The sequence below is a fragment of the Coregonus clupeaformis genome, chromosome 6, assembly GCF_020615455.1.
Source record: "Coregonus clupeaformis isolate EN_2021a chromosome 6, ASM2061545v1, whole genome shotgun sequence".
Lineage (NCBI taxonomy): Eukaryota > Metazoa > Chordata > Actinopteri > Salmoniformes > Salmonidae > Coregonus > Coregonus clupeaformis.
The window spans coordinates 17,197,018-17,269,106 of NC_059197.1; the positions used below are offsets into that span (position 1 = coordinate 17,197,018).

The 72,089-nt window shown below is 44.1% G+C and overlaps 1 protein-coding gene and 1 pseudogene across 7 annotated transcripts; both read left to right on the top strand.

Moving 5' to 3' along the window:
* Positions 1-206: 206 nt before the first annotated feature.
* Positions 207-35,902, top strand: LOC121567778 (von Willebrand factor A domain-containing protein 5A). Of its 7 annotated transcripts, none has more exons than XM_041878048.2 (19): positions 207-303; positions 9,190-9,240; positions 9,521-9,723; positions 10,441-10,663; positions 11,033-11,208; positions 16,744-16,858; positions 17,107-17,282; positions 17,523-17,611; positions 23,069-23,213; positions 30,749-30,828; positions 32,275-32,389; positions 32,567-32,725; positions 32,972-33,075; positions 33,351-33,598; positions 33,785-33,832; positions 34,201-34,254; positions 34,533-34,690; positions 34,949-35,072; positions 35,344-35,902. In XM_041878048.2, exons 2-19 carry the CDS (start codon positions 9,198-9,200, stop codon positions 35,526-35,528), a joined length of 2,445 nt encoding a protein of 814 aa, XP_041733982.2. In that variant the 5' UTR covers positions 207-303; positions 9,190-9,197; the 3' UTR covers positions 35,529-35,902. The 7 variants fall into 7 exon arrangements, 6 of the variants coding, with proteins under 6 accessions (XP_041733982.2, XP_041733983.2, XP_041733984.2 ...); XM_041878049.2 differs by lacking the exon at positions 207-303 and adding an exon at positions 2,934-2,960; XM_041878050.2 differs by lacking the exon at positions 207-303 and having other exon boundaries at positions 8,230-9,240; positions 33,785-33,826.
* A 10,505-nt stretch (positions 35,903-46,407) lies between these two features.
* On the top strand, positions 46,408-67,225 carry LOC121568117 (annotated as a pseudogene).
* Positions 67,226-72,089: the final 4,864 nt, after the last annotated feature.

Consider the following 72,089-nt stretch of genomic DNA (forward strand, 5'->3'; position numbering starts at 1 on the left):
AAATATATGACTTATAAGGCTTTTAAAAACCTTATAAGGTAGAAACCTGCATTACAGTCGCAAAAACAACGATTGGTTGAATAGGCCCAATGTGTCTTTTCACCAATAGAAAGGAAGATAGTAGGCGTGACTATGAACACTGGCCAATGGGTTGAGTGCGCAACGATTCCTATCGGCGTTTGCCTTTATAAACCAGGAAGAAGTAGCCTACTCAGATTCATAACGAAAGTAGAAACTGTCGGATTTGATCACCAGGACCAGTAAAACGCTATCATTGAAAACCAGCCTATCACACATTTTAAGGTAATATGTTACAGAGCTGCTTCGTTTGGGGATGATTAGCCTATTATGTTAAAGCGTTCAGGTAAAAAAAATAATGTTTTATCAGACATCACTGAAATGGAACTAAACCTACTTTTCTTATTATTGTTGGTGGCCAATAGACGTTATAAATAGCCATTCAATTCGATATCATCAACATACAGTATCACACTATCCTTATTTTATGGAGGTTTGGTTTAGCTTGCTAGAATAGACGCAGTCAGGGTGTGACAAGCACTTGATCAAGCCCTTGTGGTCCTCTGTAGCTCAATTGATAGGGCACGGTGCTTGTAACGCCAGGGTAGTGGGTTCGATCCCCGGGACCACCCATACGTAAAAATTTATGCGCACATGACTGTAAGTCGCTTTGGATAAAAGCGTCTGCTAAATGGCATATTATTATTATTATTATTATTATTATTATCAGGAAGCGCAGTTCCATTACACATAAGTCATTGGAAGAAGGCTTCTTCTGTATGGGGTGTTTAGTTATTAAAGAGGCCCGACGATCATTCTGATCATTAACACACATCGCTTGTGGTATGGTTATAGAAGCATAGAGAACTTATTTTTCAGATCAGCGTGAAATAATAATAAATAAAATGTTAATGATACACACCTTTTATAGGATTAAGGTTAGTGTTCCCACAGGGCCATAATTATCTCCATGTTACAGCGCGTGTTTACAGAATAGAAAGGCTGTGTCTAGACTTGACAGTTCATGCCAAAGATTTGTATAACTAACCCAAGATAGGCTCTGGTCTGTCGTTTTCAATGGGAGCAAATTAATCGTAGTGGGCAGAACCAGCAAGGAGGTGGGCAGAGCCAAGCACGAACTAGTGGGATCCTATTAGCACATTCTAGCATTTGTTTGCATATTTCCGTTGGGGAACGCCTACTCTGAAGTGCATGTGCGCAATTACTCAATTCGCCCTTTGGTCAAGTCTACAAAACGCAGTCCACTGTTTGTTACAGATAATAGTTTTTGAAACAGAAAACTGTATGGAGTGTCAAAGTTGCATCAATTCAAATCTGGCATTAGGAACAAAAGTGGTCAACACGACTTCTAAGATATACTAGTTATTTTAATTAATGCAAAAACCTTCAATGGTAAATATGATGTTTCGTATATACGGGCGCTATGAAGTACCTCGCAGGGCACTTCAGAGAACTAAATCCATTGTTTCAGATTGTTCTTCAAATACTCTTACAGAGAGAGTTTCCCACCTCTCTGCTGGCCAATCAGAGTAGAGACTTGAGCGTGGTTTAGACTTACTCAGCCAATCCGTTGGCGCACCGGCTGTTCCCCGCCTCTTCTGTTACTAGGCATACGTTTATCATAACAACCTGTCATAGTGAGAAGAGCCAGCTCCCCTAGACACCATTCCTACGTCCAAGGATGGTTCACAGATCACAAAGAACCAGTATAGTCTAGTATTTGGAGACACAAATCCTTATCTCATTTTACCCCCTGAAACAGCTCTTCACATCAATCACAGCTTGCCAGGTGACACAACCTACATTAGCCCAGTCAAGAATGCATTCTTTCTAAGTTAGTCATCCCATCAATTATAAAAATAATAAATCCCCAATAGGAGATAAAATGTTTCATCAATGAGAAAATTAGCAGAATGTCGGCCAAAATCCATCTCGCTCCATCTTCTCCCACTGCCGCCACTGGGCTTCCTTTCATCACATTTTTTGAAGTGAGTGGCAACGCCAAACGGAGGCTTCACGTTTATACATCTGGTGAAATATCTGGCTCATTGTTCTATCCGTGGTTCATGCAGCTTTTGTATTCTGATCAAGGAGTTCAGCTCATGGAATTCCGAACACATCATGCGTCTACACTTACATTTAAATGTGTCCACCATGTCCACATTGTGTCTATATTCAAATGCCAGTATCCATTCTCCAAATGGTGGAATAGGCAAAATATGACAACAAAACAATAACTTTATGGCAGTAGTTAACTACTGTAGCCAACTAGCCTGCAAGCTAGAAAGCAATACTAAAGGGATTGCGAATGGGCTACCATAGTCAAACATTTTTTAAATTCTAAATATTAACTAGCTGGTTAGCATTTGAGGCCAGCATGTTCCTCACATGCTAGGAACGTATTTCCTACAATGTTATAATAAAAGGTACCACTCACTCCCAAAACACACATTTTCTGGAGACTTGTGGCCAGACTGCTGCTGACGTTGCCCACTGTATGCAATTTTAGTAGCCTGATTGTGTCAAGACTGAGGAGAAATCCGCACATAATGCGTCCCTGACCACCTGAAGAGGTAAGCCAGATCTGAACACAATCCAACCACAATGCGACTTTTGTTCGTCTAGACCAGTCTTTTCAATGCGATCTTCCTATTCTGATAGCAGAAGTCACATGCAAGTGTCAAGTGTAGACACAGGAACAGGGACCACCTGTGCTAATTAGCCATCTGGCATGCTCCGAACACCTGTGTGTAATGGAAGAAGGCCACCAGAAATGTGTTGTCACTGAAAAATACTGTTGGCTGCAACTGTGATAAACCATGTGTTTGATGTATTTGATACCATTCTCCATATTCCGCTCCAGCCATTACCACGAGCCCATCCTCCCCAATTAAGGTGCCACCAACCTCCTGTGGTGTACAGTAAGTGTGTATGTAGCAGTTTGAAATTGTTTTCATGTGATATTAAAGTAAAGGGCTTTATGTTTCTAGAACCTTAACGCAATTGAGAAACGATTAATGTTTAAATGGAGTATTTGGCTGTTTTGGCTGCCAGAGCCAGTCTACCTCTGAAAATAACATGTAAGGTCCATGGACCTCAAGGAGTAACGATAAGGCTCTTTTAGAGTACATATTGAGTGGGCTAGGTATGACTGTGCCAGAACAACAAGCAAAGTGACTGCAGCTCAGGGTCTGTTCAAGAGTGTGCATCGTTACAGAACTTCAGAAATGTATCACGTTGGGGAGACCGGGGACAATAGTGATTTCTGTTTAGTCTTTTATTATATTGTTCAGAGACCACTTGAACTAGACCAGTAATTTTATGATATAAGATACTGACATCTGTCTACTAATTATTCATGCTATTTAGGTCTGCATATAAGACTCTCACAACCAAAAGTTGCATAAATAACTCTACACTTAGCATATAGGAGGACCTATTCGCGATATTAATTTTAATCTGAAAAGTCCTGATGTTACACGTGCCAGGGGCAATTTAAACAGTAGCTGGGGTCAAATGTAACACCTAAAACATAAACCAAAAAACTCACTTCTGAATCATTAATGTTTATGAAATAGCATATTATCTAGCCTAGGCAATAGTGCAGATCTAGCGCCCACTATCTGCCGCCTAGGGTACATATTATCATAGACCTATTTAATGGTTTTGCGAGAAATATATATATATATATATATACACACACACACACACACACACACACACAGTATCAGTTTGGACACACCTGCTCATTCAAGGGTTTTTATTTATTTTTTACTATTTTCTACATTGTAGAATAATAGTGAAGACATCAAAACAATGAAATAACACAAGGAATCATGTAGTAACCAAAAAAGTGTTAAACAAATCAAAATATATTTTATATTTGTGATTCTTCAAATAGCCACCCTTTGCCTTGATGACAGCTTTGCACACTCTTGGCATTCTCTCAACCAGCTTTACCTGGAATGCTTTCCAACAGTCTTGAAGGAGTTCCCACATATGCTGAGCACTTGTTGGCTGCTTTTCCTTCACTCTGCCGTCCGACTCATCCCAAACCATCTCAATTTGGTTGAGGTCGGGGGATTGTGGAGGCCAGGTCATCTGATGCAGCACTTGATCACTCTCCTTCTTGGTAAAATAGCCCTTACACAGCCTGTAGGTGTGTTGGGTCATTGTCCTGTTGAAAAACAAATGATAGTCCCACTAAGCCCAAACCAAATGGGATGGCGTATCGCTGCAGAATGCTGTGGTAGCCATGCTGGTTAAGTGTGCCTTGAATTCAAAATAAATCAGACAGTCTCACCAGCAAAGCACCCCCACACCATAACACCTCCTCCTCCATGATTTACAGTGGGAAATACACATGCGGAGATCATCCGTTCACCCACACCGCATCTCACAAAGACGGCTGTTGGAACCAAAGGACACATTTCCATCGTTCTAATGTCCATTGCTCGTGTTTCTTTGACCAAGCAAGTCTCTTCTTCTTATTGGTGTCCTTTAGTAGTGGTTTCATTGCAGCAATTTGACCATGAAGGCCTCGTCTGAACAGTTGATGTTGAGATGTGTCTGTTACTTCAACTCTGTAAAGCATTTATTTGGGCAGCAAATTCTGAGGCTGGTAACGCTAATGAACTTATCCTCTGCAGCAGAGGTGACTCTGGGTCTTCCTTTCCTGTGGCGGTCCTCATGAGAGCCAGTTTCATCATAGCGCTTGATGGTTTTTGCGACTGCACTTGAAGAAACTTTCAAAGTTCTTGAAATGTTCCGTATGGACTGACCTTCATGTCTTAAAGTAATCATGGACTGTAATTTCTCTTTGCTTAGTTGAGCTCATCTTGCCATAATCGGGACTTGGTCTTTTACCAAATAGGGCTATCTTCTGTATTTTCCCCCCTACCTTGTCACAACACAACTGATTGGCTCAAACACATTAAGAAGCAAAGAAATTCCACAAATTAACATTTAACAAGGCACACCTGTTAATTGAAATGTATTCCAGGTGACTACCTCATGAAACTGGTTGAGATAATGCCAAGAGTGTGCAAAGGTGTCATCAAGGCAAAGGGTGGCTATTTGAAGAATCTCAAATATAAAATATTTTGATTTGTTTAACACTTTTTTGGTTACTACATGATTCCATATGTATTATTTAATAGTTTTGATGTCTTCACTATTATTCTACAATGTAAAAATAAAGAAAAGCCCTTTAATGAGTAGGTGTGTCCAAACTTTTGAACATATATATTATTAGAACAAAAATATAAACGCAACAATTTGGAAGATTTTACTGCGTTACAATTCATAGAAGGAAATCAGTCAATTGAAAAAATATCATTAGGCCCTAATATATGGGTTTCACATGACTGGGCAGGGGCGCAGCCATAGGTGGGCCTGGGAGGGCGTAGTCCCACCTTCTGGGGAGCCATGCCCAGCCATTCAGAATTAGTTTTTCCCACAAAAGGGCTTTATTACAGACAGAAATACCCCTCGCTTCTTGATATGCCACACCTGTCAGGTGGATGAATTATACAGTGGGGAGAACAAGTATTTGATACACTGCCGATTTTGCAGGTTTTCCTACTTACAAGGCATGTAGAGGTCTGTAATTTTTATCATAGGTACACTTCAACTGTGAGAGACGGAATCTAAAACAAAAATCCAGAAAATCACATTGTATGATTTTTAAGTAATTAATTTGCATTTTATTGCCTGACATAAGTATTTGATAGATCAGAAAAGCAGAACTTAATATTTGGTACAGAAACCTTTGTTTGCAATTACAGAGATCATACATTTCCTGTAGGTCTTGACCAGGTTTGCACACACTGCAGCAGGGATTTTGGCCCACTCCTCCATACAGATCTTCTCCAGATCCTTCAGGTTTCGGGGCTGTCGCTGGGCAATACGGACTTTCAGCTCCCTCCAAAGATTTTCTATTGGGTTCAGGTCTGGAGACTGGCTAGGCCACTCCAGGACCTTGAGATGCTTCTTACGGAGCCACTCCTTAGTTGCCCTGGCTGTGTGTTTCGGGTCGTTGTCATGCTGGAAGACCCAGCCACGACCCATCTTCAATGCTCTTACTGAGGGAAGGAGGTTGTTGGCCAAGATCTCGCGATACATGGCCCCATCCATCCTTCCCTCAATACGGTGCAGTCGTCCTGACCCCTTTGCAGAAAAGCATCCCCAAAGAATGATGTTTCCCCCTCTATGCTTCACGGTTGGGATGGTGTTCTTGGGATTGTACTCATCCTTCTTGTTCCTCCAAACACGGCGAGTGGAGTTTAGACCAAAAAGCTCTATTTTTGTCTCATCAGACCACATGACCTTCTCCCATTCCTCCTCTGGATCATCCAGATGGTCATTGGCAAACTTCAGACAGGCCTGGACATGTGCTGGCTTGAGCAGGGGGACCTTGCGTGCACTGCAGGATTTTAATCCATGACGGCGTAGTGTGTTACTAATGGTTTTCTTTGAGACTGTGGTCCCAGCTCTCTTCAGGTCATTGACCAGGTCCTGCCGTGTAGTTCTGGCCTGATCCCTCACCTTCCTCATGATCATTGATGCCCCACGAGGTGAGATCTTGCATGGAGCCCCAGACCGAGGGTGATTGACCGTCATCTTGAACTTCTTCAATTTTCCAATAATTGCGCAAACAGTTATTGCCTTCTCACCAAGCTGCTTGCCTATTGTCCTGTAGCCCATCCCAGCCTTGTGCAGGTCTACAATTGTATCCCTGATGTCCTTACACAGCTCTCTGGTCTTGGCCATTGTGGAGAGGTTGGAGTCTGTTTGATTGAGTGTGTGGACAGGTGTCTTTTATACAGGTAACAAGTTCAAACAGGTGCAGTTAATACAGGTAATGAGTGGAGAACAGGAGGGCTTCTTAAAGAAAAACTAACAGGTCTGTGAGAGCCGGAATTCTTACTGGTTGGTAGGTGATCAAATACTTATGTCATGCAATAAAATGCAAATTAATTACTTTAAAATCATACAATGTGATTTTCTGGATTTTTGTTTTAGATTCCGTCTCTCACAGTTGAAGTGTACCTATGATAAAAATTACAGACCTCTACATGCTTTGTAAGTAGGAAAACCTGCAAAATCGACAGTGTATCAAATACTTGTTCTCCCCACTGTATTAGCAAAGGAGAAACGCTCACTAACAGGAATGTAAACAAATTTGTGCACAACATTTTGAGAGAAACCAGCTTTTTGTGTACATGTAACATTTCTGGGAACTTTTATTATAGCTCACCAACACTTTACATGTTGCGTTTTTATATTTTTGTTCAGGATAGATATTGCTATGGACATAACCAATATTTACAGTTACACCCTGCATGGCCATTTTGTTCCTCTCAAAACATTTTGAGTGGTCTGATGGTGCCCAGATTATATCTGTTTGCAACTTACTTGGCACTCTACAGTAGGGTTTCCCAACCTGGGGGTACTAGTACCCCCTGTGGGTACTTGGCCTATCCAAAGGGGGTACTTGGCCTATCCACAGGGGGTACTTGGCCTATCCACAGGGAGTACTTGGCCTATCCACAGGGGGTACTTGGCCTATCCACAGGGAGTACTTGGCCTATCCACAGGGAGTACTTGGCCTATCCACAGGGAGTACTTGGCCTATCCCCAGGGGGTACTTGGCCTATCCACAGGGAGTACTGGCCCATCCACAGGGGGTACTTGGCCTATCCACAGGGAGTACTTGGCCTATCCACAGGGGGTACTTGGCCTATCCACAGGGGGTACTTGGCCTATCCACAGGGGGTACTTGGCCTATCCACAGGGGGTACTTGGCCTATCCACAGGGGGTACTTGGCCTATCCACAGGGAGTACTTGGCCTATCCACAGGGGGTATTGGCCTCCCAGGGGTACTTGGCCTATCCACAGGGGGTACTTGGCCTATCCACAGGGGGTACTTGGCCATCCACAGGGGGTACTTGGCCTATCCACAGGGGGTACTTGGCCTATCCACAGGGGGTACTTGGCCTATCCACAGGGGGTACTTGGCCTATCCACAGGGGGACTTGGCCTATCCACAGGGGGTACTTGGCCTATCCACAGGGGGTACTTGGCCTATCCACAGGGGGTACTTGGCCTATCCACAGGGGGTACTTGGCCTATCCACAGGGAGTACTTGGCCTATCCACAGGGAGTACTTGGCCTATCCACAGGGGGTACTTGAGAAGACTAATGAGACCATAGGCTAACTGGTAAAATGCACATGAGCGGGTACTTCAGGGGTACTCTGGACAGAGCAAAATGTACTTGGTGTTACAGTAACCTACTCTACAGGACCCCAAGGCTATTTAAAGTTATTATTTGTATAATTCATACCATCTTAAAGTTTAAATCACTTATTGTTTTCATCATTTGGCTGCTTGGCTCAGGATCATTTTAATACTGTGCTATAGTTGCCCCCAACCCTTAGCAGCCATGACAAAACCTAATGTGCCTAGCAAGAGACAACAATGGTGACAAGTCTATCATGTCAATGCTTAGCCAACCGATGGTGATCAAAATGATGCTAGTTTGAATTCTTGGACGTTAATGCTCAGGATAAAACAAGAAAAATGCAGCCGGTGGAAGAACGACTTTCACCCCTAAAAAAAAAAAAAAACTTCTCAAGCAGAGAGAACCTAAATGGAACAATTTAATAGGATCTCTATGACTAGTTCAACCAGAAGTTATGCTGGATGGACAATGGACAGAGATTGACATTATTGCGTCAGGCTGCTGATAATTTCATTGTTTATTGTTCACAAGAACTTCAGGCTTGGTAATGTCCCTTTTTGCACAAAGCAACTGTTGTGTGAGGAAATATGTTCTGGGAAGACCAATATTATGTGACTAGTTGTCCGTTCGTTTTTTACTCTGTTTATTTAGAACCTAACAGTACAAAGTACAAAGCAATATTCTTTATCATCAACCAGCAGTTACGGTGCATGACCAACATGGTTAGATAAACCTCTCAATGGCTGTCATCCTACTGTCAAACAATTTATCATAGACGCTTGGCATATTACGATTTTTTACTAACGATTTACTGTTACACACCAATTAACTTAATCAAAGTGATGTGAACAGTGCCTGTTTCGCGGTAAGAGGACATTAATATGGCACCTGACTTCCCCATTCAGGTGCCAAAATGGTGAACTGCTGTGGATTGGTAACTGTCAAGAATGAACCAGGTACTGTTTGAAAGCAGAAATGATTGTTTCCCTCCATGTCTGTGTGTTTCGTCCTTCTCCCAGACATGAGCTCTCATCAGTATCTAGTTTATCTTTATTTATTAAAGAGATACTTCAGAACTTTCCACCACATTTTATATAGTTTTCAATAAATTAAGCATTTCCATCAGATGAGCTATCAATCACATTTACTATCTCTAAGTGGTTCCCAAACAATGTCATCGTCAGTTCTCTCTTCCCTCCATCCCTCTCTCCATCCATCCATCCCTTCCGCTCTCAGTGCCTCTGAAGAGTATTGCTGTGGAGGTGAGTGTGCAGGGGCATGTGGCCACTGTGAGCTCCACTCTGCAGTATGAGAACCAGGAGGAAAGCCCTCTGGAGGCCATCTTTGTTTTCCCTCTGCCAGGAGAGGCTGCTGTCTGCAGGTTCAGCGCCAAGATAGGACAGACTGAGGTGGTGGCTGAAGTTCAGGAGAAACAGAAGGTGAGGAGAAATGACAAGTCAACAACGAGACAAATGCAACTGTCAACATTTTTGAAATTCCTTTTCTGAGATCTACAAAAGTAAAATTTTTAGCAGGATTCGGGTTAATTTCATGTTAATACCAATCAATGACATGTTAGTACAAATGTTGTTACTAGTGTAATTACAGCGTTACTACACAGGTTTAAAAGCAACATGGTGTTAAGTGTTACCGGCCGACTAACCTGGCCACCCAATAATCTCCCTCATTCCTAATTGGCATATCAATCCTCACCTCTACACCATGCTAGCTGATGTGTGGTGAGCGTTCTGGCACAAAATGGTTGCCATGCATCACCCAGGTGGGTGCCACACATTGATGGTGGATGAGGTGAGTTTCCCCCTTACTATGTAACGTGCTTTGAGTACCTCAGTTGGTAGAAAGGGGCTATATAAATCCAATCCATTATTTATTATCATTACCCAATTGGTTAACCAGCAGTCTATGACCTACGGGGCTTCTAAAATTAGGTATTTTTTTAACAGCTCTCTGCTCTCACTATTAGACTTTGACCCTGTAAAACTGGTTCCCCACCCACTGATTTGTCAAAAGCCACTCTGTCAAACCCCATTGACTTGACTAGTGTCAGTCAGACAGCACCCTCCCCTGGATGTTACTGTTCTATGCTGTGTCTCAGGCTGATGATGCATCCGTGTGTTCCTCTGTCCCCCCCTCAGGCACAGGAGCAGTATGATGATTCGTTGAGCTCGGGCCAGCAGGCCTTCCTATTGGAGGAGAGTGATGACAGCCCGGACGTCTTCAAGCTGAGTGTAGGTAGTCTGCCTCCAGGGGAGAAGGCCTCTGTCAGCCTGGACTATGTGACAGAGCTGGCTGTACAGGCTGACGAAGGCCTGACGCTCTGCCTGCCCGCCGTGCTCAACCCCCGCTACCAACCCCAGGGTAAGAACATGGACACCTGTATAGAGAGACACAAACCAGTAATACGTCATCGGGCAGTCCAAAACAAAGTAAAAACCTTGTGGGCAGCATTGTGACTGGGAACCAGCAGCTGGTCCCATAGCGCAGTGGTGTTCAGTCCTGCTCTTGGAGACCCACAGGGGGTGGTGCAGGCTTTAGTTCCAGTCCAGCTTTAATACATCTGATTGAATGAATCAAGGTCTTGGTGAGTTGTTGAGTTGAAAGGTGGAAGTGCTGGGCTGGAACAAAAACATGCTAATTTGTGGGTCTCTCTCTCTCCTCTCTATCTTTCTTTCTTCTCTCTCTGCCTCTCTCCCTCCTCCTCCCTCCCTCACCCCATCTCTCTCTAAGGGTCAGACAGTGGTAGTGATGGCAGTGCCCAGGTGTCCTCAGTGCCCGCTGGTTCTGTGCCCTACAGTCTGTCCCTCAGTGCCTGCGTGTCGTCCCCTCATCCCATCTCTAGAGTAGAGTCCAACTGTCCCCTGGACCCACTCAACTACCTCAACACAGAGAAAACCCAAGCCACGGTACTGTGTGTCTGTCTGTATGTATGTGTGTGTTCATAAGCATGTGTAAGTGTGTTTCTTTACATACGTATGTGTCACAAGCCGTGCTAGAACTCCGGTCTCAGATGTGGAGAGCTGGGGGTAATACCCCTTAGCCACAGAGGAGGTGTAGTAGGACCCAAATGAAACACCCAAGGCAATACTCCAGGCCAGTAGATTTAATGTAAAAACAAAGGTTCTTCGCCATTCACAAATAGTCCAACAAAAGTTCTTCTCAGAAAGAGGTATGTTAACAAAACAGGAGGCAAAACAAAATAACTCCACGAGGGAGAAAAACAAACTAAAGATAACTTAGAAAACCTTACTTGGAAAGACACGGTGGAACAAAGCAGGAGACACATAGCCAGGACTCAATAACCAAGTGAGAAACAAGGGGAAAACACACAGCTAAAATACACAAGGGGAAACAAGGCACAGGTGACCTGGATCAAGCTAATTAGGACACACGAGGAAGAACTAAGGCAGAGGGGAACACAGATGACCTCTAGAGGCCCGGAGACAAACAGGAGGCAGGAAGCTGACAGGACCCCCTCCTCTAGGAACGACTCCTGACGTTCCTTCCAGAACACCCCGGCCCCAGGGTGCGAAAATCTCGGATCAAACCTGGGTCCAGGATGTCCCTGGCTGGAACCCAGGAGCGCTCCTCTGGCCCGTAGCCCTCCCAGTCCACCAGATACTGCAGAGAGTTCTGGACCCTCCGGGAGTCCAGTATCCGGCGGACTGTGTAGGCTGGCTGGCCGTCAATGATCCTGGGAGGTGGCGGGGGTCTGCGTGGGGGGGCAAAAGGAGAAGACAAGACAGGTTTAAGGAGTGAAACATGGAAAGTGGGGTTAACTCTAAGGGAGCGAGGCAGAACCAAACGATACGAAACAGGGTTAACCTTTCTAGCAATGCGGAAAGGGCCGATGTATCTCTGGGAAAGCTTCTTGGATTCGACCCGGAGGGGCAGGTTCTTAGTGGCCAACCAAACTCTCTGACCAGCTCGGAAACTAGGGGCCGTCCGGCGGTGTCGATTAGCCTGACTTTGGTATCTCTGGGAGGTCCGAAGGAGGATACACCTGGCCTTCTTCCAGGTCCGCCTACAGCGTTGGACAAAGCGCTGGGCCGAGGGAACACCAACTTGCGCCTCTTCCTCTGGAAATAATGGAGGGTTGTAACCGAACTGGCATTCGAAGGGGGACAATCCGGTGGCTGAAGACTGGAGGGTGTTGGGGGCATATTCAGCCCAAATGATATAGGTGGCCCAAGACGTGGGATTACTGGCCGCCATACACCGCAGGGTGGTCTCCAGATCCTGATTAATCCGTTCCGTTTGGCCATTAGACTCTGGATGGAACCCTGACGATAGGCTGGCTGTGGCCCCAATAAGCCTGCAGAAGGCCCCCAAAACCGGGACGAGAATTGGGGACCTCGGTCAGAGACCACGTCCAGGGGAATGCCAAATATCCGGAAGACATGGTTCATGAGGAGCTCAGCAGTCTCCTTAGCCGAGGGCAGCTTGGGCAGTGGAATAAACCGGGCAGCCTTAGAGAACCGGTCAACGATCACTAGGATGACGGTGTTGCCCTGGGATGGAGGAAGTCCCGTAACAAAGTCCAGAGAAAGGTGTGACCATGGCCTTCGAGGAATAGGTAAGGGATGGAGCAGTCCCTGGGGAACGCTGGCGCGTCGCCTTTCCCTGGTTGCACACCGGGCAGGCCTCAACATAGACCTGCACGTCCTTCTTGATGGACGGCCACCAAAACCGCCGTCGGAGGAATTCCAGTGTGCGAGCACTGCCTGGATGGCATGTCAAGGGCGACTCATGACCCCACTGCAAGACGCGGGCCCGAACAGAGAGAGGAACGTACAGGCGACCGGCAGGACCACCGCCTGGATCGGGCTCATGGACAAGGGCTTCTTGTACCCCTCTTTCTAGTTCCCACTGAAGAGGTGCGACGATCCTAGACCTCGGAATAATCGATGCCAAGGGCTTCTCTTGTACCTCGGGAGAATAGGCTCGAGACAGGGCATCCGGCTTGACGTTCTTGGTGCCAGGTCGGTAAGACAGGAGGAACTGGAATCGATTAAAGAAAAGGGACCATCGTGCTTGCCGAGGGTTCATCCGCTTAGCCTGTTGGAGATATTCCAGGTTCTTGTGGTCTGTGAGAACCTGGAACGGGTGCTGAGCCCCCTCAAGCCAATGGCGCCACTCTTCCAAGGCCAGTTTTACTGCAAGCAACTCTAGATCCCCCCACGTGGTAGTTGCGCTCGGCCTCAGACAGGCGGCGAGACATGAAGGCACAAGGGTGTAATCTCCCATCCTCACCCCTCTGTGACAGGACGGCTCCCACCCCCACCTCTGAGGCGTCCACCTCCACCACGAAAGGTCTTTCTGGGTCAGGAGTCACCAGAATCGGAGCAGACGTGAAGCGGCGCTTGAGATCCTCGAAGGCCCCTGCTGCTTCCGGACCCCAGTGAACCTTGGTCCCTCCTCCCTTGGTAAGCGTCGCCAAGGGGGCTACCACTGAGCTGAAATTCTTGATGAACTTCCGATAGAAGTTAGAAAAGCCAATGAACCATTGAACCTCCTTGACCGTGGCAGGTGTGGGCCAGCTGCGGACCGCTTCGACCTTCTTGGGATCCATCTCTAGGTGCCCGGGAGTGACAATAAACCCGAGAAACTGAGTCTGAGAAACATGAAATTCACACTTCTCAGGTTTAACATAGAGGTGATTGTCAAGGAGCCTCTGGAGAACCCGGCTAACATGCCCCTCATGCTCCTTCAGTGACCTCGAGAAGATGAGGATATCGTCCAGGTACACGAAGACGAACAGATTAAGCATATCCCGGAGAACATCATTAATCAGGGCTTGGAATACTGCGGGGCATTGGTGAGCCCGAACGGCATCACCCGATATTCATAGTGCCCCGTGGGCGTGTTGAAACGCCGTCTTCCATTCGTCACCTTGCCGGATCCGCACGAGATGGTAAGCATTGCGGAGATCCAGTTTAGAAAAAATGGAAGCCCCTTGAAGCAGCTCAAAAGCAGTGGCCATGAGAGGAAGAGGATATCGATTCCGAACCGTGATCTTGTTGAGTCCCCGGTAATCAATACAAGGCCTAAGACCCCCGTCCTTCTTTTCAACAAAAAAGAAGCCCGCCCCAGCCGGGGAAGTAGAGGCATGGATGAGGCCGGCTGCCAAGGACTCCTTAATGTAGGTGTCCATAGCTGCGTGCTCGAGGAGGACAAGGAAAAGATCCGACCTCTAGGAGGGCAGCACCCAGGGAGTAGATCAATGGCACAGTCATACGTGCGATGAGGCGGTAAGGAAGTAGCCCGGGCCTTGCTGAACACAGCCTTGAACCGATGGTAAACACTGGGGACTAGGGAGACGTCAACAGACTCTTGAAACTGGGTACTAGGGGCTGAGGGACTCTGAAGCATGCAGGTGAGTTGGCAAGTGGGACCCCAGCTTAGAATGGTGCCAGTAGGCCAGTCGATCTGGGGATTATGTCTGCATAGCCAAGGGTGACCCAGGATAATAGGATACTCGGGAGAGTCAATGAGATAGAAGGTTTCCTCCTGCTGGTGTTGAGAGATGGTAAGTCGCAGGGACTGAGTCGCCTCTGTAACCTTTCCTGGTTCCAGAGGTCTGCCATCTAAGGCTGTAACTGCCTGGGGATGAGGAAGTAGTTGGGTAGGGATCTTAAGTTCCTTAGCCAAGGTTACATCCAGGAAATCACCTGCGGCACCGGAATCGATCATAGCCTGGACCCGATGCTGGTGGCCCTCCCAGGACAGAGTGGCTGGAATAGCCAGGACAGCGTTAGTAGGAGGAGCTCTAATTCTCCCCATCACAGCCCTCCTGTAGCTGGGCGGGGACTGGCGTTTCCCAAGCTCGGGGCAAGTGGATCGGAAGTGGCCGGCAACCCCGCAGTAGAGGCACCGACGCTCCCTCATGCGACGTTCCCTTTCATTGGGAGAAAGCCTGGAACGGCCTAACTGCATGCTCTCCGGGAATCCTGGAGCAGTTCAGGAGCCGGGGAAGCTCTGAATGACGGAGTCCAAACAGGAGAAACAGAGCTGCTCCGAGGAACTTGGGACTGAGACACCTGGCGGCGAGCCGTTCTCCGCTCTCTTAGACGATTGTCCAGGCGGATGGCCAAGGCTATGAGGGACTCGAGATCTCCAGCTGGTTCTCGGGTGGCTAACTCATCTTGAAGGGGCTCAGATAACCCTCCCTGAAAGCAGACCCTCAGCGCTTCATCATTCCATCCGCTCCTTGCTGCTATGGTCCGAAAATCAATGGCGAAATCTGCCGTGCTTCGGGAGCCCTGACGGAGAGACAGTAGGCGCTTGGAAGCCTCCCGCCCACTGACAGGATGATCGAACACCCGCTTGAACTCTTCTACAAATGCAGCGTGGGAATCACAACAGACCTCCTGGGACTGCCACACCGCAGAGGCCCAGGCGAGCGCCTTGTCTGAAAGAAGGGTAATGATGTAGGCAATCTTGGAACGGTCTGTGGGAAAACTTGAGGATTGGAGCTCGAAGGTGAGGGAGCATTGGGTGAGGAAACCCTGGCAAGAGCTTGGATCCCCAGAAAAGGGCTTGGGAGGTGGTAGTCGGGGCTCCGCCAACCGAGAAGGCCTGTCGTCACTGGGAGGTGACCTGGGGGAAGGGAGAGGACCAAGGAGGCGTTCAAAGAGCTGGTGAAGGGAACTCATCATTTCGGCCAGGAGTTGAGAATGTCTAGCCATCAGCTCCTCTTGTCGGCTGAGAACGGCTTCATGGCGCTGGAAAGAAGCCTCATGTCGAGTGATCACCGCCAACAGGTCCTGGGAACTGAGTGTTTCTGGGTCCATGATTGCCTTGGTTATTCTGTCACAAGCCGTGCTAGAACTCCGGTCTCAGATGTGGAGAGCTGGGGGTAATACCCCTTAGCCACAGAGGAGGTGTAGTAGGACCCAAATGAAACACCCAAGGCAATACTCCAGGCCAGTAGATTTAATGTAAAAACAAAGGTTCTTCGCCATTCACAAATAGTCCAACAAAAGTTCTTCTCAGAAAGAGGTATGTTAACAAAACAGGAGGCAAAACAAAATAACTCCACGAGGGGAGAAAAACAAACTAAAGATAACTTAGAAAACCTTACTTGGAAAGACACGGTGGAACAAAGCAGGAGACACATAGCCAGGACTCAATAACCAAGTGAGAAACAAGGGGAAAACACACAGCTAAAATACACAAGGGGAAACAAGGCACAGGTGACCTGGATCAAGCTAATTAGGACACACGAGGAAGAACTAAGGCAGAGGGGAACACAGATGACCTCTAGAGGCCCGGAGACAAACAGGAGGCAGGAAGCTGACACGTATGTATGAATGTCTGTGTGTGTACAGTATGTCTGTGTGCTTTCACTCTCACTAGCACCATGAACCATCAGAATCCTTCATAGGTGTTAAATTCCCTCTGACTGCTCTGTCTTCATGTGAATGTTGTTCTAACTGCAGGTCAGTCTGGCTGCAGGTCATCAGTTTGACCGGGACGTTGAGCTGTTGTTGTATTACCAAGACACCCATCAGCCTACTGCTATAGTAGAGGCAGCACAGGCTTCTGCCAAGCCAGGTGAGGGGGATGTGGGTGTGCTCTGTTGTAGATTGGTGTATATGAGATGAATGAGTAGTCTAGTCTACTACCTTAATCCATGTTTACATAGAGGGACATGGTGAGACAGAAGCATAGATGTACTGTAGAGATGGAGAAAGGCTGTTGGACACTTCTGTTCTCTCTCTCTCTCTCCCTCTCCCTCTCTCCCTCTCCCTCTCCCTCTCCCTCCCTCTCTCCCCCTCCCTCCCTCCCTCCCTCCCTCCCAGGCTCTCTGATGGGCGACCCAGTGGTCATGTTGAGCCTGTACCCAGAGTTCCCCAACGATGTGATGTCATCGATGACCTCACACGCAGAGTTTCTGTTTGTGGTGGATTGCTCTGGCAGCATGGAACGCCCCATTCACTATGGACCTGGGGCTCAGGACCGTATTAGCAGTGCCAGGGTATACAAACACACTGCAAACACACACACACACACACACACACACACACACACACACACACACAACAACAACCCTGTACTAGTAAATGAACATCTCAATCTGCACAGGATTCATCAAGAGGTAGTTTGGTGTGAAATTCAGTACACAAAGTGTCTACTCTGTAGGATACTAGTTCTTTGAGACTTTATGCAATATGGTTTATTGAAGAGTAAAGACACTTGTTGAATTTCTCTCTTGCAGGATACGCTGCTGCTCTTGCTGAAAAGCCTGCCCATGGGCTGCTACTTCAACATCATCGGCTTTGGGAACATTTATAAGTCCTTCTTTCCGTGAGTGTTCTCTCCTTCCAACCCCTGTTTCAATCAGTTCAAGTCCGTGTCTGAGGAGTTCATTTTTTTACAAACACATTTAGCTATGTCATTCTAGGGTTTTATCATGTATGTTGCACCAGGTAATCCAAATCCAAAGATAAACAGTGACATTGTTTCATAGTTAATGTTAACATCTAATAATTTGCAGCAGGTAGGGGTAGGGCTGTTACAGTGACTGTATTACCGCCACACCGGCGGTCAGGAGTCTTGAAGGCAGTCAAATTCACGGTAATTAGGCTTCTCCAAGCTCTGATGCTGCTGATGGTCATTAGTAGCCTACCAAACTTTTTAACTGCCTGGTACTCAGCACTCTATTGTCCCTCTAATCACTCTGACATCAATGGAAATGTATTTCTTTTCTCATGCCCCTGTTCTGAGACAGGTGCATGATAATGGTCCATTCTAAATCAAAACTAATATCAAACGTATATTATTTATTATATGTAAAGACACCATTAAATTAAGAATAGTCTGATGGGTGACAATATTAGCCTATCACTTGTGAATGATGTAGCGATTTTAGCACGTAAATCTTGGCGGGCAAACAACAACAACAAAACATTTTGATGCCAGCAAAGCCACAACACAACACTAAATCATACATTCATTGCACTATAACGTTGACAAACGGTGCCCACAAACTGTTAGGGCCTACATAAAGCTGTCCCAACAGCAGAGCGTTCTTTTCAGCACCATGGAGTGAATCCTTACCACCGCTACACCTGGCTATCAGCGGAGCCTTGTCTGGCAGCGAAACAGTTCATTCAGCCTGATTTTTTATTTATTTTTTATGATAGCTGATATGGCTGACTTCCTTAAACAAATGTGGTTTCTACTGACAATTGAGATGTACAAACTATGGCATAAGGGAATGACGAGTGGATAAGAGGCAATCCGAGCTAGGATGGACGTAGTAAATATAACTATGTTCAGCATTTTTACAATGTACAGCGACAGAATTCAGAACATGGGCCGTTCTTACAGTATTCTCCCTGTACACCAAGTCAGAACCGTAGGATAAATAAAGGGGGCACATAAGCAGACCATGAAAGCTCTTACGATATTCAATGATTACATTTCTCTAAAACAGGCTATAGGTTACATGTACACCACCAAGTCAGAACAGTAGGCTAAGTTATGAGGGGGAAAGGGACCAAATTATTAGGGTGAGGCACATGGGCAACTAAACGCTTACTACACAACATACACTTAGTATTACTTTCTTAGCTACAGTATACATATCTCCCTGGCATATTACATCATTTATGCAGCAGTATACAAGACATTTCTGGACTCCCCTTGTTGTGCTGTGCTCACTTGAACAGGAAGGTGGCGCGGCGGTCCATCTTGTGGGCTCTAGAAATAGGCCCGAGTTCCCGACTTGGAAACCGAGTTGGATGACCGTTCAAAATTATTTTCTGATTTTTTTTCCCAGTCAGAGCTAGTTTTTTTCAGAGTTCCCAGTTGTCTTGACCTGACTGAAGTCTGAGATTTCCCAGTTCCGAGTTTCCAGTTGTTTTGAAGGGTAAACATTCACATGCAACGCCATGGGCCAGAAGTTACGATCTTGTCTCATCGCTGCAACTCCCCTACGGACTCGGCGAAGGACGAGAGCCAAGCCGAACTGCTTCTTGACACACTGCTCGCTTAACCCGGAAGCCAGCCGCACCAATGTGTCGGAGGAAACACTGTCGAACTGACAACCATGCTAAACAGGTGGGGCTCAAAACAGGTGGGGCTCTGCACCTCCCCTGAATGACTTGCATTAAGGCAAGAAACAGCGCATACCTTTTTTTGGTCACTTTTTCTAATCATATTCGCACACCTCATGTAACTTAGCCCATAGGCCTAGATGTTTTGATAAGGTTTGTATCACAACTAAAGTGGCCAAATAACTTCTTAAAATTAAGCACATTTAATCTGCTTTATAACTGGCATTTGCCGTCACTTTCAAGAACAGCGTTTTCCCGCTAATGTATTGCATTTTGGAACATTCGCGCCTACTGCCGTGTGCACATTGCTGCGCTTATGTGAAAAAATAGCCTACTAGTTTAGCAACATTTAAGCTAAACGATCAGCCTCATTACTTTTCAACGGTTTTTTTTATGCGAGTGGTTGTATTAATTTGGGATCTATTGCATCCCACAACTTTCCCACTATGTTGGGAATATGTATTTATTGCACAGATGGACAAGTTGACCAATATAATGGGTCAACTTTTGTACTATGGGGGATAGTAGATTGACATAGGCTAGTGGTTTTGCTGTTTGTTAGGCCTACTCATCTTGTTGGCTGACAAAGTAAATGTGGACAGTTCTAACATCTTCAATATGTGCTTCGGAATTCGATGTGTCTGTCTTCATTCACTTGTAGCCTACTTCTTATTTGAAATGCCTGTGAGAAGGACCCGATCACGTGATGGCATTGGCTACATCTGAGAGAGCCATGTGAGTGAGAGGTGCTTCGGAGCACGGCAGCCGGGAGAAGGGAATTATAATTTGCGTATTATAGGGGGCATTACGGCCACACAAGGGGGATGCCACCGGGAAATTCGAGGCCTGGTGAGAATATTATCAAGTGATTGTCAAGTTGTGGATGAGAGACTGATGAAGTGTGTGCAGCTTGCGACTTTTTTCAAATCATCATTAGAATCCCATCTTGCAGCCTTAGAATGTATTAAACATCAAAATATATAGCCCAATGTTTGTATCAGAACTACATTTGCATAAATAACTCTAAATTAAGCATATAGGAGGACCAGTTTCTTTGTTAACTGCTCAACACAGAATAGCCGCATGTGCGCACTTTGGAGAAAATATATTTTATATTTTATTAAGCTATGTTCAATTGTATTCTTCATACTATAAAATAATGCCACGGAATTCTAAACACATCTTGTCTGCTAAATGAACTAGTGTAGCCCACAGCCTAACATAAGGACAACTCAGAGTATGCTATTCTGTTCTTCTGAAATAGACTACATTTTCTTCATATCATGTTTCTTTAGACCTGTCTAAAATAAGTAATGGATTTGTGATGGTGTAGGCCAGGGTTCTTCAATTCCGGTCCTGGAGGGCCGAAACACCTCTGTTTTTCATCCTCTCCTTCTAATCAGCTCCTAATTCAGACCTGGGACACCAGGTGAGTGCAATTAACTACCAGGTAGAAATAAAAAACAGAAGTGTTTCGGCCCTCCAGGACCGGAATTGAAGAACCCTGGTGTAGGCTATATTAAATGGATTTATTAGACTTTTTAGAATGTAGATGTTCCAAAGGTCTGTATCAGTGGCTTGTAGGCAATGCTTGGAAGCCAGGAGATGCTAAACGTGTTTATGCTAATTAACGGTTAATTGCCATGAGACCGGCAGTTATTGGGTGACAATCACCAGCTGACAAAATTTCATGACTGCCACAGGCCTAGGTAGGGGAAATATTAAAGTGTCTATGTCTTGGGTCTATAATATGTTGTGGTGATGACCCTTTGACAGTTTTTTACAAACACATTTAGCTATGACATTCTAGGGTTTTATCATGTATGTTGCACCAGGTAATCCAAATCCAAAGGTAAACAGTGACAGTGTTTGACAGTTAATGTTTACATTTAATCATTTGCAGCAGGTTAGAGGAAATATTAAAATGTCCATGTCTTGGGTCTGTTATATATATATATATATATACACAGTGGGGAGAACAAGTATTTGATACACTGCTGATTCTGCAGGTTTTCCTACTTACAAAGCATGTAGAGGTCTGTAATTTGTATCATAGGTACACTTCAACTGTGAGAGACGGAATCTAAAAAAAAAATCCAGAAAATCACATTGTATGATTTTTAAGTAATTAATTTGCATTTTATTGCATGACATAAGTATTTGATACATCAGAAAAGCAGAACTTAATATTTGGTACAGAAACCTTTGTTTGCAATTACAGAGATGATATGTTTCCTGTAGGTCTTGACCAGGTTTGCACACACACTGCAGCAGGGATTTTGGCCCACTCCTCCATACCTTCTCCAGATCCTTCAGGTTTCGGGGCTGTTGCTGGGCAATAAGGACTTTCAGCTCCCTCCAAAGATTTTCTATTGGGTTCAGGTCTGGAGACTGGCTAGGCCACTCCAGGACCTTGAGATGCTTCTTACGGAGCCACTCATTAGTTGCCCTGGCTGTGTGTTTCGGGTCGTTGTCATGCTGGAAGACCCAGCCACGACCCATCTTCAATGCTCTTACTGAGGGAAGGAGGTTGTTGGTCAAGATCTCGCGATACATGGCCCCATCCATCCTCCCCTCAATACGGCGCAGTCGTCCTGTCCCCTTTGCAGAAAAGCATCCCCAAAGAATGATGTTTCCACCTCCATGCTTCACGGTTGGGATGGTGTTCTTGGGGTTGTACTCATCCTTCTTCTTCCTCCAAACACGGCGAGTGGAGTTTAGACCAAAAAGCTCTATTTTTGTCTCATCAGACAACATGACCTTCTCCCATTCCTCCTCTGGATCATCCAGATGGTCATTGGCAAACTTCAGACGGGCCTGGACATGCGCTGGCTTGAGCAGGGGGACCTTGTGTGCGCTGCAGGATTTTAATCCATGACGGCGTAGTGTGTTACTAATGGTTTTCTTTGAGACTGTGGTCCCAGCTCTCTTCAGGTCATTGACCAGGTCCTGCCGTGTGGTTCTGGGCTGATCCCTCACCTTCCTCATGATCATTGATGCCCCACGAGGTGAGATCTTGCATGGAGCCCCAGACCGAGGGTGATTGACCGTCATCTTGAACTTCTTCCTTTTTCTAATAATTGCGCCAACAGTTGTTGCCTTCTCACCAAGCTGCTTGCCTATTGTCCTGTAGTCCATCCCAGCCTTGTGCAGGTCTACAATTGTATCCCTGATGTCCTTACACAGCTCTCTGGTCTTGGCCATTGTGGAGAGGCTGGAGTCTGTTTGATTGAGTGTGTGGACAGGTGTGTTTTATACAGGTAACGAGTTCAAACAGGTGCAGTTAATACAGTTAATGAGTGGAGAACAGGAGGGCTTCTTAAAGAAAAACTAACAGGTCTGTGAGAGCCGGAGCCAACTTACTGGTTGGTAGGTGATCAAATACTTATGTCATGCAATAAAATGCAAATTAATTACTTAAAAATCATACAATGTGATTTTCTGGATTTTTTTGCATGACATTTTTTTATTCTGTCTCTCACAGTTGAAGTGTACCTATGATACAAATTACAGACCTCTACATGCTTTGTAAGTAGGAAAACCTGCAGAATCGGCAGTGTATCAAATACTTGTTCTCCCCACTGTGTATGTGTGTATGTATGTATGTATGTATGTATGTATGTATATGTATATGTGTGTATATGTCTGTCTGTCTCATATCTGTCTCTGTCTGTCTGTATATATGTATTTATCTGGACGTCAGTAAGAGTGTGGAGTACAGCCAGAAGACTATGGATGAGGCTCTACAGAAGGTGAAGGGAATGAGGGCTGACCTGGGAGGTACAAAGATCCTCAAGCCTTTAAGACATATCTACAGCCAGCCCTGCCTCCCCGACCAGCCCAGACAGGTAACTAACACACCTTACATACCCAAACGACATTAGGGAATATATTTTCCATCAGCTTTCCAGCCAAAGTTAAAATAATACATTGTCTGAAATGTTATTAGGTAACAATGTATACTGAACAAAAATATAAACGCAACATACAACAATATCAACGATTTTACTGAGTTACAGTTCATATAGTTACAGTCAAAGCTATTCGCTGCTCTGGCACCCCAATGGTGGAACAAGCTCCCCCACGACGCCAGGACAGCGGCGTCACTGACCACCTTCCGGAGACACTTGAAACCCTACCTCTTTAAGGAATACCTGGGATAGTATCCTTCTACATTGATAAGGCCCTAATCTTTAGATTTCACATGACTGGGCAGGGGCGCAGCCATAGGCCCGCCCATTTGGGAGCCAAGCCCACCCACTTGGGAGCCAGGCCCAGCCAATCAGATTGAGTTTTTCCCCACAATCTGGCATTATTACAGACATAAATACTCCTCAGTTTCATCAGCTGTCCAGGTGGCTGAATTCTCTGGCAACAGCTCTGGTGGACCTTCCTGCAGTCAGCACGCCAATTGCGCGCTCCCTTAAAATTTGAGATATCTGTGGCATTGTGTTGTTTTACAAAATTTTTAAGTGGCCTTTTATTGTCCCCAGCACAAAGTACACCTGTGTAATGATCATGCTGTTTAATCAGCTTCTTGGTATGCCACACCTGTCGAGTGGATGGATTATCTTGGCAAAGGAGAAATGCTCACTAACAGGGGATGTAAACAAATTTGGCAACTAAATATTTTATTTCAGCTCATGAAACATGGGACCAAGACCTTACATGTTGCGGTTATGTTTTTGTTCAGTATAAATACCTCTGCCAAAGCCTGCCACCTTATCCTACATGGAGATGTTTCTTTATAAATGTCTGCATGTCCTTTTATTGACTGTATTTAGTTTGGTTTATACATACATGTGTATAGATGACGTAATGTATATTATAAACTGGGTAGTTCGAGCCCTGAATGCTGATTGGCTGACAGCCGTGCTATATCAGACCGTATACCATGGGTATGATCAAATATTTATTTGTAATAGCAATAAGGCACCTCTGGGATTTGTGATATATGGCCAATATACCGCAGGTAAGGGCTGTGTCCAGGCACTCCGCTTGCGTCGTTAGTTGTGGTATATTGGTCATATACCACACCTCCTCTGGCCTTATTGCTTAAATAACTGTTACCCAATTTTTTTAATAATTTTTTTATTTAACCAGGTAAGCCAGTTGAGAACAAGTTCTCATTTACAACTGCGACCTGGCCAAGATAAAGCAAAACAGTGCGATTAAAAACAACAACAACACAGAGTTACACAAAACATACAGTCAAAAACACAATAGAAAATCTATATACAGTGTGTGCAAATATGGTAAGTTATGGAGGTAAGGCAATAAATAGGCCATAGTGCAAAATAATTACAATGTAGTATTAACACTGGAATGATAGATGTGCAGAAGATGATGTGCAAATAGAGATACTGGGGTGCAAATGAGCAAAATAAATAACAATATGGGGATGAGGTAGTTGGGTGGGCTAATTTCAGATGGGCTGTGTACAGGTGCAGTGATCGGTAAGCTGCTCTGACAACTGATGCTTAAAGTTAGTGAGGGAGATAAGTGTCTCCAGCTTCAGAGATCTTTGCAGTTCGTTCCAGTCATTGGCAGCAGAGAACTGGAAGGAATGGCGGCCAAGGGAGGTGTTTGCTTTGGGGATGACCAGTGAGATATACCTGCTGGAGCGCATACTACGGGTGGGTGTTGCTATGGTGACCAGTGAGCTAAGATAAGGCGGGGATTTGCCTAGCAGTGATTTATAGATGACCTGGAGCCAGTGGGTTTGGCGACGAATATGTAGTGAGGACCAGCCAACAAGAGCGTACAGGTCACAATGGTTGGTAGTATATCAAATAAAATAAAATGTTATTGGCCACATGCGCCGAAAACAACAGGTGTAGACATTACAGTGAAATGCTTACTTACAGCCCTTAACCAACAATGCATTAATTTTTTTAATAAAAAAGTAAAATAAACAAGAACAAAAAAGTGTTGAGAAAAAAAGAGCAGAAGTAAAATAAAATAACAGTAGTATATGTGGCTTTGGTGACAAAACGGATGGCACTGTGATCGACTACATCCAATTTGCTGAGTAGAGTGTTGGAGGCTATTTTGTAAATGACATCGCCGAATTCAAGGATCGGTAGGATAGTCAGTTTTACGAGGGCATGTTTGGCAGCATGAGTGAAGGAGGCTTTGTTGCGAAATAGGAAGCAGATTCTAGATTTAACTTTGGATTGGAAATGCTTAATGGGAGTCTGGAAGGAGAGTTTACGGTCTAACCAGACACCTAGGTATTTGTAGTTGTCCACATATTCTAAGTCAGACCCACCAAGAGTAGTGATTCTAGTCGGGCGGGCGGGTGCAAGCAGCGTTCGATTGAAGAGTATGCATTTAGTTTTACTAGTGTTTAAGAGCAGTTAGAGGCTACGGAAGGAGTGCTGTATGGCATTGAAGCTCGTTTGGAGGTTTGTTAACAATAATAACCAATAATGTAGTTGATGTAATGTATTATAGATGATGCCAAAGGAACCACTGTACCATGTTTGACTAGGTTTGTTTCCTAGTGTCTAAACTCTGAGTGGTCCACAATGTAGTTTTAAGAAATCTGTCAATGATTGTATCATTGTGGAGTGACACTTTAATATGTATTTCTAATCACCTCACTCATTGGCCTTTTACATACCTTACACACACACACTGTGATTCATACAGTTTCCTCCTGAAACACCTCGAACTCCTCCCACCTTTCCACATGTAACACTCGACATATGAACCTGGGTCTCCCACGGGAGCAACCAATGTCTTCGACCATGAGGAAATTCCCTCTTGTGCTGAGGGCAGACACTGGTTTTGAAGTTCGCGGTACCTCATCACGTGACCATGACCTAATGTCCTCTACATTCACCCCCTCCCCCACGAGAGACTGCATCCCAATATGGCGACCAGAGTATGGGTGAGTCTAAAGGAAAGTAGTGGCCGTGTGGAAAGGAACGCGTGTGTGTCAAACTCTCTGCTAGAGGTTTTTGATTGAGCTGTGTTTTTTGTCTTCTGTTTCTTACCATACAACTACCGTAAATTGAGCTACCATACCATGATAGTTTGGACTTCTGTTTTGAAGCCAGAGGATGAGTCTGAGTCATATTTCCATGTTAGTTTTACACAAATAACTGTACATTTCCAGTTATAAAATGGACAATTGTTTATTTTTGTTTAAAGTACTGATGCTTCATGCATTGTATTCATGTGCTTACTGTGACTGTCACCCTGATATTGGCTACAGTGCCTTGCAAAAGTATTCATCCCCCTTGGCGTTTTTTCCAATTTTGTTGCATTACAACCTGTAATTTAAATGGATTTTTATTTGGATTTCATGTAATGGGCATACACAAAATAGTCAAAATTGGTGAAGTGAAATGAAAAAAGTAACTTGTTTCAAAAAATACTAACAAATAAATAACGGAAAATTGATGCGTGCATATGTATTCACCCCCTTTGCTATGAAGCCCCTAAATAAGATCTGGTGCAACCAATTACCTTCAGAAGTCTCATAATTAGTTAAATAAAGTCAACCTGTGTGCAATCTAAGTGTCACATGATCTGTCACATGATCTCTGTATATATACAACTGTTCTGAAAGGCCCCAGAGTCTGCAACACCACTAAGCAAGGGGCACCTCCAAGCAAGCGGCACCATGAAGACCAAGGAGCACTCCAAACAGGTCAGGGACAAAGTTGTACAGATCAGTACAGATCAGGGTTGGGTTATAAAAAAATATCTGAAACTTGGAACATCCCACGGAGCAGCATTTTAAATCCATTATTTAAAAATTGAAAGAATATGGCACCACAACAAACCTGCCAAGAGAGGGCCGCCCACCAAAACTCACGGACCAGGCAAGGAGGGCATTAATCAGAGAGGCAACGAAGAGACCAAAGATAACCCTGAAGGACCTGCAAAGCTCCACAGCGGAGATTGGAGTATCTGTCCATAGGACCACTTTAAGCCGTACACTTCACAGAGCTGGGCTTTACGGAAGAGTGGCCAGAAAAAAGCCATTGCTTAAAGAAAAAAAATAAGCAAACATGTTTGGTGTTCACCAAAAGGCATGTGGGAGACTCCCCAAACATACGGAAGAAGGTAGTCTGGTCAGATGAGACAAATATTTAGCTTTTTGGCCATCAAGGAAAACGCTATGTCTGGCACAAACCCAACACCTCTCATCACCCCGAGAACACCATCCCCACAGTGAAGCATGGTGGTGGTAGCATCATGCTGTGGGGATGTTTTTCCAGTGGCAGGGACTGGGAAACTGGTCAGAATTGAAGGAATGATGGATGGCGCTAAATACAGGGAAATTCTTGAGGGAAACCTGTTTCAGTCTTCCAGAGATTTGAGACTGGGACGGAGGTTCACCTTCCAGCAGGACAATGACCCTAAGCATACTGCTAAAGCAACACTTGTGTGGTTTAAGGGGAAACGTTTAAATGTCATGGCCTAGTCAAAGCCCAGACCTCAATCCAATTAAGAATGTGTGGTATGACTTAAAGATTGCTGTACACCAGCGGAACCCATCCAACTTGAAGGAGCTGGAGCAGTTCTAGCTTGAAGAATGGGCAAAAATCCCAATGGCTAGATGTGCCAAACTTATAGAGACATACCCCAAGAGACTTGCAGCTGTAATTGCTGCAAAAGGTGGCTCTACAAAGTATTGACTTTGGGGTGGTGAATAGTTATGCACGCTCAAGTTTTGTTTTTTTGTCTTATTTCTTTGTTTCACAATAAAAAAATATTTTGCATCTTCAAAGTGGCATGTTTTTAAAATCAAATGATACAAACCCTGAAAAATCTATTTTAATTCCAGGTTGTAGGGCAACAAAATAGGAAAAATGGCAAGGGGTTGAGTACTTTCGCAAGCCACTGTACTTCCCAAGCCGTTACCGGACAATAGTGCTTGGCAAGCAGGAGAGAAGGGCACTGTGTCTCTTTTTGCTGTTAATATCCTCCCCATTGAGTATGTATGTATGTATGTATGTATGTATGTATGCATGTATGTATGCATGTATGGTGTGAAAAAGTGTTTGCCCCCTTCCTGATTTCTTATTTGTTTGCATGTTTGTCACACTTAAATGTTTCAGATCAAACTAATTTAAATATTTGTCAAATAACAAGTAAACACAAAATGCAGTTTTGAAATGAAGGTTGTTATTATTAAGGGAAAACTAAATCCAAACCCACATGGCCCTGTGTGAAAAAGTGATTGCCCCCTACAACCTAATAACTGGTTGGGCCACCCTTAGCAGCAACAACTGCAATCAAGCGTTTGTGATAACTTGCAATGAGTCTTTTACAGCGCTGTGGAGGAATTTTGGCCCACTCATCTTTGCAGAATTGTTGTAATTCAGTCACATTGGAGGGTTTGAGCATGAACTGCCTTTTTAAGGTCATGCCACAGCATCTCAATAGGATTCAGGTCAGGACTTTGACTAGGCCACTCCAAATTCTTCATTTTGTTTTTCTTCAGCCATTCAGAGGTGGACTTGCTGGTGTGTTTTGGATCATTGTCCTGCTGCAGAACCCAAGTTCGCTTCAGCTTGAGGTCACAAACAGATGGCTGGACATTCTCCTTCAGGATTTTTTGGTAGACAGCAGAATTCATGGTTCCATTTATCACAGCAAGTCTTCCAGGTCCTGAAGCAGCAAAACAGGCCCAGACCATCACACTACCACCACCATATTTTACTGTTGGTATGATGTTCTTATTCTGAAATGCGGTGTTACTTTTACGCCAGATGTAATGGGACACACACCTTCCAAAAAGTTCAACTTTTGTCTCGTCAGTCCACAGAGTATTTTCCCAAAGGTCTTGGGGATCATCAAGATGTTTTCTGGCAAAAATGAGACGAGCCTTAATGTTATTTTTGCTCAGCAGTGGTTTTCATCTTGGAACTTTTTGCCCAGTCTCTTTCTTATGGTGGAGTCATGAACACTGACCTTAACTGAGGCAAGTGAGGCCTGCAGCTCTTTGGATGTTGTTGTGGGGTCTTTTGTGACCTCTTGGATGAGTCGTCGCTGCGCTCTTGGGGTAATTTTGGTCGGCCGGCCACTCCTGGGAAGGTTCACCACTGTTCCATGTTTTCGCCATTTGTGGATAATGGCTCTCACTGTGGTTCGCTGGAGTCCCAAAGCTTTAGAAATGGCCTTATAACCTTTTCCAGACTGATGGATCTCAATTACTTTCTTTCTCATTTGTTCCTGAATTTATTTGGATCTCGGCATGATGTCTAGCTTTTGAGGATCTTTTGGTCTACTTCACTTTGTCAGGCAGGTCCTATTTAAGTGATTCCTTTATTGAGAACAGGTGTGGCAGTAATCAGGCCTGGGTGTGGCTAGAGGAATTGAACTCAGGTGTGATAAACCACAGTTGAGTTGTGTTATAACAGGGGGGGCAAACACTTTTTCACACAGGGCCATGTAGGTTTGGATTTTGTTTTCCCTTAATAATAACAACCTTCATTTCAAAACTGCATTTTGTGTTTACTTGTGTTATCTTTTACTAATATTTAAATGTGTTTGATCTGGAACATTTAAGTGTTACAAACATGCAAACAAATAACAAATCAGGAAGGGGGCAAACACTTTTTCACACCACTGTATGTATGTATGTATGTATGTATCAAGGTGACATCTAGATGGTTATCAATATTAGTTATTTATTGTGTAGGGTGCTTTTCTTACTTGAAATAAAATCATGTGAGAGAAACAAAATGGCCACGTAGCTACCGCAGGCGACACGACCATAATATCCAGTAGGAATCACTTCAAGAACTGCAGGCAACAACACCGGAGCACTGGTCGCAGGCTTACTAACAACGTAGTACAGCCCAATTAGCCACGCAAAACTGTCTTGAGTGGAATCTAATCTGCCCAATTAGCTGATTTGGTTTCCATACACCCTCTCTCAAAACACCCACTCGCCCGTACTCTGGTTGCCATATTGGGCTGCAGCTACCCATACTTGCCCCACGTTGGGCACCAATGTAACACTGGTCTCCCACGGGGGCAACCAATGTCTTAGACCAAGAGGAAATTCCCTCTTGGGCTGAGGGCAGACACTGTTTTTTTTAAAAGTTCGCAGGTGGGGCTACCTCATCACATGACCATGACTGACACATGCCCACTACACATGACTACAATCACATGTACTGTATGTTCACTACAATGGCATGTTTAGTTACAGAGTTACATCCAACCAATGGGATGTTTAGTTACAGCCAACCAAACAGTGTCTTTTGAGTGTGGTATTTACCACGCCTGGCTTACTGGGACAGAAAATACACCTGTGTTTTTGCTTACTTAGGAAATATACTGCGTATACTTCAGGGCTGCATGTACATTATTTAACGTTAACACATGATGAACATACCCTCTCTGTCGTCCTCAGCTCTTCTTGTTCACTGACGGTGAGGTGTGGAACACCAAGGAAGTCCTGGATCTGGTGAAGAGAAATGCTGGCTCTCACAGGTGGGCCACAAGCTCTGTTTCCCCTATCATGACCTAGTTGGAGCAGGGCTCCCATATCTAACTCTATTACCTCCCACCTGAAAGGTAAGGGACAGTTCTAAAATTACTGGGGTGGGGGAGTGGTCCACACTAGGGGAGGGTTTTATTTTTTGGGGCACAGGGAAGGGTTGTGTAAAATGTTCCCTCCAAGCTGCGTGCAAAAATCAGATTTTTCCCCTAGGTGCTAGTTGCTTATTGGTTGAGTGGTGCATGGGCACAGAAACCTGTTGGTGGAAAATGTGTTGCATATATTTTATATCATTATAAATATAGCATCAAAATGTTGAAAATCTGATTTCCCCTAGATGATCATTGTCTGCAGCTGTCTCTGATGGTAGTGTAATGAAACAGGCAGGGAGAGTGGTGGTCGGCGAACCCTCAACCTTCTGGCCCGTAGGCAAGCCTCCATTGTGCCACACAAGCATGCTGCAGTGGTAAAACACAAGGTTGCTACAGCTTTTGTTATTTGTGGTGGTAATCATTATTTTTGCGTTAATACGTAAAAAATATATACAGTACAAGGGTCATGTGAAAATATTTTTTACATTTGGAACTGTCCCTAACTGGTTTTAATAGAGTTTGTTACAGAGGCCATTGCACCTGTCTGGAAAGTAAAGCCAGTGGAAACTATATCTACAAGGCTGGTATTTTTTGACTCAAAAGATTATTATTATTATTATTATTATTATTATTATTATTTTTACCCCTTAGTCTTGTCCCAACGCTGCAACTCCCGTACGGACTCGGGAGAGGCGATGGTCGAGAGCCATGCGTCCTCTGAAACATGACCCTGTCAAGCCGCACTGCTTCTTGACACACTGCTCGCTTAACCCGGAAGCCAGCCGCACCAATGTGTCGGAGGAAACACTGTACAACTGGCGATCGTGTCAGCGTGCATGCGCCTGGCCCGCCACAGGAGTCGCTCCTGGCCCGCCACAGGAGTCGCTAGAACGCGATGTGACAAGGACATCCCGGCCGGCCAAACCCTCCCCTAACCCAGACTACGCTGGGCCAATTGTGCGTTGCCTCATGGGTCTTCCGGCTGCGACACAGCCCGGGATCGAACCTGGATCTGTAGTGACGCCTCAAGCACTGCGATGCAGTACCTTAGACCGATGCGCCACTCGGGAGGCTCAAAAGCTTCATTGTTAAACCCAATCTAATGTAAACCTATCCAACCTGTTTGTGGGCAGCAGTGTGAGAGAGTTATGTAGGTTAGGGTTTTTTCACCCCTGTGAGAAAACAATATATTTTGAATTGGTTATTCTTCCTGTACAGTTATGTTTTAATTCAGTCAGCCCAGAAGCACAAGAAAATGGTACCAGTGATAGTGATTTGGTTGATAGCCTTATTTTGGTATTTGACAACAACAACAATAATACTGTTTCCTGGGTGTGTCCCTGCCAGGTGCTTCTCCTTTGGGATCGGGGAGGGGGCCAGCTCTGCTCTCATCTCTGGGGTGGCCAAGCAGGGCGGAGGGCACGCACAGTTTATCACAGGACAGGACAAGATGCAGCCCAAAGTAAGAGAGCTTGTGTGTGAGAGTGTGTGCGTGTGCATACGTAAAGAGTGATGTATTGGTTAGAAATGTTTATATCACCTCCCTTATTCTCTCTCCCTGTTTTCTTTTTCTTTTATTTATTTATTTATTTTTTACCTCTTCCCCCCCTCCCTCGCTCCCTTCACTCTCCTCCCTCAGGTGATGCAGTCCCTCCGGTTTGCCCTGCAGCCGGCTGTGGTGGACATCTCAGTCAAGTGGAATGTCCCAAAGGGGGTGTCTGTCACCCCTCTGTCTCCAGCAATCAGAGTGCTCTTCCAGGGTCAAAGGGCACTGCTGTATGCCCAGCTCACTGGGGAGGTGAGGGCTCTGCCTTTTCCTGTTATGTGTTAATATTGTTTAACATACAGTATGTCAATGTTAAAAGGGCTCTGGTAAGGTCATAACTTATTTCCAAGACAACTATCCACGTGTTTCACTCAACCCCATATTTATTTTGTTTTCTTGTTCTGTCTGTCTGCCTGTCTGCCTGCCTGCCTGCCTGCCTGCCTGCCTGCCTGTCTGCCTGCCTGCCTGTCTGTCTGTCTCTGTCTGTCTGTCTCTCAGAGCTCAGGGGCCACAGAGGGCTCAGTGACAGTGAAGTACAGCCTGGCTGAGCAGCCTGTTGAGAACCAGCTGAGCTTCAGTCTCAAGCCTGCAGAGGACACTGGGTAAAAACAACACTGTTTATACTGTTTACACTGTGCAGGCCTTGGTCAGATACATTAAGGGAATGCGCCACCACTTACAGACAAGACTGCCATGATGCTTCAACTTAACAGAAACTGCGCCAGCACTGCTAATGCATTTTAGCTATGGAGTACGTTTTGATACATTTAGTAGGTACCCCCATCCCATCATCAACCCTCCTCTCCCCCACTCCACCATCTTAATCTCTCTAACCCTTCTCTCCCTCACCCTACTTATCTCTATCCCTCCTCTCCAGACTGACCGTCCACAGGCTGGGGTCTCGAACCCTGATCCGCTCCCTGGAGATGGAAGAGAGAGAGGGGGATGGGGAGAAGGAGGGAGTGAAAGAGAAGGTGGTAGAGCTCAGCGTCCAATCAGGAGTGAGCAGTGCTTTTACTGCCTTCATTGCTGTCCACAAAGGAGATAGAGAGGTTGTGCAAGGACCGATGCTACACAGACAAGTCCCCACACCAAGTGTGTGTGTGTCTATAAAACATAGTATGCGTAAGGAAATTATTTTCTGCAAATATTATGTAAATAGCGCTAAATAAGTGGTAACCATGAGCTGCAGTGTCACAAACTGTGCCCTCTGCACGTGTAAGGCCTCAGTGTTTAGTCATAAATGCGTTCTGTGCGTGTTCCTTTGTTTGTAACCCAGTGACCTGTGTGTTTTTTTTCCTTCTTTCTCAGTGGTGTGTGACAGCTCCATAAATAGGAATTTGGATGTGATGAGTATGAGTTAATAATACTACTTTTACTAAACCCTGTTAATACGATCCCTGTTCATTTGTATTAAGATTGTGATCTTATGGGTTCATGTTTAAAGTCTACATGTTTTGATGAAACTACATGTTTTTATTAATTTCAGGTTCAATTCAAATAATTACATTTGACAAAATGCAGAATTGACAATAGACATTTCATAACTGTTTTCCTTTTCACATGTCATAGCTATTACAGAAATGTTGGAATCAACATTGTTAATGTTGAATTATTTGGGGTAGAAGTAAACAGCAATTAAAATATTGAATTGTGATCTGTTATTGATAGACTTTTGTTAATGTGAATGTACGACACGAACATAACCCATTTACATTGGTTTTCAGCTTTGGAGGCTTTAGAATTATTATTATTAAACTGTGACCAAGACTCTTACAAAGGTAATTTTAAGGGTTAATATCTGTGTTAACCTCATTTCAAATACCTGTTATTCACATGGGAATTTTACAACTGTTTGATGCTCCCCAAAGTGTTCTATTTATTGTGATTGTATTACTCAAGCACAGCACAAGGATTTTACCGCAACTGTTTTGAGGATTAGGGATTAGGTTAGGGTGACGCAGTTAGCCACTGCCGCTATAATGGAGCAGTTAAGGTATTAGGTATGTAACCGTTTCGATCATTTGTAACCGTTTCTGATATTGTCCCATCCCATCAGAATTTGACTGTCCAGCCCCAGCCTCTAAGCCTGTGAGGGACCCTCTCCTCCAGCTGATCTCCCTCCAGAAGGCCTCTGGTTCCTGGGTCCTGGGGGCAGCATTGGCTGAGGTGCTGGGGAAGACTGAGGAGGAGGTGGCCAAGCCAAAGCCTGCACCGGTAGGTCCACAGAAATAAACTGAGAGTATCTGCACGTGTGCTCTGTAGAAAGACCATCGGCTCTGGACAAAGGCATGATGACCATTGATTTGAATCACCCCATGATTCCCATGTCTCAGTATCCTTATCCTCTCTCTCTCTCTCTCTCTCTCTCTCTCTCCCTCTGTCCGTCTGTCCCTCTGTCCGTCTGTCTGTCTCTCTCTCTACGTCTGTCTGTCTGTCTCTCTGTCTTTCTGTCTGTCTCTCTCTCTCACTCAGGTTGACCAGGAGGTGTGGGCCACGGTTCTAGCCCTGGTATGGCTCTATGGGTTCAAGATGGAGGCTCAGGAGGAGTGGCAGTTTCTGGCCATGAAGGCAGTATCATGGATCCAGGCTCAGAAAGGTAGCTATAGCTCACTCTCATAGTCCTGGCATCTAAACTCTTGGCCTTCATCTACCCTTATTCAAAATAAATTGTTTATTTATTAATTTCCTGGTAGGGATCCACCGTATTACTTAAATGACAAATATATTTGTATTTTGAGTATAATCATTCACAATACAATGTTGGTGGTATTTTGTCTTTGAACAAGTGTTTTAAGATACATTTTGCCCACCCTTGCCACCATGATTCCACAGTATAATGATGCCTGTCCTGGTGACGTGTGTTTCAGCGGCCAGTGTGTCCGAGTGTGTCCAGGCTGGGTTGCCAGGTGCAGAAAGACACCCTGGGGCTCTGAGAGGTTCACGCTGCCTGTCCTCTCTCTCTCCCCCACAATCCTGCTACTCTACCTGGGGTCAGATATACATGCAAACCCTGCCTGCTCCTGGTCCACTCCAAGCAACATGGTTGAGCTAGCTACTGTACCGGTCTAAACAAGCCTAATTATCAACCTCTTACCTATATTAGCCTACTGTCATTTAATTTAGGGGCACTTATGTATCTCAATGTATTAGTTGTTATTAACATATCAACATTAATCTATGTATTACATATACAGCTAAAATTGTTACAGACTTTGATTTGGTTATCAATTCCATATAGACTACTGGAAACAATGTGTTAACAGTACTTGTCATCACTAACCAAAATGTTCGGTAAAATGGAAAGCTAGATGAGTACCTATCCCAGTGCCTTCACTGTGTGATCATGCAACACTGTCTATAGTCATGTCATTCCTCATATTTTACCACTGTACTTTAAAATGATATGATAAAATCAATGATATTCTACATCTTTATTGGTCATTTTATCTATTTTATTAATGACACCAACCTCTGTTCCTTTTTCATGGAACCTAGAGCAGGAGTTGCCAACCCCTCCTGGAGAGCCACTGTGTGTGCATGTTTTTGTTCCAGCCCTGCTCTAACACACCTGGTTAATAAGTCCTACATATCATCCTCTCATCAGGACCTTGATAAACTGAATAAGGGTTGTTAACCGGGCTGGAACAGAAACCTGCACCTCCAATAGCTCTCCAGTAGTGTTTGGTAACTCCTGATGAAGAAGAGTAGGGAGGCTAGAAGACCACTTTGAATATACACTACCGGTCAAAAGTTTTTGAACACCTACTCATTCAAGGGTTTTTCTTAATTTTTACTATTTTCTACATTGTAGAATAATAGGGAAGAGATCAGAACTATGAAATAACACATATGGAATCATGTAGGAACCAAAAAAGTGTTAAGCAAATCAAAATATATTTTATATTTGTGATTCTTCAAATAGCCACCCTTTGCCTTGATTACATCTTTGCACACTCTTGGCATTCCCTGAACCAGCTTCACCTGGAATGCTTTTCTAACAGTCTTGAAGGAGTTCCCACAAATGCTGAGCACTTGTTGGCTGCTTTTCCTTCACTCTGCGGTCCGACTCATCCCAAACCATCTCAATTTGGTTGAGGTTGGGGGATTGTGGAGGCCAGGTCATCTGATGCAGCACTCCATCACTCTCCTTCTTGGTAAAATAGCCCTTACACAGCCTGGAGGTGTGTTGGGTCAATGTCCTGTTGAAAAACAAATGATAGTCCTACTAAGCCCAAACCAGATGGGATGGCGTATCGCTGCAGAATGCTGTGGTAGCCATGCTGGTTAAGTGTGCCTTGAATTCTAAATAAATCACAGACAGTGTCACCAGCAAAGCACACCATAACACCACCTCCTCCATGCTTTACGGTGGGAAATACACATGCGGAGATCATCCGTTCACCCACACCGCGTCTCACAAAGACACGGTGGTTGGAACCAAAAATCTCAAATTTGGACTCCAGACTAAAGGACACATTTACCGGTCTAATGTCCATTGCTCGTGTTTCTTGGCCCAAGCAAGTCTCTTCTTCTTATTGGTGTCCTTTAGTAGTGGTTTCTTTGCAGCAATTCAACCATGAAGGCCTGATTCACACAGTCCCCTCTGAACAGTTGATGTTGAGATGTGTCTGTTACTTGAACTCTGTGAAGCATTTATTTGGGCTGCAATTTCTGAGGCTGGTAACTCTAATGAACTTCTGCAGCAGAGGTAACTCTGGGTCTTCCATTCCTGTGGCGGTCCTCATGAGAGCCAGTTTCATCATAGCGCTTGATGGTTTTTGCGACTGCACTTGAAGAAACGTTCAAAGTTCTTGAAATGTTCCGTATGGACTGACCTTCATGTCTTAAAGTAATGATTGACTGTTGTGTACTCTTTGCTTATTTGAGCTGGTGGACTTGGACTTTTACTAAATAGGGCTATCTTCTATATACCCCCCCTACCTTGTCACAACACAACTGATTGGCTGAAACGCATTAAGAAGGAAAGAAATTCCACAAATTAACTTTTTTAGAAGGCACACCTGTTAATTGAAATGCATTACAGGTGACTGCCTCATGAAGCTGGTTGAGAGAATGCCAAGAGTGTGCAAAGCTGTCATCAAGGCAAAGGGTTACTACATGATTCCATGTGTGTTATTTCATAGTTTTGATGTCTTCACTATTATTCTACAATGTAGAAAATAGTAAAAATAAAGAGAACCCCTTGGATGAGTAGGTGTTTTAAAACTTTTGACTGGTAGTGTAGGTCAGTGTGTTATGATAATCGAAGGCAGAATTATTCACAGAGACATACTATGTTGGCTACCCAGTTCCTTATCCTGAGTACCGTATCCTGAGCAGCTCACCAACCATTCCTACTTGTTGCTTAGTAAAACTGGACCGTTTCCCCCATCTACAGGTACAAGACAGGAAAACATCTCTGTACTAGTGGCTATGTCTCTCCAGCCATTCCCTCGCTGTGTGTCTCTCTTATCACATTTTATTGGTCACCTACACATATTTAGCAGATGTTATTGCGGGTGTTGCGAAATGCTTGTGTTCCTAGCTTCAACAGTGCAGTAGTATCTAACAATTCACAACAACACACACAAATCTAAATGTAAAAGAATGGAATTAAGAAATATATAAACATTCGGACGAGCAATGTCGGAGTGGCATTGACTAAAATAGAATAGAATAGAATACAGTATATACAAATGAAATGACTAACGTAGTACATAAACATTTTTAAAGGGACCAGTGATTCCATGTCTATGTATATAGGGCAGCAGCCTCTAAGGTGCAGGGTTGAGTAACCGGGTGGTAGCCGGCTAGTGATGGCTATTTAACAGTCTAATGGCCTTGAGATAGAAGCTGTTTTTCAGTCTCTCGGTCCCACCTTTGATGCACCTGTACTGACTTCGCCTTCTGGATGGTAGCGGGGTGAACAGGCCATGGCTCGGGTGGTTGATGTCCTTGATGATCTTTTTGGCCTTCCTGTGGCATCGGGTGCCAACAATACACACAAATCTAAAAGTAAAATAATGAAATTAAGAACTATATAAATATTAGGACGAACAATGTCGGAGTGGCATTGACTAAAATAGAGTAGAATAGAATACAGTATATACATATGAAATGACTAACGCAGTATGTAAACATTTTTAAAGTGGCTAGTGTTCCATTATTAAATTGACCAGTGATTCCATGTCTATGTACAGTGGGGAGAACAAGTATTTGATACACTGCCGATTTTGCACGTTTTCCTACTTACAAAGCATGTAGAGGTCTGTAATTTTTATCATAGGTACACTTCAACTGTGAGAGACGGAATCTAAAACAAAAATCCAGAAAATCACATTGTATGATTTTTAAGTCATTAATTTGCATTTTATGGCATGACATCAGTATTTGATCACCTACCAACCAGTAAGATTTCCAGCTCTCACAGACCTGTTAGTTTTTCTTTAAGAAGCCCTCCTGTTCTCCACTCATTACCTGTATTAACTGCACCTGTTTGAACTCGTTACCTGTATAAAAGACACCTGTCCACACACTCAATCAAACAGACTCCAACCTCTCCACTATAGCCAAGACCAGAGAGCTGTGTAAGGACATCAGGGATAAAATTGTAGACCTGCACAAGGCTGGGATGGGCTACAGGACAATAGGCAAGCAGCTTGGTGAGAAGGCAACAACTGTTGGCGCAATTATTAGAAAATGGAAGAAGTTCAAGATGACGGTGAATCAACCTCGGTCTGGGGCTCCATGCAAGATCTCACCTCGTGGGGCATCAATGATCATGAGGAAGGTGAGGGATCAGCCCAGAACTACACGGCAGGACCTGGTCAATGACCTGAAGAGAGCTGGGACCACAGTCTCAAAGAAAACCATTAGTAACACACTACGCCGTCATGGATTAAAATCCTGCAGCGCACGCAAGGTTCCCCTGCTCAAGCCAGCGCATGTCCAGGCCCGTCTGAAGTTTGCCAATGACCATCTGGATGATCCAGAGGAGGAATGGGAGAAGGTCATGTGGTCTGATGAGACATAAATATAGCTTTTTGGTCTAAACTCCACTCGCCGTGTTTGGAGGAAGAAGAAGAATGAGTACAACCCCAAGAACACCATCCCAACCGTGAAGCATGGTGGTGGAAACATCATTCTTTGGGGATGCTTTTCTGCAAAGGGGACAGGACGACTGCACCGTATTGAGGGGAGGATGGATGGGGCTATGTATTGCGAGATCTTGGCCAACAACCTCCTTCCCTCAGTAAGAGCATTGAAGATGGGTCATGGCTGGGTCTTCCAGCATGACAACGACCCGAAACACACAGCCAGGGCAACTAAGGAGTGGCTCCGTAAGAAGCATCTCAAGGTCCTGGAGTGGCCTAGCCAGTCTCCAGACCTGAACCCAATAGAAAATCTTTGGAGGGAGCTGAAAGTCTGTATTGCCCAGCGACAGCCCCGAAACCTGAAGGATCTGGAGAAGGTCTGTATGGAGGAGTGGGCCAAAATCCCTGCTGCAGTGTGTGCAAACCTGGTCAAGACCTACAGGAAACATATGATCTCTGTAATTGCAAACAAAGGTTTCTGTACCAAATATTAAGTTCTGCTTTTCTGATGTATCAAATACTTATGTCATGCAATAAAATGCAAATTAATTACTTAAAAATCATACAATGTGATTTTCTGGATTTTTGTTTTAGATTCCATCTCTCACAGTTGAAGTGTACCTATGATAAAAATTACAGACCTCTACATGCTTTGTAAGTAGGAAAACCTGCAAAATCGGCAGTGTATCAAATACTTGTTCTCCCCACTGTATATAGGGCAGCAGCCTGGGATCCAGGAGGGCAGGCAGTGTGCCCCCGGTGATGCTTTGGGCAGACCGCACCACCCTCTGGAGAGCCCTGCAGTTGTGGGCGGTGTAGTTGCCGTACCAGGCGGTGATACAGTCCAACAGGATGCTCTCAATTGTACATCTGTAAAAGTTTGTGAGGGTCTTAGGGGCCAAGCAGAATTTATTCAGCCTCCTGAGGTTGAAGAGGCGATGTTGTGCCTTCTTCACCACACTGTCTGTGTGGGTGGACCATTTCAGATTGTCAGTGATGTGTACGCCGAGGAACTTGAAGCTTTTCACCTTCACTGCGGTCCCGTCGATGCGGATAGGGGCGTGCTCCCTCTGCTGTTTCCTGAAGTCCACAATCAGCTCCTTCGTTTTGTTGACGTTGAGGGAGAGGTTATTTTCCTGGCACCACTCTGCCAGGGCCCCCTCCTCCCTGTAGGTTGTCTCGTCATTGTTGGTAATCAGGCCTACTACTGTTGTCATCTGCAAACTTGATAATTGAGTTGGAGGCGTGCGTGGCCACGCAGTCATGGGTGAACAGGGAGTACACGAGGGGGCTGAGCACGCACCCTTGTGGGGCCCCTGTGTTGACAATCAGCAAAGTGGAGGTGTTGTTTCCTACCTTCACCACCTGGGGGCAGCCCGTCAGGAAGTCCAGGACCCAGTTGCACCATGCGGGTTTCAGACCCAGGGCCCGAGCTTAATGATGAGCTTGGAGGGTACTATGGTGTTGAAGGCTGAGCTGTAATCAATTAACAGCGTTCTTACATAGGTATTCCTCTTGTCCAGATGGAATAGGGCAGTGTGCAGTGCAGTGGCGATTGCATCATCTGTGGATCTATTGGGGCGGTATGCAAATTGAAGTGGGTCTAGGGTGTCAGGTAAGGTAGAGGTGATATCATCCTTAACTAGCCTCTCAAAGCACTTTAATATGACAGAAGTGAGTGCTACGGGGCGATAGTCATTTAGTTCAGTTACCTTTGCTTTCTTGGGTACAGGAACAATGGTGGACATCTTGAAGCAAATGGGGACAGCAGACTGGGATAGGGAGAGATTGAATATGTCTGTAAACACTCCAGCCAGCTGATCTGCACATGCTCTGAGGACGCGGCTAGCGATGCCTTCTGGGCCGGCAGCCTTGCGAGGGTTAACACGCTTAAACGTCTTACTCACGTCGGCCACGGAGAACGACAGCCCACAGTACTTGGGAGTGGGCCGCGTCGGTGGCACTGTGTTATCCTCAAAGCGGGAAAACCCCCCTGGAGACGAAGTCCCCCTACATCAGCATCCTACACACTGTCAGATCAACCAATGAATTGTGCCTTGGCATAGATTCTACCAGTGTCTGGGACTCTATTGGAGGGATGTGACCCCATCTTCTACAAGTAATTCCATAATTTGGTGTTTTGTCTCAAGCACCACTCCAGAATCTCTCATAAGTGTTCAATAGGGTTGAGATCTGGTGACTGAGACGCACACACACAAACACACACACACACCTTAAATCCTCTATGCTCCTTTGAGACCCCTCTTTCAAAGCCACTGAGATCTCTTCTAGCCATGGTAGCCAACTGTGCATTTTTATTCATGACCCTAAGCATGATGGGATATGAATTGCTTAGGTAACTCAGGAACCACACCTGTGTGAAAGAGCCTGCTTTCAATATATACTGAACAAAAATATGAACGCAACATGTAAAGTGTTGGTCCAATGTTTCATGAGCTGAAATAAAAGATCCCAGAAATGTTCCTATTTTTTTTTTTTTTTGTAATCTTTATTTAACCAGGTAAGCCAGTTGAGAACAAGTTCTCATTTACAACTGCGACCTGGCCAAGATAAAGCAAAGCAGTGCGATAAAAACAAAAACACAGAGTTACATATGGGGTAAAAAAAACATAAAGTCAAAAAATACAACAGAAAATATATATACAGTGTGTGCAAATGTAGCAGGTTATGGAGGTAAGGCAATAAATAGGCTATAGTGCAAAATAATTACAATTAGTATTAACACTGGAATGATAGATGTGCAAGAGATTATGTGCAAATAGAGATACTGGGGTGCAAAAGAGCAAAATAAATAACAATAAAGGGATGGGGTAGTTGGGTGGGCTAATTTCAGATGGGCTGTGTACAGGTGCAGTGATCGGTAAGGTGCTCTGACAACTGATGCTTAAAGTTAGTGATAGGGAGTGATAGGGAGATAAGAGTCTCCAGCTTCAGAGATTTTTGCAATTCGTTCCAGTCATTGGCAGCAGAGAACTGGAAGGAATGGCGGCCAAAGGAGGTGTTGGCTTTGTGAATGACCAGTGAGATATACCTGCTGGAGCGCAGACTACGGGTGGGTGCTGCTATGGTGACCAATGAGCTAAGATAAGGCGGGGATTTGCCTAGCAGTGATTTATAGATGGCCTGGAGCCAGTGGGTTTGACGACGAACATGTAGTGAGGACCAGCCAACAAGAGCGTACAGGTCACAGTGGTGGGTAGTGTATGGGGCTTTGGAGACAAAACGGATGGCACTGTGATAGACTACATCCAATTTGCTGAGTAGAGTGTTGGAGGCTATTTTGTAAATGACATCGCCGAAGTCAAGGATCGGTAGGATAGTCAGTTTTACGAGGGCATGTTTGGCAGCATGAGTGAAGGAGGCTTTGTTGCGAAATAGGAAGCCGATTCTAGATTTAACTTTGGATTGGAGATTCTTAATGTGAGTCTAGAAGGAGAGTTTACAGTCTAACCAGACACCTAGGTATTTGTAGTTGTCCACATACTCTAGGTCAGACCCGTCGAGAGTGGTGATTCTAGTCGGGTGGGCGGGTGCCAGCAGCGTTCGATTGAAGAGCATGCATTTAGTTTTACTAGTGTTTAAGAGCAGTTGGAGGCTACTGAAGGAGTGTTGTATGGCATTGAAGCTCGTTTGGAGGTTTGTTAACACAGTGTCCAATGAAGGGCCAGATGTATACAAAATGGTGTCGTCTGCGTAGAGGTGGATCTGAGAGTCACCAGCAGCAAGAGCGACATCATTGATATACACGGAGAAAAGTATCGGCCCAAGAATTGAACCCTGTGGCACCCCCATAGAGACTGCCATAGGTCCAGACAACAGGCCCTCCGATTTGACACACTGAACTCTATCTGAGAAGTAGTTGGTGAACCAGGCGAGGCAGTCATTTGAGAAACCAAGGCTATTTAGTCTGCCAATAAGAATGCGTTGGTTGACAGAGTCGAAAGCCTTGGCCAGGTCGATGAAGACGGCTGCACAGTACTGTCTATTATCAATCGCGGTTATAATATCGTTTAGGACCTTGAGCGTGGCTGAAGTGCACCCATGACCAGCTCAGAAACTGGATTGCATAGCGGAGAAGGTACGGTGGTATTCGAAATGGTCGGTGATCCTAAAAGCTTAATGAACTCAAATGATGTGCCCAAATTTGTTTACATCCCTGTTAGTGAGCATTTTTCCTTTGCCAAGATAATCCATCCACCTGACAGGTGTGGCATATCAAGAAGCTGATTAAACAGCATGATCATTACACAGGTGCACCTTGTGCTGGGGACAATAAAAGGCCACTCTAAAATTTGCAGTTTTGTCACACAACATAATGCCACAGATGCCTCCAGTTTTGAGGGAGCGTACAATTGGCATGCTGACTGCAGGAATGTTCACCAGAGCTGTTGCCAGAGAATTGAATGTTCATTTCTCTACTACAAGTCGCCTCCAATGTCGTTTTAGAGAATTTGGCAGTATGTCAAGCCTCACAACCGCAGACCACGTGTAACCACGCCAGCCCAGTACCTCCTCATCCGACTTCTTCACCTGCGGGATCGGCTGAGACCAGCCACCCGGACTGCTGATGAAACTGTGGGTTTGCACAACGAAGAATTTCTTCACAAACTGTCAGAAACCATCTCAGAAAAGCTAATATGCGTGCTCGTTCTCCTCACCAGGGTCTTGACCTGACTGCAGTATGGTGTCATAACCGACTTCAGTGGCATATGCTTACCATCAATGGCCACTGGCATGCTGGAAAAGTGTGCTCTTCACGGATGAATCTCACTTTCAACTGTACCGGGCAGATGGCAGACAGTGCGCATGGCGTTGTGTGGGCAAGCAGTTTCCTGATGTCAACGTTGTGAATGCAGTGCCCAATGTTGGCGCTGGGAATATGGTATTGGCAGGCATAAGCTACGGACACAATTCCATTTTATCGATGGAAAATTGAATGCACAGAGATACCGTGACGAGATCCTGAGGTCCATTGTCGTGCCATTCATCCACCGCCATCACCTCATGTTTCAGCATGATAATGCATGGCCCCATGTCACAAGGATCTGTACGCAATTCCTGGAAGCTAAAACATTTTCTGTTATTCCATGGCCTGCATGCTCACCAGACATGTCACCCATTGAGCATGTTTGGGATGCTCTGGATCAATGTGTAAGACAGCGTGTTCCAGTTCCCACCAATATCCAGCAACTTTGCAAAGCCATTGAAGAGGAGTGGGACAACATTCCACAGGCCACAATCAACAGCCTGATCAACTCTATGCGAAGGAGATTTTTCATGCTGCATGGGGCAAATGGTGGTCACACCAGATACTGACAGATTTTCACCCCTACCTTTTTTTTTTTTTAAGGTATCTGTGACCAACAGATGCATATCTGTATTCCCAGTCATGTGAAATCCATAGATTAGGGACTAATACATTTGTTTCAATTGACTGATTTCCTTATATGAACTGTAACTCAGTAAAATCTTAGAAATTGTTGCATGTTGCGTTTATATTTTTGTTGAGTGTACTTTCTATCCCTCTACTCAAGTGTTTCCTTTATTTTGGCAGTGACCTGTATGTTTAGTGTTCAGTCCATTGAATAATTGCCATAGCCTATAGAAATATATGCCTTATAATAAGACTGTCAAAAACATAATGTAGAAACCTGCATTACAGACTCAAAAACAACCATTGGTTGAATAGGCCTATTGTGTCTTTCCACCACCACCAATAGTAAGATAGTAGGCGTGACTATGACAATCCGCCAATGAGCTGAGTGCACATCCATGCGCCTACACGTGTTTGCTGTTGACGTTTGCCTTTCTTTATAAACCAGGAAGGAGGCTGCGTTTACACTGGCAGCCCAATTCTGAACGTTTTTTCACTAACTGGTCTTTTAACCAATCAGACCATCTCTGAAAATGATCAGATGTGAAAAGATCTGGTGATTGGTCAAAAGACCAATTCATGGAAAAAACTCACAATTGGACTGCCTGTGTAAACACAGCCAAAGTAGCCTACTCTGACGCATGTTCATTCTAAACTAAAGTAAAAACTTTTTTTTTATCAACAGGACCAGTAACGCAGCCATTACAGATTAGAAATTAGGCTAATATGATACATAAATGCGTCGTTTGGGGATGATTAGGCTATTTTGTGTAAGCATTCCTGTTTTCTTAAAAACATATTCAAAATTGTATCAGATATTGAAATTACATTTACTATGTTTATTATTGTAGACTTCTTTGAACCATCCAATTCGATATCATCAACATATAACACTCTCCTTATTTTGTGGAGGTTTGGTTTAGCTTGCTAGAATAGACAAGTGCAAAGTGACCGCGCCTCAGGGTCTGTTCAACAGTACTCAACGTTACAGAACGTTCAGAATGTATGTTTATTGAACAGACATTAATCACAGGCTCTATAATTATTTTTCTTTTTGGTAAAAATAATAATATGCTACGGTTAATATTGCACCCAATTGCATATTCTACCTCTGGTGTGATGGGATAAGGCAGGGTTCTTCAATTCCGGTCCTGGAGGGCCGAAACACCTCTGTTTTTCATCCTCTCCTTCTAATCAGGGGCTACTTCAGACCTGGGACACCAGGTGAGTGCTATTAACTACCAGGTAGAAATAAAAAACAGAAGTGTTTCGGCCCTCCAGGAACGGAATTGAAGAACCCTGGGATAAGGTAACCTAAATCCAAGTGTCCGTGTTTGTCCAAAGACGCTTCTTTATAAACTTTAATATAATACAAGTTGTCAGACAATACATGTTTACTTGCCTCAATGACTACATTTTTGTTAGCCTAAATCTCTGAAATGATGAAATACCTGACCAGCACCCTCCAGGTGCCAGGTAGGCCTACCTCCTGACTTAAAATCATCCACTATTGACTATTGCATTCCATCCTATTTCACTAGTTTAGGCATTAGAATCATTTAATAGGATCTCTATGACTAGTTCAACCAGAGGTTATGCTGGATGGACAATGGACAGAGATTGACATTATTGCGTCAGGCTGCTGATCATTTCATTGTTTATTGTTCACAAGAACTTCAGGCTTGGTAATGTCTCTTTTTGCACAAAGCAACTGTTGTATGAGGAAATATGTTCTGGGAAGACCAATATTATATGACTAGTTGTCCGTTCGTTTTTTACTCTGTTTATTTAGAACCTAACAGTACAAAGTACAAAGCAATATTCTTTATCAGCAACCAGCAGTTACGGTGCATATACCAACATGGTTATATAAACCTCCCTCATCCTACTGTCAGTAGTTGCATTCGGTGGCTGCCTTTATAAAACAATTCATCATAAGCACTTGGCATATTAAGATTTTTTACTGTTTACTGTTACACACCAATTAACTTAATCAAAGTGATGTGAAAAGTGCTTGTTTCGTGGTAAGATGCCGGTAAGAGGACATTAATATGGCACCTGACTTCCCCATTCAGGTGCCAAAATGGTGAACTGCTGTGGATTGGTAACTGTCAAGAATGAACCAGGTACTGTTTGAAAGCAGAAATGATTGTTTCCCTCCATGTCTGTGTGTTTCGTCCTTCTCCCAGACATGAGCTCTCATCAGTATCTAGTTTATCTTTATTTATTAAAGAGATACTTCAGAACTTTCCACCACATTTTATATAGTTTTCAATAAATTAAACATTTCCATCAGATGAGCTATCAATCACATTTACTATCTCTAAGTGGTTCCCAAACGATGTCATCGTCAGTTCTCTCTTCCCTCCATCCCTCTCTCCATCCATCCATCCATCCATCCCTCCATCCCTCCCTCCCGCTCTCAGTGCCTCTCAAGAGTATTGCTGTGGAGGTGAGTGTGCAGGGGCATGTGGCCACTGTGAGCTCCACTCTGCAGTATGAGAACCAGGAGGAAAGCCCTCTGGAGGCCATCTTTGTTTTCCCTCTGCCAGGAGAGGCTGCTGTCTGCAGGTTCAGCGCCAAGATAGGACAGACTGAGGTGGTGGCTGAAGTTCAGGAGAAACAGAAGGTGAGGAGAAATGACAAGTCAACAACGAGACAAATGCAACTGTTGACATTTTTGAAATCCACAGAAGTATCATTAACAGCAGGATTCGGGTTAATTTCATGTTAATACCAATCAATAACATGTTAGTACAAATGTTCTTACCAGGGCCGGCATTATGGGCCCGCCCTACCATACCTCCCTTCCTGTCCAAATAAAAAAGACGCATCAATCTCAGATCGTTTCCATCCATAGTTTTTGTGCAAGTAAAGTTATTCATGTCTTATTGATAAAAATCATGACAGCTGTGATGGAAAAAGGTAGTTTCGGCACATTTTTATAATTGCCGACAGATCATTTGTTCGTTTGACATGGTGGGATCTTTTTGGGTCTGTAAAATTAATTATGCGAGAAATGGTGGCGGAAACTCCTTTTTGCACAAATATTGATATAATAACAATCATATCGAAGTAAACTTTGAGTCACAAGATGATATGGTTTGTGGTCCTCCCACTATGACTCGGGAAACCATGCAGTTTATTAGGCTACTGTGGTTTCGCAGAGTGGGCATCCTCGGCGACATTATGTAGTGTCGAGAAAACGATGCTAATTATGCTGTGAGAACAAGGAAATCCGCTGACACTGTACTTTGATTATAAAGGTGTATTTATATCAAAGGATTACAGCGTCAATTTACAGATATCTGCCGATATCTGGAGAATAACCGGCTCCAATCTCTAATATGTTATTCTCCCTGTCCTTTGTCCCAAACCATAGTATATATCCTATGTAACCTGATATGGGTGTTTTCCCCTATAGACCAATCCCAGGACTCCACCCAACAGACTTCCTCTGCTTTAGGGTGCCCTTATAGAACTACTCTCCAGATGCTCCCCTTAAGCTGAGTCAACATCCTCTAAGACCATTTGCAACCATTAGCAAAGTCATAAATTGTTCAGATACCACACTACAGATGAAGGTTGTGATGAACTTCACAGGGTGGTGAATGTGCAAGGTGATCTTGATGCTCCTTTTCAATAAATATCGAGGTTCTTAAACATGATGATCAATGCTTAGCTGCCATTTGACAAATCAAAATATTATCCATAATAATCTCATCATGTAGACTAGCCTACCGTACAGGCTACCCGCACTGTATCTGCGAGCTGTTGTTAGAGCGCACGCGCTAAGACCAGAGGAGGCACATTTGCTATTTAATGCAATAGTTGTTCTGACTAAACTATCGGTAGATTTGAAAATACGATGGAAACACATTGAACTTTCAATTTTTATTCAGTACATGAAAACTTAAGAAAAAAAATGTTTGGGTGGTGTGCACTACGTCATCACGCACTGATTTTTATCCGCTACAAGTCCGTTTGGTGGAAACACACCACTGGTGAGGAAATTTGCATATTTTCTTTACGCTGTTTTTAGAATATTCGCATTAAAATCTGTCACCAATTGGATGGAAACCTAGCTTCAGATAAGGTTTCAGCCACTTTCGAATTGAAAGAAAGTTGACGGGTTCACATTTCAGATGCTGGAATAATTTTGGACAAACGCGCAAATGTAACCTACATTTTGAAGTGATTTGTTTGACAATCAAATGAAAACATAATGACTGCTTGTGTTCATTCCACATTCAAATGTAATACATTTGTATAGTTAAATTACATGTCTTTACTATAAAGCGCGTGCATACATAGGAGACCCCCCCATAGAAATAAAATGCCAATCCAACTGATTAGTTCTGGCGACGGCCCTTGTTGTTACCAAAGATGTACAGTGCATTCGGAAAGTATTCAGAACCCTTCACTTTTTCCACATTTTGTTACGTTTCAGCCTTATTCTAAAATTGATTAAATATGTTTTATTTTTTTATACATTTGAAAAACAATCTAAAAACCTGGTTTTGCTTTGTCATTATGGGGTATTGTGTGTAGATTGATGATGGGGGGAGGGGAGGGGGGAACAATTTAATCCATTTTAGAATAAGGCTGTAATGTAACAAAATGTGGAAAAAGTGAAGGGGTCTGAATACTTTCCGAATGCACTGAATATAAACCCTGGATTGCTGATGCTATGTATCTCCCCAGTAGTAGCAGTCCTCCATAGGAATGAATTGAATTCTACAGTATTTCAATTAAATGTTTAAAGGTCAAAATTACATGTATTTAAGTATTTTTGTTGTTATAGTGGAGACAGTTGCAGTAGTACTCTCTATAATAAAAATACTTGAAGGAAAATATTTTTAGATACACCACCATTCAAAAGTTTGGGGTCACTTAGAAATGTCCTTGTTTTTGAAAGAAAAGCATTTTTTTGTCCATTAAAATAACTTCAAATTGATAAGAAATTCAGTGTAGACATTGTTAATGTTGTAAATGACTATTGTAGCTGGAAACGGCTGATTTTTTATGGAATATCTACATAGGCATACAGAGGCCCATTATCAGCAACCACCAGTCCTGTGTTCCAATGACACGTTGTGTTTGCTAATCCAAGTTTATTATTTTAAAAGGCTAATTGATCATTAGAAAACCCTTTTACAATTATGTTAGAGGTTGAAAATGTCAGTGAAAACACTTGCCAGTTGGTCTGCGCATGCTCTGAGTACACGTCCTGGTAATCCGTTTTGCCCTGAGGCCTTGTGAATGTTGACCTGTTTAAAGGTCTTGCTTACATCGGCTATGGAGAGCGGGATCACACAGTCATCCAGAACAGCTGGTGCTCTCATGCATGCTTCAGTGTTGCTTGCGTCAAAGTGAGCATAAAAGGCATTTAGCCTGTCTGGTAGGCTCGCATCACTGGGCAGCTCGCGGCTGGGTTTCCCTTTGTAGTCCATAATAGTTTGCAAGCCCTGCCACATCCGACGAGCGTCAGAACGAGTGTAGTAGGATTCAATCTTAGTCCTGTATTAACGCTTTACCTGTTTGATGGTTCGTCTGAGGGATTTCTTATAAGCATCCTGATTAGTCTCCGGCTACTTGAAAGCGACAGCTCTAGCCTTTAGCTCGGTGCAGATGTTGCTTGTATCCATGGCTTCTGGTTGGGATATGTACGTACAGTCACTGTGGGGACGACGTCGCTGATGCATTTATTGATGAAGCCGGTGACTGAGGTGGTATACTCCTCAATGCCATTGGATGAATCCCGGAACATATTCCAGTCTGTGCTAGCAAAACAGTCCTGTAGCGTAGCATCCGGTCATCTGACCTCTTCCGTATTGAGCAAGTCACTGGTACTTCCAGCTGATGATGCGTCCCTGAGTTCCTCTGTCCCCCCCCTCAGATGCAGGAGCAGTATGATGATTCGTTGAGCTCGGGCCAGCAGGCCTTCCTATTGGAGGAGAGTGATGAGAGCCCGGATGTGTTCAAGCTGAGTGTAGGTAGTCTGCCTCCAGGGGAGAAGGCCTCTGTCAGCCTGGACTATGTGACAGAGCTGGCTGTACAGGCTGACGAAGGCCTGAGGCTCTGCCTGCCCGCCGTGCTCAACCCCCGCTACCAACCCCAGGGTAAGAACATGGACACCTGTATAGAGAGACACAAACCAGTAATACGTCATCGGGCAGTCCAAAACAAAGTAAAAACCTTGTGGGCAGCATTGTGACTGGGAACCAGCAGCTGGTCCCATAGCGCAGTGGTGTTCAGTCCTGCTCTTGGAGACCCACAGGGGGTGGTGCAGGCTTTAGTTCCAGTCCAGCTTTAATACATCTGATTGAATGAATCAAGGTCTTGGTGAGTTGTTGAGTTGAAAGGTGGAAGTGCTGGGCTGGAACAAAAACATGCTAATTTGTGGGTCTCTCTCTCTCCTCTCTATCTTTCTTTCTTCTCTCTCTGTCTCTCTCCCTCCCTCCCTCCCTCCCTCCTTCCCAGGCTCTCTGATGGGCGACCCAGTGGTCATGTTGAGCCTGTACCCAGCATTCCCCAACGATGTGATGTCATCGATGACCTCACACGGGGAGTTTCTGTTCGTGGTGGATTGCTCTGGCAGCATGGAACGCCCCATTCACTATGGACCTGGGGCTCAGGGCCAGGGTATACACACACACTGCAAACACACACACACACACACACACACACACACACACACACACACACAACCCTGTACTAGTAAATGAACATCTCAATCTGTACAAGATTCACCAAGAGGTAGTTTGGTGTGAAATTCAGTACACAAAGTGTCTACTCTGTAGAATACTAGTTCTTTGAGACTTTATGCAATATGGTTTATTGAAGAGTAAAGACATTTGTTGAATTTCTCTCTTGCAGGATACTCTGCTGCTCTTGCTGAAAAGCCTGCCAATGGGCTGCTATTTCAACATCATCGGCTTTGGGAACATTTATAAGTCCTTCTTTCCATGAGTGTTCTCTCCTTCCAACCCCCGTTTCAATCAGTTCAAGTCAGTGTCTGAAGAGTTCAGTTTTTTACAAACACATTAAGCTATGTCATTCTAGGGTTTTATCATGTATGTTGCACCAGGTAATCCAAATCCAAAGGTAAACAGTGACAGTGTTTGACAGTTAATGTTTCTAATCATTTGCAGCAGGTAGGGGAAATATTAAAATGTCCATGTCTTGGGTCTGTAATATGTTGTGGTGATGACCCTTTGACCTTGTGTGTGTTTGTCTATCTGGATGTCAGTAAGAGTGTGGAGTACAGCCAGAAGACTATGGATGAGGCTCTGCAGAAGTTGAAGGGAATGAGGGCTGACCTGGGAGGTACAGAGATCCTCCAGCCTTTAAGACATATCTACAGCCAGCCCTGCCTCCCTGACTAGCCCAGACAGGTAACTAACACAGCCTACTCATACGCCTTATACATACCTTATAGACAAGCACACACACACACACACACCCACACCCACACACACACACTGTAATTCACACAGGTTCCTCCTGAAACACATGAAACTCCTCCCACCTTTCCATTACTACAATCACATGTACTGTATGTTCACTCCAATGGCCTGTTTAGTTACAGACTTACACCCAACCAATGGCATGTTTAGTTACAGAGTTACACCAAACCAATTGCGTGTTTAGTTAGTGTTACACCCAACCAATGGCATGTTTAGTTACAGAGTTACACACAACCAAACAGTATATTTTGAGTGTGTGGTATTTATAGTACCATGCCTTTCTTACTGGGATTGGAAATAGACCTGTGTTTTTGGTTACTGGGGAAATATACTCTGTATACTTCAGGGCTGCATGTACATTTTTTAACGTTGATGAACATGATGAACATACCCTCTCTGTCGTCCTCAGCTCTTCTTGTTCACTGACGGTGAGGTGTGGAACACCAAGGAAGTCCTGGCTCTCACAGGTGGGCCCACAAGCACTGCTTTCACTATCAGTATCTAGTTGGGGCAGGGCTCCCATAGCTAACTCTGTTACCTCCCACCTGAAATAATTGTACTAACTGGTTTTAATAGAGAGTTTGTTACAGAGGCCATTGCACCTGTCTGGAAACTTTGTCTACAACGTTCTAACCACTGGTCTTTTTGACTCAAAATATTCATTGTTAAACCCAATCTAAAGTAAACCTATCCAAGCTGTTTGCGGGCAGCAGTGTGGAAGAGTTCTGTAGTTGTTTTTTTATTTTTTTACCCTGTGAGAAAAAAAAAACCTTTTGTATTGATTATTCTTCCTTTACAGTTATGTTTTAATTCAGTCAGCCCACAAGCACAAGAAAATGGTACCAGCGATAGTGATTTGGTTGATAGCCTTATTTTGGTGTTGATAGCCTTATTTTGGTGTGACAACAACAACAACAATAATACTGTTTCCTGGGTGTGTCCCTGCCAGGTGCTTCTCCTTTGGGATCGGGGAGGGGGCCAGCTCTGCTCTCATCTCTGGGGTGGCCAAGCAGGGCGGAGGGCACGCACAGTTTATCACAGGACAGGACAGGATGCAGCACAAAGTAAGAGTGTGTGTGTGGCGTGCGTGCGTATGCATAAAGTGAGGATTTCCTTATTCCCTCATATGAAAATAATGAACTCTCTACCTCTTCCCCTTCTACTGTTATGTGTTCATATTTTTTTAAATACAGCATGTCAATGTTCTAAGAAGAGTGCCCCAAAAAGACACTGGTAAGTTTAACTCAAAACCCTGTATTTCTTCTTCTCTTGTTTTCTCTTGTGGTATCGAAATTACGATGCTAATTATGCTGTGATGACAAGAAATCTGCTGACACTGTCCATGATTTAATGGTTTATTACATCAAAGATTTCAGCGTCAATTTACAGACTCCTGCAGACATCTGGAGAACAACTGACCCAATCTCTAATATGTTATATTCTCTCCGTCCTTTGTTCCAACCATGGTATTTATAAAATGTAACATGATATGGGTGGTTTTCCCATAAACCAATCCCTGGCCTCCACATAACAGACTTCCTCTGTTTTAGGGGGCCCCTATAGTAATGCTTTCCAGATGCTTCCGCAAGCTGAGTCAACTTCCTCTAACACACCATTTGCAAACGTCAGCAAAGTCATAAACTGTTTAGATACTACATATTTCCCCCCTTCGAGACTAATTAAGTCTCGAAAACAAAAATAATAGGATTATGACAAATAACAATTTTTTCTTATTGAGTAACTTTAGCAATGAACCAAAATTTATGGAGAGTAAACACATTTTTCTATGGAGTGTAAATACATTTATATGAAATATGAACAAATCTTTATGGAGTGTGAGTGTGTCTGTCAACTATGACAGACAAAATGAGAAAAAGAATTCCAGAAAATCACATTGTAGGATTTTTAATGAATTTATTTGCAAATTATGGTGGAAAATAAGTATTTGGTCACCTACAAACAAGCAAGATTTCTGGCTCTCACAGACCTGTAACTTCTTCTTTGAGAGGCTCCTCTGTCCTCCACTCGTTACCTGTATTAATGGCACCTGTTTGAACTTGTTATCAGTATAAAAGACACCTGTCCACAACCTCAAACAGTCACACTCCAAACTCCACTATGGCCAAGACCAAAGAGCTGTCAAAGGACACCAGAAACAAAATTGTAGACCTACACCAGGCTGGGAAGACTGAATCTGCAATAGGTAAGCAGCTTGGTTTGAAGAAATCAACTGTGGGAGCAATTATTAGGAAATGGAAGACATACAAGACCACTGATAATCTCCTTCGATCTGGGGCTCCACGCAAGATCTCACCCCGTGGGGTCAAAATGATCACAAGAACAGTGAGCAAAAATCCCAGAACCACACGGGGGGACCTAGTGAATGACCTGCAGAGAGCTGGGACCAAAGTAACAAAGCCTACCATCAGTAACACACTACGCCGCCAGGGACTCAAATCCTGCAGTGCAAGACGTGTCCCCCTGCTTAAACCAGTACATGTCCAGGCCCGTCTGAAGTTTGCTAGAGTGCATTTGGATGATCCAGAAGAGGATTGGGAGAATGTCATATGATCAGATGAAACCAAAATATAACTTTTTGGTAAAAACTCAACTCGTCGTGTTTGGAGGACAAAGAATGCTGAGTTGCATCCAAAGAACACCATACCTACTGTGAAGCATGGGGGTGGAAACATCATGCTTTGGGGATGTTTTTCTGCAAAGGGACCAGGACAACTGATCCGTGTAAAGGAAAGAATGAATGGGGCCATGTATCGTGAGATTTTGAGTGAAAACCTCCTTCCATCAGCAAGGGCATTGAAGATGAAACGTGGCTGGGTCTTTCAGCATGACAATGATCCCAAACACACCGCCCGGGCAACGAAGGAGCATTTCAAGGTCCTGGAGTGGCCTAGCCAGTCTACAGATCTCAACCCCATAGAAAAGTCTCTATGACATGTTTCCTTATTCTGTGAGCAGATAATTATATCATCTACGTACTGAATGACAGTGCTTTGCAATATCTGATCTATCCCTACCAAATCATCCTTCAGTACTTTATTGAAAATATGGGGGCTATGCTTGTACCCCTGTGGCAAACGACTGTACTCATAGAATTGTCCCTTATATGTGAACCCAAATAAACCCTGACTTTCTACACTAAGTGGAACACTAAAAAAGGAATTTGGGCTAACAAGGTATGCGGGTCTGGCACTTCTGCTGGAAAGTCAGTCACTACCTCATTCACTGCTCTCAAATCATGAACCACACGATAAGTTTCATCTGGTTTTTTCACAGGCAACAAAGGTGTGTTACCCTGAGGATTTTTTGTTGTCCTTAAAACACCTGCTTTCGAAAGTCCTTCAATTTGTGGTTCGATCCCTTGGATTGCTTCATCTTTCAATGGATACTGATTCTTCCAAGGAGGTCTGGCTCCTGGTCGAAGTTCAACTTTCACCAGTTGGGCTGATTTCACAAGTCCAATATCGGTACTGTGTTGAGACCACAAACATTCTGGAACTTGTTGCAACATCTCCTCTTTCATAGGTTCTGAATCCATCTTCACACTGCAAATAGATTCATGTGTCATGCGTACAGCTTGTGGCTCGCCTTGTCCTTGAGCCGAAATCATGATTTTGAGAAATCGCTGATCTTCACTCCTCCAAATCGCCAAATTCTCTTTCATCGGTACGAAAACAGCTTTCTCTGCTTCTGTCATCATTTCTCTTATTTGCTTCTGCTCATAGTCTTCAGAAACCAACAAGGTCACATGTGGCACACTCTTCTCAATCTCAAATTCTTTATCCAGATAATCGTCTGTGTTTATCTTCATAGCTGCTCCTTGTGGTCCTAAAATTATGCAACATGAGCTGAGTTGAACTTTCTTTGGTTGATGACTCAACCATTCCTCTGAGTTCGATTGGGCAGCATTCTTGAAATACTTGAGCGTACAATGAAATGGATATTCCGGAAGCCTCGCATCTGGCATATTTGCCACAATGAATTTCTCCCATATCTTAGCCTGCTTCAAAAAATCTTCACTGAGATTTCCAAACCAGAATACTGAAGAAGAATCCATCTCTGTCATCATCAACAATTGGTCAACCTTTTCCTTTGGCACTTCTACCAGACAGCCGTCTGGTGTACATTTTATTGTACAGTTCAACTTACACAATGCATCTCTTCCCAACAACGCAATAGGTGTATGTTCTGATACCAGTATGGGTATTGTAATTTTCAGATTTATATAGCAGAGCTCAATTGGTTCCGTAAGAGGAATCCGCTGTTTCACTCCCTCAAATCCGATTGTCCTAATTAGTTGATTGGACATAGGGAGATGTGTAGCATCTTCAGGCCGAACACAGGTAAAAGCAGCTCCGCTATCCGCCATCACTTCCAATGGTCAGTTGTTTATTTTCACCTCAATTGTTGGATCTTTTTCCGGTCCTGATGCTACCAGCTGACACCCCCTTTTCGGATCTTCTGGGCACCCCTAGAATCCTTTCTCCGGGCCCCTATAAGGGTTCACCTGTCCTCCAGATGATCTTGACTGGCCCCTGTATCTTCCTCTGAAATTCCCTCTGGTGTTTCCTCCTGGCCCATTACACTCACGGGCAAAGTGACCAACCTGTCCACAATTATAACACACTTCTGAAGATTGCTGGAAGTATGGCTTAAATCTTCCTCCTCTTCCTCTTCCTAAGCCTTCTCATCCTCTTCCTCTCCAATTCTGTGTCTGTCCAGAAACTGGCTGTGGATATGAAACAACTGGTGCTGCTATTGGTGGCTGGTACAATTGCGGTTGGAACTGGTCCGGTTGAAGCTGTGGCAGTGATCGTTGACTTGGTGCACACTGATTCTGCATAACCAAAGCTTGTTTCTTCTCCTTCTTATTCTCCACCAGTTGTATTTGATTGAGTTTTCTGAGATTTCTTGGTCCTGTTCTTTCTGGTTGTGTTCCTTTTTCCGGTACAGATCCACTTGATGGGCTATGTGATCTGTATAGACACCTTTTGTCATGCTTCCAAGTCCAACCACCTCTGCCAGTTTGCTCCTTACTGGTGAGGGCAGTCCCATCTGCAGTTTAGCTCTCAAAATTGACTGCTCAATTTGACTCACATCTGGATCATTTCCGGTAATATTTCTCCACACTTGATGAACGCTTGACACATAGGCTCTCAGATTTTCTTGTTGTCCTAGTGGGTCAATCAGAATGTTGTCAGGATGCACATTTGTTGGAAACGTATCTTTAAGTGCTCTCCACTGCCGATTTCTACTTGCAGCCAACAATTCAGGATCATTCACCGCAGTCCCCACATATCGATTAAGTCCAGCACAAAATTTCATTCCATCTCTGGAATCCCAAGGAGATTAGCCAAAAGTCTCTTAATGTCTCCTATGGCAGACTGTGTTCCCACCGTAATTTCTTCCAATTTTGAAATCCAAGGATATGCTCCATCTTGAAGAGTAGGCAGCTGCTCAACTATATCTGACATATCAGTATTCTGCAAAGGTTTATACTCCAGGTTCTGTCCTCGAATTATCACTGGCATCATCTTCTTACTTGTGCTCTCTTTCCTTGGCCTCAATGTATACTTCTTCTCCAATTATTGGGATCCTTTTTTCAGCAGTTATTTCTTCTGTATCTTCAGCTTCTTGAGTTGTTCTTCCAGTTCTCTTACTTCTTCTAAATTATTGGCCTTATACAGGCATGATACGCATCGGTCTATATCTCTTCCTATTTCTTCTGTGCTAATCATTGTAGGATAAAATCCTCTTGAATATGAAGCACCTTTAATCTCCAAATCTTTATCGCTGTCTTCATCTTCACTTTCATCAGAACTCGAATCTCTTGTATTCTTCTTCTTCCAACTTCCATCACCCCTTCTTTCCGCTCTGGCCAACCTCCGTCTGATCACAGGGTCATATCCACCCATGATCTCTTCTGAATCACTCTGATCATCATCATCATCATCTTCAAGTTCCATCCTCCTGAACCTCACTCCACCCTTAGTTTCCAGACATCTCGTTTTCTTCTTACTTTTGGAGTTTGGATTCATCTTTATGGTCATTTCTGCTTGTCCTCTCTCTATTATTTGTTCATCTTCATCTCTGATGCAATAATCACCCTCCTGAATGATCACTGGAAGCTGAGGATAGACGTCCTTAAACTCTACTTCTTCCTCGTAAGGTGGGGGTCTTTTTGCTGAATCCGTATGTGAGAAAGGTGTACTGACTTCTGCCTTTAGTTTTTCTGTCACCTTCACCTCTTTTGCCATTTTCTCTATACGTCTGTTTCTTTTATCTTTGGTATCTTTTATCAGTTTTTGTCCTTCATTTTCAAACAGCTTAAGAACACCCAGCTCTCTTTGTCTCTTCTTTACGTTGTTCCCTTTTTTTTCCCTTCTTTTGATCTGCCTTATAAATCGACACAAGCACTTTCATTATGTTGATGACGTCAGGGTTAAGAGTCCCTTCCACTGGCCATGGTTGTTCAATGTCAGGCCAACGTTTATTCCATTTTCCAGATAACCTTGCAATACCATTAACTAGAGGATTACTATTTTCTACTACATCAACAGGAGTAATTACTTTCATAGTTTTGATGTCCTTTTTCCCCATTGTAACAACTCTTTTATATTCCTTTATTGTGAATTGTTTTATTATTATTATTATTATTATTTTAAACCAATTAATTTGTCAACCAAAAAATACTTTAGACTATGTAGCTTATGTTTCCCTCCTAATTTATAAATTTATTTTTATTTTATTATATTTTACCAAATTATTGATTAGTGGCAATCTTACCACATCCGATCAGGAAAAGTAAAGGAAAGTAGTCAACTTCAGAGCAATCCAAAAAAGAAAGACCTGTAATCCAGCAACACTACAGCACTCACAAACCAATTGCTTAATAAGCACCCAATTACCTTAATTTTACAGAATAATGTCAGTGCTGGATTTCCAACTCAACTCTAATCAAACCAACTCATGCACAAAAAACTCCAATGTTCAATTCTTAATTACATCAATTGATCAGTCTGTTGCCAAGTCCCTGTCAAATTGTCACAACATGAAATATGATAGACACACACAATATCCTGTATGGGAAGGTAAGTTTTGTGAACAGAACAGTACTGGCCTTGATTGGACTGGATCCAGGGCAGCACACACTGTCGCGTGACGCACTGGTCAGCACCTCCTCTCTCTCTCTGTCTCCTCCCTCTCGTCTCTCACATGACAGAAGAACAAAGGAACAGACAATAATTTAGTATTTTATGCACTCACTGGGTTATTTCAACCATACAATACCCTTTTAGACATACTTATGTTCACACTCCCGCTAAGAAATAAGCAAACAGCTTAACTCAGGAATATTATAAATAGCGCAATAACATTTTATTTTATTTATTTATTTAATTATTTTTATTTTTAATCTGTCAACATATCTCTCATTTATAAATTCAATAGATCTCAATCAAATAGTTTCATCGTTAAACAACAGCCGATTTAACAAACAGAATAATTTATTTGTGTGTAAGTCTCCCCCTCCTTCTCTGTCTGCATGTCACAGCAGCTCAGTGCAGGCAGGGGAGTGGCATATTTGCTCCACGTAACTCTAAACTCATAAAATCCCACACATGCGCAGTTCATTCACCAGTGCGATTTCAGAGTGAGAAGAGCTCCCAAGCAGCTCTCTCCAAGCTAAACAACAGAAAGTAGACAGACCAGCTGTCCCTCCGTTATTTCCAACAAAGACAAACAGTAACACTTAACAAAACTCCCAAACCAACACAGAACATAGAACACAAATCCTACTTTGAAGTTTCTTAACTTCACTTATCCTAATCTGCAGATTTATAGTTATTTTCTTATCCATTACAAAACATCTCTATACACTCTTAAAATCCTCCCTGTAGGCTCATAGTCTTTTAACAGTTATTAAACTTTCTCTTTTAATAGAGACTCATACAAGGTTTTAACCTTAACGTCCTCCCAGGGGGCTCATATATAGTTAACAATTATTAAACGTTCTCTTTTATTAGAGACTCATAAGATTTTAACCTTAAATTTAGAAATGTAGAACGGATTCTTATCCCACAGCAAATAACAGCAAAGTGCACATATAAGTCTTTAAACGGTACATCTCCTCAGCGCACACACCCACATAAGCAAACGAACCGACCAGCGGCCAAAATTGTGAGAAATCTCACCTTATGTGCCGGCGTCTTGAGCGGGAGTCACTTCGTAGCTCATGAATGGAACGCTGGAGAGACGCAACACGTCCCAAAGGTCCTCGTCGCCATTCTGTGGTATCGAAATAACGATGCTAATTATGCTGTGATGACAAGAACTCCGCTGACACTGTCCTTGATCATAATGGTTTATTACATCAAAGATTTCAGTGTCAATTTACAGACTCCTGCAGACATCTGGAGAACAACTGACCCAATCTCTAATATGTTATATTCTCTCCGTCCTTTGTTCCAACCATGGTATTTATAATATGTAACATGATATGGGTGGTTTTCCCATAAACCAATCCCTGGCCTCCACATAACAGACTTCCTCTGTTTTAGGGCGCCCCTATAGTAATGCTTTCCAGATGCTTCCGCAAGCTGAGTCAACTTCCTCTAACACACCATTTGCAAACGTCAGCAAAGTCATAAACTGTTTAGATACTACACTCTCTCTCTCTCCCTATCGTTCTGTCTGTCTGCCTGTCTGTCTGTATCAGAGCTCAGGGGCCACAGAGGGCTCAGTGACAGTGAAATACAGCTTAGCCAAGCAGCCTGTTGAGAACCAGCTGAGCTTCAGTCTCAAGGCTGCAGAGGACACTGGGTAAAAACAACACTGTTTATACAGTTTACAGTGTGCAGGCCTTGGTCAGATACATTAAGGGAATGTGACACCACTTACAGACAAGACTGCCATGACGCTCCATTAATAGAAACTGCGCCATATAAGGCTGTAACGTAACAAAATGTGGAAAAAGTCAAGGGGTCTGAATAATTTCCTAATGCACTGTACGACAAACATTACCAATTTACAGTTTTTCAGGTTATGATACTTGTGAAGTATTAGAATGTGATGAAGAAGGTAATTTGGGACAAGCGTTAACGTCCGTGTTAACCTAATTCCAAATACTTGCAATTTGTTGCGCTGTTTGATGCTCCCTAAATTATTTGGATTGTGACTTTATTACTGAAGCACAGCACAAGGATTTTACTCCAACGGTTAGGATTAGGGTTCAGGATGAGGTATGAAGGTAAGCGGTTTGATAATTTTTAACCGTTTCTGACCATTATGTTGTCCTACCCCATCAGACTTTGACTGTCCAGCATCTAAGCCTGCGAGAGACCCTCTCCTCCAGCTGATCTCCCTCCAGAAGGCCTCTGGTTCCTGGGTCCTGGAGCCAGCATTGGCTGAGGTGCTGGAGAAGACTGAGGAGGAGGTGGCCAAGCCAAAGCCTGCACTGGTAGGTCCACAGAAATAAACTGAGACTCAGCAATATGAACATGCTGCAAGAGTATGAACTCACACAGAGTATCTGCACGTATGCTCTGTAGAAAGACCATCAGGTCTGGACAAAGGCATGATGACCATTGCATTGAATCTCACCATGATTCCCATGTCTCAGTATCCTTTTCTTCTGCCTCTTTCCTCTCTTTCTCATCATCTTTCTCTTTCCCTTACTGTCTCTCTCTCTCTTTGTCTGTCTGTCTGTCTCTCTCTCTGTCTGTCTATGTCTCTCTGTCTGTCTCTCTCTGTCTCTCCCTGTCTGTCTGTCTGTCTGTCTGTCTCTGTCTCTCCGTCTGTCTGTCTCTCCGTCTGTGTCTGTCTGTCTGTCTGTCTCTCTCTCTACGTCTGTCTGTCTATGTCTCTCTGTCTGTCTGTCTCTCTGTCTGTCTCTGTCTCTCTCTTACTCTCTCTGTCTCTCTCTCTCTCCGCATCTGTCTGTCTGTCTGTCTGTCTTTCTGTCTGTCTCTCTCTCTCACACAGGTTGACCAGGAGGTGTGGGCCACGGTTCTAGCCCTGGTATGGCTCTATGGGTTCAAGATGGAGGCTCAGGAGGAGTGGCAGTTTCTGGCCATGAAGGCAGTATCATGGATCCAGGCTCAGAAAGGTAGCTATAGCTCACTCTCATAGTCCTGGCATCTAAACTCTTTGCCTTCATCTACCCTTATTCAAAATAAATTGTTTAGGTGAAAGCAATTTCCTGGTAGGGATCCACCGTATTACTTAAATGACAAATATATTTGTATTTTGAGTATAATCATTCACAATACAATGTTGGTGGTATTTTGTCTTTGAACAAGTGTTTTAAGATACATTTTGCCCACCCTTGCCACCATGATTCCACAGTATAATGATGCCTGTCCTGGTGACGTGTGTTTCAGCGGCCAGTGTGTCCGAGTGTGTCCAGGCTGGGAACACCCTTCTGGGTTGCCAGGTGCAGAAAGACACATTGGAGAGGTTCACCCTGCCTGTCCTCTCTCTGTCCCCAACAAGCCTGCTACTCTACCTGGGGTCAGATATACACGCAACCCTGCCTGCTTCTTGTCCCCTCCTCAAAGCAACATGGTGGAACTAGCTACTGTACCGGTCTGAACAAGCTTTAATTATCAACCTCTTACCTATAATACCGCTACTGTTGTTGTGACACTTAGCTATGTATGCTGCCAATGTTTCATGAGCTGAAATAAAAGATCCCGGAAATGTTCCATATGCACAAAAAGCTTATTTCTTTCAAATGTTGTGCAGAAATTTGTTTACATCCCTGTTAGCAAGCATTTCTCCTTTGCCAAGATAATCCATCCACCTGGCAGGTGTGGCATATCAAGAAGCTGATACAACAGCATGATCATTACACAGGTGCCCCTTGTGCTGAGACCAGCCACCCGGACAGCTGATGAAACTGAGTATTTTAGTCTGTAATAAAGCCCTTTTGGGGGAAAAACGTATTCTGATTGGCTGAGCCTAGCTTCCGAGTATGTGGGCCTGACTTCCAAGTGGGTAGGGCTATGCCCTCCCAGGTCCACCTATGGCTGCACCCCTGCCCAGTCATGTGAAATCCATAGATTAGGGCCTAATTGATTTATTCCAATTGACTAATTTTCTTATATGAACTGTAACTGAGTACCAAACCTTCCTGGAGAGCCACTGGTGTGCATGCTTTTGTTCCAGCCGTGCTTGAACACACCTGATTAATAGGGTCCATGGGGATTGTTAGGTAACTCCTGATGAAGAAGAGTAGGCTAGAAGACAACTTTGAACATAGGTCAGTGTGTTATGATAATTGAAGGCAGAATTATTCACAGAGACATACTATGTTGGCTACCCAGTTCCTTTACCGTATCCTGAGCAGCTCACCAACCATTCCTACTTGTTGCTTAGTAAAACTGGACCTTTTCCCCCATCTACAGGTACAAGACAGGAAAACATCTCTGTACAACAGTGGCTATGTCTCTCCTGCCCTATAGGGCGCACTGGTGAGTCTATTTGGCTTCATCCTCTGTCTGAGCTCTATTGCCATTTGCCACGTAATCTCCCGAGTTCAGAGCACATGCCGCGTTCATCTACTAGTCGGAACTAGGAAACTTCAGACTTGCTAACTGGTTGTAGTTACTGTATATACGTGCCGCGTTGAACCAGTCAGCGTTTCCCAAACTCGGTCCTGGGGCCCCCAATGGGTGCATGTTTTGGTTTTTGCCCTAGCACTACAACGCTGATTCAAATAATCAAAGCTTGATGAAGAGTTCATTATTTGAATCAGCTGTGTAGTGGTAGGGCAAAAAATAAGACGTGCTCCCATTGGGGTCCCCAGGATCGAGTTTGGGAAACGCTGAAGCAAGTCGGAAATGTCAGACTTTCCTAGTTCTGACCAGTATGTGAACGCGGTAATAGACATAGGTAGAAGGGGCAGTCTGCGGGGTAAGTAGCAGAAGCATGGCGAAACTGCAGGAGACCATACGGGCTAAACCTTAGCGCATACAAGGTCAAGGTGGGGGAAATATTTTCATTTCCCTTGTGAAAAAAAAACTTTGAAACGTGGATATTGTCAATTGAGTAGGTAAGTAAAAGTATTCTAAAGTAACGCTAATTGGCTAGCTAGCTAGTTCTATTTTCGACTGGGAGAGGTGGCGCAAGTATGAGCCAACGTCAACGTTATGGCTGGCTACAGAATTCTAGCTAGCTAACATTAGGGGATAAGCTTGTTAGCTATCGTTAGGTTACACGAAAATCGAAACCATGTTTTCGGCGTTGAAGTTCTTAAAACGTAGCTAGTTGCTATATCAGGCTAATAATTAGTTAAATATACCCTGATGCTAAATGATTACATTATCGCCTATATTAGTCGGTCACATGTAGAGGAGTTGTTGAACTACCAGGGGAGGGGAGGGGAGGGCAGGCAAACTATCAACCAGACAATTACATGAAATTACACTTGTGTATGGTTGCATTCCTGTCGAGAACCGAAGACTAGGGGAACTAGCTAACGTGAAATACTTGGGTTACGACTGCATGAACATAAGTGGTAACTAAATGGATTCATATTAACAACATGCTGTGCACATATTATTTACCCGTGTGGACAACCGCTGTAAATTAAGCTTTATATCTTGCTGAACACCAGGTGGTTTGGTATCCTACCTGTTACACATACACTACATGATCAAAAGTATGTGGCTCCTGCTCGTCGAACATCTCATTCCAAAGTCATGGGCATTAATATGGAGTTGCCCCCCCTTTTGCTGCTACAACAGCCTCCACTTTTCTGGGACGGCTTTTCACTAGATGTTGGAACATTGCTGCGGGGACTTGTTTCCATTGAGGTTGGGCGATTATACCCGGCTCGCAGTCAACGTTCCAATTCATCCCAAAGGTGTTAGATGGAGTTGAGGTCAGGTCTCGGTGCAGGCCAGTCAAGTTCTTACATACCGATCTCAACAAACCATTTCTGTGTGGACCTCGCTTTGTGCACGGGGGCATTGTCATGCTGAAACAGGAAAGGGCTTGGTTCGAACACATATTTCCCTACTTCAGTCAATCAGCCGATTTTGTATTTGTGATTTGGCAAGGGATGCAGCTTGTTTGTATAGGCATTTCTGTAGGCCTAACAGAAGCATGTAACGCAAGGGAATTTAGGGAGACTGTTTTGATGCTTGGCTTGGTTTCTTTTTGTTGTGCCTCGCAAATGCACATGTACAAATGGATCACTAGAGTCAAAGCAAATTAATGTTGTCTCAAAGACGCAACTTAGACCAAATAGTTTTACACTATTTGAAAAATATATATCTGAAAATACCAGGGTTGTGTTCAATAGGGCACACTGTGAAAATCAAGGATGTTATTGTTGGACAAATTCAGGTAGTAAGTAGCCTACCTCCCCATTTTCATTATTCAGTTAGTAGCCTACCTGTTTTATTCACATTGAAAATGTTTTCTTCTTACTGAACATGACCCTTTTGATCTAACTATCAGTCACTGCTGTGATGTGAAGGACTGTGTGGAGAGGCTCTCCTACTCTAGTCAATCTGAAAGCAGTAGTCCAATACATCTGAATGTGTGGAACTACCGCTGACTGGTCCAGACTCCCCCATCTACAGCCAAGAACGTTTCAGGCACTACGACACTGCTGAATATTGAGAATAGGCCTCAGCCTGCACCAGTCTCCCAGAATCCACAGTACATCATCTAATACAATGAGGGAATTTACGCCACATCACTTTATGTAGCCTGGAATGCAGCATCCAAGAGATGTCTTGTGGAAAACACATATTTTCATAGTCTGAAGTGACATTTTTTGTACGTTAAGTAACAACAAAAATGTGCAGCGGTTCTGCTGCACTGTGTTCGGTTGCCATAGCGATGGGTGTCATTTCTCTTCAGAGAGGGGGGTAGCATTTCAGAACCGGTCACTTTTGACCACACTTTTGTGGTTTAGGATGATCCTTCATTTGGATTTGGCTAACTGTGTAATATAGATATGGTTTAGTAATGTGAAATATAGTTCTCTTGTTTCACACTTAAGTCCAAGTCAGACTTAACCCAAGCTACCAATAAATTAATCAAAATACATAGCCGTAATGCCTCCCGAGTGGCGCAGAGGTCTAAGGCACTGCATCGCAGTGCTAGAGGCATCACTACAGACCAGAGTTCGATCCCAGGCTATGTCGCAGCTGGCTGCGACCGGGAGACCCATGAGGTGGCCCAGCGTTGTTTGGGGAGGGCTGTCCAATATGTCCTTGTCCCATCGCGCTCTAGCGACTCCTTGTGGTGGGCCAAGCGCTGACTTCGGTCGCCAGTTGTACAGTGTTTCATCCAACACATTGGTGCGGCTGGCTTCCGGGTTAAGCGAGCATTGTCAAGAAGCAGTGAGGCTTGGCAGGGTTGTGTTTCAGAGGACGCATGGCTCTCGACCTTCGCCTCTCCTGAGTCCGTACGGGAGTTGCAGCGATGGGACAAGACTGTAACTACCAATCACGAAAAAAGGGGGGAAAAGTAAAATAATAATACGTAGCCGTAGCCTGACTAGTAAAGTATGGTAACCACCCCCACTATTCTTAGTTCATAATGTGATTGACGGACTGTCTGATAGAAAACATGTTAATTAATGTATGTTCTCTTCCTGGACACAGGTGCGTGCCAGTGGTGTTGGTAAGCAAGTGGACCGCCACCGACTTCACCTCCAGAACTGTAGAGGCAGTCACTGCACCTGCAGGAGTTGTCTGAGAGACTTGGTTGAGCCTAGCTGAGTGCTGCAGTGTGCCCGCCCAGGGAGGGAACCACCATGAGGCAGCTGAAGGGGAAGCCCAAGAAGGAGACGTCCAGGGACAAGAAGGAGCGTAAGGCGGCCATGCAGGAGGCCCGGTCGCAGGTGGCCACAGTGGTTCTACCCACGCTGGCTGTGGTGGTGCTGCTCATCGTAGTCTTTGTCTACGTGGCCACCATGCCCAGGGCCGTAGAGTAGTGGCCGGTTCCACATCCCTCCCCTTGGCCCTAACCCCTCAATGTTAGTATGTCTGTAGGTTCTTAATAGGTATAAGCAGTGTCAGGGTTCCCCAACGCTGTTCCTGGAGAGCTACCCTCCTGTAGGTTTTCACTGCAACCCTATTTCTAATTAACCTGTTTCAGCTTATCAACTAGCTAATTATTAGAATCAGGTGTGCTAGATAACCTACAGGACGGTAGCTCTCCAGGAACAGCGTTGGGGAACCCTGAGCAGTGTAGTAGTAAAGCTTCCACCATATTGCTCCTATCTAATAGATCTGGGCCAAGGGGAAGGGTAGGGATTGAGTTGGGACCTGCTCTAGGATGGCCGGGCCCTGATGGGGATGTATGCCCCAGCCCTGCCACCATGGACTGGGTCCCAGTTTACCCAGAGACTTGCTGCACCCAAAGGATGACCCCAACCACCCCTACCCCTGACTCCCAGCTTAACTTACTCATCCCTCATATAACTGTTTTCTGGTCACTCATCCCATCGTCTCACCTCCATTCCACCTTTTCGCTCTCATCCGTCTCTCGTCTCTGTCTGTGTGGTCCTCAGGGACCTGCCATTTCTTAATTGATGCTTCCTCCCAAGTGCAGTTTTGCCACGAGAGAATTGAGTAGTGGCTTCATAGGTGCCTTTTGATGGATGAAGATATGTGGCAACTAAGGCAGCCATGTTGGCTCAAGGGCAGAACTTCTATCCATTACATCAGTGTTTCCCAACCCTGGTCTTCGAGTACCCCCAACAGTCCACATTTTTATTGTAAACCTGGACAAGCACACCTGATTCAACTTGTCAACTAATCATCAAGCCCTCAATGAGCTGAATGTGGTGGGTTTGTCCAGGGTTACAACAAATGTGTACTGTTGGGGGTACTGGAGGACCAGGGTTGGGAAACACTGCATTACATTTCTATCAATCACTCTAACGACGGTAGGATTCATGTTGGCTCTGGTGCTGTCTTAAAGAGTTTTAATTTCCTGTTTACAAAAGGTCTTTCAGGGCACAGCTTGCCAAGTTTGACCTGGGGGATGTGTTTTAATCAGGCGAAAGGTTCAAGAAGCATTTAATTAAAGTGTGACAATATTAATCTACTGCCATTGTTGAGCAATGTGTTTTTAAGATTACGGTCACATGACAAAGGCCAGCAGTCCAAGCTATGTCTGTAGTATGTATACATCCACAAATGTGTGATTTGAAAAAAAAGAAATGTATTTTAACATGCCAGCAATTGGTCCTGTCTGTTTGAATAGTTGAATGCAACTCAGGATTTTGTCCTGATTTGAATGTGGTGTTTGTACTGGACAGATTGTGAATGTCACAGGAGAACATAATGTTACCATTGTTGTATTCCATGTACAATCCCAGCGCTACACACTTTGTACCTTTTTAAGCTATTGACAACTGACTTGAGTCGCTCAGTATGACATCTGTGCGGGTGCGAAAATATGTGCCTTATAACATTTGACAATGACCCTTTTCAGTTAATAAAGAAAACTGAAAGACTGTATGCTGTTGCTCTAGTCCCCTCAAACTCTAATCTGGACATCGAAGCCAATTCCACTGCCTTTTCCCCTCTAATCAGGGACTGATTTAGATCTGGGACACCAGGTGGGTGCAATTTAATTGAGGTAAAACAGAAAACCAGCAGCCTCTGGACCTCGTAGGGTAAGAGTTGAATACCCCTGCGTCTAGTCTATTTGGTGGCATTGTGTACCTTTTACCCATGTGCAGTAATGCAGGTAGCCCATTGGAGCAGTAGTGTCACCTGGCATCCTCTAGGGACACTAAAGAGCACGGTGTCCCTACTGTCCCCTAGGCGTACTGTATGACTGTTGTGTGCCTGTTGCCCAAGGTCTGACTTGCTTTGGATGAGAAACTCAATTGTGTGCTCTCTCCCTGGTCATCGCTCATTGTCTCTGTGGTGCTATGCAGGTCTTTACATTGAGAGAATGGTACTATGGATATGTCCTTCAGTGAGGCACAAGAGATGGTACATTTGAGTCTGAAAGACATGTTTGAAGCTATCCTTAACATGTCTGGAGTGAATCTGATAGTAGCTGTGTCTAAACATGGAATAAGGAATAGACCTAGCCTATTTTATACATAACCGAGAGGAGCTATACTGTGTGAAGACCCATAGCTGAGTTATCTAGCAGTAATTGACTGGAGAAGCCTTTGAGAACATGGCCCATTCCTCATCATTAGACAGGCTGAATTGGCCTCCTGTCACAATTTATCAATTGGATTTTACTCTGCCCTGTAGAAATCTGAGAGAGTAGGCAAGGATGAAAAGGGAAAGAACATGATCTAAGATTGTTTAAGTGCTCCTTAAAAAGCTTAGAAGCTGCATAAGACAGCACTTTAAAGCAAGGACAAAATCTGTATTATAAACTGAGAGGGTGGTGAATCCTCTATTGTGTAGATTGGCGCGATTTAATGAACAGCTGTCTCCATAAATGTCAGCACAGAGAAAAGGCTATTAACCCTATCAGTCCTGAGATCCCAACAAAAATCGGCTTTTAATTTATCTGCCTTTCATTTATCTGCATGTCCAGACCTTTTATATTTAGCCTCACAAAGTGTTTTACCATTTTATTTTCAGGACAACCAGGGCTATAAGTAGAACACTAAACAATTTGACAATTAATTTTTTTTGACAAAGCAAAAACCTGTTTTAAAAATGAATTTCTATGAATGCTGTACATACAGAAATTGTTTGCTCAGTGGGAAATTAATATCCCAACTAGTCAGTGACAACTGTGTGTAGTTTATTACATCAACTATGATCTTATTACAGTATTATAGACATATATCCTTGGATTTCCTATGATCTTCTATGTAGTTGAACACCTTACCTTCTAACTGCTTATGTAGCTTGTGAGCGTCATAGTGCAAAACATGTTACATGTGCGTGTTCGTGAGAGTCGGCTTTTCGTAGATAGCTTTTAGAGAACTCTACAGACTTTTTGTAAAAGACCCAGCCCTGGGCCCCTTCGGGATCCGCCAAATGGGCCCAGCCCCATTAATCACAAAGACAAAGCTGGTGCAGAAGAAATGGACTAATCCAATGGTACAACCCAGAAGTCTGTAGCTCAAACACACAATGTTTAAAAGGGGTTAGAAGTCCAAATGGCACCGGCGTTGCGGGGGACTCATTGGGATCCCTGTGAAATAGAGAAGGTTAAGCCGAGACACTCTAGCACCTCACACCATACCCCCTCTCCCTTCTTCCAACTCACAGCAGCAACATAGTTAGTCTGCTTCCTTCTGTCTATCCACTATGCGGCAAAAATACCCAGCAGACCATTACCTTGGAGAAGAGCTGTAGTCTTAACAAGATGTCTGTTTGAATTAATCCAGCCTCTTCCCTATGCTGAAGTCTCGCCTCCTCTCTTCCTGGTATCGCATAAAACGTTGGAGGGAGACAGATGGTGCGGTGCAAGTCAAGCATGGCTGACTTCGTATGTCGACTTCTATCTAGGTGTGCTCTCTCTCTCTATCCCCATACCTGCAGGGGTTAGAGGTGTGGTGGTTTGGGGTTAAAAGCTTGAAATGTTATGAACAGTGAGACCTCAGAGATACAAACACGTTGAGAATGGAGGTCGTTCAGAACACTGAAATGTTCAAACCATTATGGAAAATGATGAGTATTTCCATGTATTTTCTCGGGCCAACTGATCACCCTTAAACTGGATATGGTCTTGACTCCATCTCTGTCATGGACTCAGGAGGACAGCAGTTTATTAGTAAACATTCAACATCATCCTCCTTTACTCCCAATCTCTAGGCCAATTCTAGACCTAGCACATGGACACTGATGAATAGTCATTGACTGAAAATGCTGGATAGAGGGGTTTAGTGAAGGTGGAGTGGAATGTGTGCCGGTGGGTCAATGTGTCAGAGGAGACGAGGTAGTGCTTTTCAGATGCACCCCAACACGCAGGTATGACTGCTTTCATTATTGTGCCAGAAATGAGAGTTTGAGGAGTCTCAGGCTCCAGAATTTGTCATTTTAACCAAGCAAACAGTTATGGCCTTTTTACCATGTCTTTATATGCCACACTAACATGAAACCCTTTCCCACTACACTCAGCCTCCCAGTAACAGTGCCCAGTCAGAACTTGAAGTTGGGTACTGTTAAATGGGTGAAGGTAACCCAAAGTGGACTTGTGATGTTTTTTGTGTTTCTTCCGCCCAGAGGGAGCAGGTGCTCCATGCCACACAACTCGGATCACAACTCAGTGCAGCATTTGGTGGATGCCAGGTGCAGAGAGAGGCTCAGAGATATAGGATCAGTCATGATGTATCGTATGTAGAGGCTGTAAGACAGATTGGTGGAACTACAGTGGGGAATGATGGAGCTTCCATGGCTGCTCCTGTAGTAAGTGGACCTAATGTGGGGGCTAGTGTCTGCTGGTCCTGTAGTAAGTGGACCTAATGTCGGGGCTAGTGTCTGCTGGTCCTGTAGTAAGTGGGCCTAATGTCGGAGCTAGTGTCTGCTGGTCCTGTAGTAAGTGGACCTAATGTCGGGGCTAGTGTCTGCTGGTCCTGTAGTAAGTGGACCTAATGTCGGGGCTAGTGTCTGCTGGTCCTGTAGTAAGTGGACCTAATGTCGGGGCTAGTGTCTGCTGGTCCTGTAATAAGTGGACCTAATGTC

Coding starts and splice junctions, on each gene's coding strand:
- LOC121567778 (XM_041878048.2), top strand. CDS start 9,198: ATGGTGAACTGCTGTGGATTGGTAACTGTCAAGAATGAACCAG. Junction 33,599..33,784: donor GTCTATAAAACATAGTATGC/GTAAGGAAATTA, acceptor CTTCTTTCTCAG/TGGTGTGTGACAGCTCCATA. Junction 33,833..34,200: donor TTTGGATGTGATGAGTATGA/GTTAATAATACT, acceptor ATTGGTTTTCAG/CTTTGGAGGCTTTAGAATTA.